The following is a 72,089-nucleotide window of genomic DNA, read 5'->3' on the forward strand; positions in this document are numbered from 1 at the left end:
TGAAAGATCAGTAAATCAGAACTCCCAGAAAACACTCTAGCCCTAGCAAAGCACTGAAGTCTACTGCTTACCTCTTGCTGATTGCAGTAGGCCAGGATTTTACCTTCCCACTTTTTTTTTTCCTCTCATCTAGAATTGTAATTTCATGGATTTTATTAAAATATAGTTTCTAGAACTGTTCTCTTACAGTTTTAAAAACATTTAAATACCATGCTCTCAAAAAGAGCATTTATACAAAGTCTTATATTTACAATATAGACAGTTATGATCAGGTGTTAGTAAGATCAACTCTTCCATGTAAGAAGAAATCTAAGCTTATGCGCTGAAGATTAATGAATGTGTCAGTGTTTTGAATTGGCTTGTAAACATATCTGAAAACAGATGTGGATGACTGAATTATCACTTATAGTAGTTGATTAGGAAAGACTACATCACATACAAAAGTTTCGTTACCTCTAAGGAGGGCTAATCAAGCACAAAATTTGCAAATTATTTCCACAAGGCCACACTGCCCATTCTGTAACTCTATGCATGATAGATGCTAATAGCTTCTTAGAAAAAGACAATTTGCCTTCAAAGTGCCTTAGGGAAATAGTATGCTGGGTTTGTATTGGCATAGCATTCCCATTGTTGAAAAAGGAATTACTCTTATCAGCAAGACAAAAGTTAGTGAAAATTAAAATGACTAGACAAATCCTACAAAAACGACTATCTCCATAAACCACCTCGCACTTCATACAGAAATTTCTGCTCAGCTTTCCACGTTAGAAAACATCAAAAACACCTACTAAACCTCTCTTAAAATAGCTTATCTTTATAATTGGAGAAAAAGGGAACAAACATTTTTCTACATACGAATATTTAATTCCGTGCAAGATGGAAACATGAGTGCACAATAAACTTCATTTAATACCTAAATAATTTATAAATTAATCCATTACGAATAAAGCAGGGTCTATAGCAATTATATTGTTACATTTTAAACACATGCAGATGAGTTAACAGCAACATTTTTACATAGAGTTTAGTGCAAGAATGTATCTGCTTAATAAATAGACTAAAGATAACTATGTAATGCTTTGAGGTGTACACACAGTATCTGTGCACATAATAAACTGGTTCTGAAAAGTTGTCCTTGTTTGTCTATAAACTACAAGTGCCCATTTTAAATAAAAAAGATCCATAATTACTCATGGGCTACTTCCCTGTGACACATGGTGTCACAAACGTTGTGGTGAAAATGTAATACTGAAGTTAATCTAGAGATTATTTTTTTTTTATACACAGTTTTTATACAATCAAGAAAAAGAGATACAATTTGTATCAACAAACAAAAGGTCATTTCTGGTTATTTGAGGCATTGCTCTCAGCTGCTTATACCATGCAAGAGAAGAGAATAAGAATTAATTGCAAATTAAAAATATAAAATGCTGGTTAGTAAGAAATGTTTTTGAAAACTGGTCAAGAGTTAAATCTGTTTTCCCCAACTATTAAAAATGTCTGAAGTTTTATTTTTTTCCCATTAACAGAGACGATAACCAACTAATTAAAACTTAAGTTATTTTCAAACACCAAGTGTAAATACAGAATTACCTTCAAGTTAACTCATTTTAAATACATAATGACATGGTCATTATATACGTTACCTGTACCAACACAAGAATATTCATCCTGTGTGAAATGATACGGTTATCAAATATCAGTAAATTAACTGTAGTTGCACCTGTAATTGTAGTTTGTTATTGGTTTGGGGTTCTTTTTAATATATGACAGGAACATATTTTACACATGATAGAGAGCCCACAAGATATTTTGAATCAAACCAACCATTACAGTAACACAAGTGGAGGAAATTATATAACTTTGTTCCTCAGACAAACAGATAACTAGAAAGCAGCATGCAAGCCATTATCAAAACACCAGAAACAACCCTGACTGCAGCCTCACGTTCCGTGTGTTTCACAGTAAGAAACATTTAGGCAGTGTCACACCTTCTCATGAAGAAACAAAAGGCCATAAACCAGGCCTTCTCAACTTTCATGAAAAAAACTACAGTAGAAGTCAACAAGTCCTAGCTCGAGACATATCGAGTTAGTAATGGTTCGAAATGCTGAAATATACAATGGATTCAAAAAAGGGCGTCCAGTCAGTGCAGCTTAAAAAACAATAAACGCCTCTTTTGGAGACATTTAGCTACAAAGGTTCCCACCCTGAGCAAGATACCAGTTGCGCAAACAATGCCACACAAAATTATCTCACCTGTTGAAACAGGAACTCTAAAAGCCTTCATGAGGCAAATGCACACCTTTGCGTGGATCTGAAGAGCAAAACCAACCAGGCCAGCTTTGCCACAAACCCAAACTGTAGCACCTCTTTTCAAGAGGCATTCCCCCCACCCTCCCTTCTCAAGTTGATCTTGTACAGCCATTCTGACTGTTAGCCTCACTTAAACACCATCTTTGCCCCCAGAGGAAGGGCTGTAGTTATTGATGAGCTTCCATGTTAATGCCCAGTTTCCACTGCTTCAGGTTGAGTAATCCAATTTACATAAAACTGACAATTTACAGTCAGCTTGTCTAGTCATCTGGGCTCACTGGGTCATCTGTGCTTACTGCACAGTTGAGAGGCAATTCTGAAGAGAGAAGCTACAGTTAAACTTCTTTTAGTTTATTGAATGGCACTCACACCTTCACACTCCTTAATGTTTTGGTCCTAATTTAATAAAGTATTTGGCTTCTATTGGATTGAGCCAATGTATTGGACAATATAATAGATACTTGGACAATAAAATAGATACTCAACCTATTGGGGAACAGTTTTGAAATTTAAGTACCAACAACAATATTGACATTCAAAAGCTGAAATCAGTTTTTTCTTTTACAAATTGAGTGCTTTAACTTTTGTCAAGTTTACTTTTTTGTCAATATTTAATATGCCAGTAAGCAGTGTCAAATGACAAAGCTGAAACCCTAAAAGTCATCTGGGTGTGTATAGAGCATACTTTTAAAGGCCGATTAGATATTTATAAGCAAATTGAAAGTGTACACTAATACATGCAATATAATTGCTAACAGTAATTTTGTAGTAACAGCTTTGAGACACTGAACGTGACATTGTAGTTCTTAATGAGCTATCCATGCAGCAAGGTATGCATTTCCTATAAAATACTATTAAAAAATCCCTATATTTAAAATCTTAAAATTTACAATACAATCAACTCTTATATAGTGCCTCAGCATATGTATGATTGCTACTGTGTACAGAATTTTATACTATCTTAGTAGAAAATATTTACAATAGATTGGCCCCTTCCTTCATCATTTAAGTTTTCCTCCAGGTCCTATAAGCTGTATAGTTTCATTTATCCAAAAGAAGCTGTAATGCTTTAACGCCCTGTTCTTAATTTGGCAACAATCATAGCTGCCAACTGTTGTGCATCTGTCATGTGGGGATTCTTTTCCATCACAGAAAGGACAATGCTTGGAGGGAAAATATTGCAGAGGTTCTTGTATGTTTGATACTGATGTTCTGGGATGATATGAGGTTCCCGTGGCTCACCACATATCCCAATCCAGGGATTCCTCCAGAGTTGCTCCATCTTCTCAGGCATACTTCTTACCATTACAGGTTCATAACATGGCTGCATGAGGTTGTTACTCAGTGGATACGAGTGATAAGTGTAAGAGTCTGATGCACATGGTAATGGATCCCAACTAGCATGCTGCTCTCGACAGAGAGGTGGTCTTCTCTGCCTTGTAGGGTTACTTTCATAAAGCCGTGAGTCAGAAACACTGTCCATTCGCGTCATGACCAAGGCACGGCTTGGTTGTGCAGTTGATGGATGAACATTTTGAGGCACAGAGTATTCGCCTGGACAACTGGACCGTGCTCCAACAACTGGATGCTGGGCATGTAGGCCTAAGTGGGAAACTGACTGTTTGCGAAGGGATTGCTTAGGCTCTTCAGTTCCGTAACTCTGAACTCTATTTAAGGCTTCATGGTAACCATGGGAAAAAGGCTGAAGTCGATTTTGCGATGGCAGTCTGTGGATCTTCACATTGTCTTCTGGACTGGCATCTGCTACACCCAGATACAAGTCATTGTAAGAGGAATAAGAATCATTACTTGTATGGCTTAAGCAATTGTCAGGACAGGGGCTTGAGTTTCTAGAATACATCCCCTGGTCCATATCAGCCCCGTAATAATCTGTGTTACGGATACTACTTATGCTCAAGTTGGAGAAATCACTGAGTAAGGAGTAATAGCCATGGTCCCCCAATGATTCATATTTGGGATACTGGTCAGTATAGCTAACTGAGGTGCCATGGCTATTGGTGACTAGTATAGGAGGATATTGCACACTGGACATATGTTCCAGTGAGGATTTCTGATGCATGAACTGTGAGGAACCTGGCACCGGACTGCTTGCAGAACGAGTATTTAATGCACCAGCTGCATGGCTTTTTGGTGGAGGGAGCGTTGGTACACTTAATGCAGAAACCAGAGACGGGACAGAGCTGGCCTCAGACTTCCGGGCTACTGATAACTTTTCCTCAGGCTCCACAGCTACTGATCTAATGCTTGGATCTGACTGACGTTTTGGGGCAATGCGTTTCACTTCAGAACTGATTTCTCCTTTGGAGCTGGATGGCCCTGTGCCACATTTGGCCAAGGCTCCCTCACTCATAGTTTTCACAGCAGATAATTTGGCACTTATTCGAAGCTCATCCGCTACTGACCTTTGAGGCTGGTTTGCCCGTTCTGGGTGGTAATATTTACATTTGTGCCCATAGGTGCACTTTTTACCTGGAAGAAAAGTGTTTTCAGGTTAAATAAAGCAAAAACTAATCAATACCACCAGCTGCTATCTTTTTTCTTTATATCTTTCACCACTTCTCGATAGTAATATTTCTAGATTAACCCCCTAAGTAATAATCATATATATTGTATATACAGGCAGTCATAGACTCTGTGACCTGTATCCACTTACATCACTGCACCAAGGGCAAGACACATCACTTTTCTTCCTACTGGCTCATGACTTCAATACTGACAACAAACATACTCAATGCTATATAAAACAAAACTGGTCTAACACAGTTTGTGTAGTTATGAATCTCCTTCCTTGAATAAAAACCAGAAGAAAATAGCAAAAAGCTGTGTTATCCACAAGGTATATCTGGTAGTCCTTAATTTTCTGCTACATTGTGTCTATTAATATGTGTATGAAGGGTATAAAAATGGATGTAGTGCTTGGCTGGCAACACAAAAAATGACACTTTTTTTTCCCAGTAATGACAAGATGTTAATTAATTGCTTGCTTCACCTACCTTTGAATACAACAAATCAATCTGACTTAGGCACTTACCATAAGGACACGGTTGTTTCTTATGTTCAGGAATAACTGGCCTTTTCCTTAAGAAATTTTCAAGGCTTGGACCATGGCGTCCTAAAGGATCATCAGGAGGCATAAATCTAAGGGGAAAGAAATTAAATGTGAATTTCAGTTTTTACTGAGGATTCTGAATTACCAAATTCCCTTACTTTTGAAGAAAAAAACATACTTGTCATTCACAAAAGAATACATTAGCAGCCGCTCCTCTATGAACTTCTTCCATTCTGGTTTTTCATTTTGAAGATCCCGATAGTTGTCATTTGATACAATGATGCCATCTGAGTCGAAAGCAAGTTTTACTATGAATCGATCATCATAGCAAACTACTCTTCTTCCCTGAACTCTTCGAGATGGGGTGAAAACAAGAATTTTCTCTTTCTCCAATTTCCGTAAGATTTCTTGATCTGTAAAATAATTTTAGTTAAGGAGCTTTTAAAAAGTTTTAAAAGAAAGAAATGCAGCCTTTGAAATATGAAACTTCTTGCCCTCTTATCTGACAAAGTATTTTGTAATTATGTTCATATACGGTCCCCCTTATCATAAAAAAATACCTAGATGCAGAGTGCCATTTGATTTCTGAGGTTTCAAAGCACTGGGTAAATATTCAATACTTAAGCTTCACAACCACTCTACTCCTCTGTAAACAACTGTATACCTTTACTCAATCTTCCTAAACATGTGAAGAAGTCAGTTGTTACTGTATTGCAATAGCCTTCTTGTTAGCCTGGAGTAAAACGTAAGCACCTTCTATGGGTCAAAGCACATGCTGCCTCTTCAGTGTTCAAGATAATCCTACTAAATGAGTCCCTGGCCTGATAATACTTATTTTATACTCACCCAGCAACTAAGAATCAGGTCCTATATGCTTAACAATGATTGCTAATGGGAAAATTATGACTACTACTTCTCAAAAGTGTTGCAATGATCCAGTAATGTTACAAAAAACCAGCATTGTTTACAGGTGCAGATACTTAAATGCTTGTTTCCTCACCAGTGAAATCATTGCGTTTTCAAATGAACAGTTGAGTGCAACATCATCGTGCAACACCACATCCACAGCCCAGTATGTAGTGCCCATCAGAGAGATAACATGGTTGTGTTTTAATGCAATTCTTTTTTCTTCTTTTTAACCAAGGGCTCAAAGAAAATCTTGATCTGTTACCTGTAATTGGTGCATCAGGTCGGGACTGTTCTTTTCTCCATGCAGGTACAAACACAGTGATATCTTTATGTCCTTTTTCCAGAAACCAATCAACAGCTAGCTGAATTCCCCGACAGGAAAATCCTTCTTTATTCCCATGGCTGAAGGACATGCAAAAGTTTTAGAAACAGCAATGACAAAAGTTACATTTGGTTTTGTTTTTTGTTGTTATGGTGTGTTTGGTTTGGGGTTTGTTTTTTTTCTTCTAAAGCTACCATGGTCTAAGGATACAAGGGAAACAAAGTCTGTAAAGATAGGTAAACCTTTTTATTAGACCAGCTTACATAACTGGAAAAAAGACAATTGTCCAGAGCTATCCAGCCATCAGATTACAGCAACACTGCTACTTAAAACTCTAGAAATGGTGAAATTTCACTATCCCAAAAGCAAAGACAAATAAACATGAAGTTTTTCTGCTTTTTATTAGCTGAGCTAATGAAAAATATCACTTTCCCCACAAATTGAGCTTACCTTAAATAGTACCATAAAAAGTTATCAATAACAAAAAAGGAATGAACTAACAATGCTGGCTGTCATGGGTGATAGGTGCTTTTAAACATCTAGATTAAAAAAGTACATTAATATTAAGTGTTCTGCATTTTTTACTAGGACTTTTTAAGGGAAAGAAATAATTCTCTCAAAGTTGTTTAAGCACACCCCACACCCCCCCAATTTGTTTTTCTGAAACACACAGGAGTCTCTAAAACAGCACACAATTCAGATAAAGGGATTTAATTTTTAGAATGGCTTAAGAAGTTTCTGCAAAGGAAAAAAGAAATTCTTCAAAGGTTTGATAGAAACTAAGGAGAATCTTAATTATGAATTTTTTGTCTACCTCATGGGTACACCTATCTTGATTTGCTAAATGTAAACTGAACTAAAGAATCAGGTTTTAAATCCTCTCAGGAAATAGTTTAGGAATGCCTGAATAATACATAAGCACATATATAAGAGAAGATGATGACATTTAATTATTATTTAATTATAATATCCTTAGTAGTTAGTCTACACAGGTAAGAGACACACAGATCTTTGCATTATGGTTGAATTTCATATTTAGATTCAAGCTGACATTTTCTTTGTCTGAAAAACAGAGTGCAAATATTACTGCTACACCACATAATTGAATAATAAAAACTAAGGGTTCTGGTTCTTTTCCATTAGTATTGTAACTACTTGAGAAAAAAAAACCTGACCTGCTCTTTTTACTAAAAAAAAAACCCAACAAACAAAAACAAACAACCCCAAAACCAAAACCAAACACAAAACCCCACCAAACAACAACGCTCTTTGTTACACACTTGCAGAGTTTGGCTAGCAAAGTGAACTACTTCCAAAATTGCATCTGAAAAGGGTAGACTAGTAAGCCAGCACTATGCTCCTTGATGCACACTCTTCAAAATGTATTAAGTCAAATTTTTTTCCCCCTTTCTCAACATAGCTGCAATTTTTCATCAGTTGTGATAGGAGGAGTGATGCTGCCCAGTTAGTTTGGCACCTACCAGTCATTATTTCTGAAGAGACTTATATATTAATTTGTTAAGAAAATTAATTAATCTCTTCAAATTGTTCCATCTGTTGCAAAGGTGCTAACTGAATCACATCAGTGATGCTGTATTGAGGAACGAGATCCTCACCACGAAAAAGTGGTTGAGCGGCCAGGTCAGGGAGGGTTACAGAACACTGTAAGGGCAGGGGAGGCCATGTGCACCAATGACGCTCCCTATTAGAAAAAAACAACAAGGGGCCTAGGTAGCAGTGCTGAGCAGAAGACACAGGAGAGAACTGCTATAGCAGCCCTGAAACGTGTTGGCAGTCCACGCAGTTGGCTGTAATTAAGGAGACTTTGTGGTGCTATATAATGCTAGGTACTCCTCCCACTACTTGAAGCAGCCGGCATTTGACTGTACAAAGTGGCATCCAGCTGCTGCACTATCCTGTTCCAAGCTGTTAGTTCTGTGTAGCATCCCCCAAAACTGTTTACTTCAAGAAAATTTCAATACTGAAAATGGAAATGGTTCCATTTTCCATATAAAGCCACCTTTCAGTTACAACAGACACACTTTACCATAAAGGCAAGGCCTCCATTTGCATTATCAATAATTGCAGTGTTTTTAAGCATGAGAAGTGTATAACCCTTGCACTTTTCAGATATTCTCAGTCTGTAGAGCAGATGCTGCACAATTAAGAGATTTGCATCATATTAAAATTGTCTTCAGCATTATTCTATAGATTATCATTCAAAATTTTACTTCAATGTTGTTGTTATTATTATTATAGAACAACATCACAGATTACTGGACCATAGCAAGATGCATGCTCTTCCTGGCTCAAAATGTTAAATAAAGTAACACTGAAACAGACCAAAGGTAGACAGATCTAGTACCATCTGTATGACTAAGGCCTACGGATCACTAGCGTGGTCCAAATTCTTGCAACTTAAATAATGAATACAGAAGCTGCAATGTTGCTAAAGCATTTTTTCTTTAGATTTTTGTACATTTCAGATGCATATGCATTTTGTTATGAGTTGGAATCGATGATCCTTATGGGTCCCTTCCAACCTGAGATATTCTATGATTCTATAAATAAATAGAGCATCAGTTCTAAGCTATGCAACAGTAAAGAGTACACGTACACTTTTCTCCAGTTGCTGCCACATTATGCTCAGCAGTAACTCAAGCAGTACAGAGACTACAAATTCAACAAGCACAGAAAAAAAAAGGAAAGAAAAAAGTTAAATCCAATATTGGTGATGTTGCTTTATAGAAACATCTTTTGGACTGATGTAACCACAACTTGGCACTGCAAAATCCAGTATATAAAATATTCTTGTAGGATTTGGGGGGTTTATGTATTTCAAAACTCAGAGTACTCAATACACCTATAAAAATCTGAATTTTCTTAATACATAGAAAAAAATAATTCAGATCACAAATTCTTTTAGAGCAGAAAGCTAATACTAAAGGAAATCTATTGTGCAAACACCACCTGAAGAAAGCTTGGTATCACTGATGATTAAACAGACTGTTTAAAGAACTCCCTCATAGAAAATAATACTTTCTCAATGACAAACAAATCATTGGCTAGCTGAATTGTGTATTATATAGACATGCTCAAAATTGGCATGGGACAGGTATCTCTCGAGTTACTGTTAACCCAAGCACCCAAGTGCACTTGTGTACACACATCTGAAATGACAAGCACCATAGCCGTGCAAGTCAGCACATTTAGCTCATGCATATCCCTCTACTGACACAGATAAATTACTTTGAATTCTAAGCAGGCTTGATCAGCAGGAGCTCAAATAACCTGAAGTCCACTGCACATCATCAGCATACACTGCATGTCATTTTAGAAAGAACCAAGTCTTCCTCTCCTATTTGGTTGCCTCTGGACATTAAAGAAAAATAATTTTCAACATTGTTCAAGGACTTCAAAAAATTAAACACATTCAAACAAAAGCACACTACAGCTAGATTGCTAGAACAAAAGATTTGATGGGAGAACTTAATTTGAAAAAGGGGGAGAAGGAAATTGGAACACAGATTACACATAAAGGAGTAACAGCATAATGAAAAGCCTGGACTAAAAAGTCCATAAAAAGAGATGTATTATCAGTGTAAAATATACTACGTGACTTAAAATTACTTTGCCATCAATACTGATTTTTCTTATAAATATTTTAGTGATTTATTCTTTTCAAATGTTATGACAGGGAGACCCACCTCATAGCCACATTGCTTCCATCAATGACAATTGGCCTCAAGTTATCACTGTTATCCACAACTTCATCTTCAAGTGACAATTCAGGGCTTGCTATTTCCTTTGGGCAAGGGCCTCTTGGTACCAGAGTACTGGTGGTACTGCTGGCACTGCTTTGTCCCTCTGATTCACTTTTGTTGCCAAGTCTCACAAGCTCTGCCAGAACATCATTGATGAGTGCATCTGCTCCCAATTTATTCAGTACAGCCTGGATCTGATCTCCTGCATACCCAAGCTTTAAAGCAAAATCCATTTTAGCTTGGTATTCCTTGTCCAAATTTGTTTTGCATTCGTCTAGCTTCAAGTCTTGTGTGATACTGCTCTGTGAAAAACTTGGGCGATCCAAACAAGGGGACCGACAGAGTGGCCGATGCGGTTTAGTGGAAACCTCCTTTTCTCTCCACTGAGTATTGCTACAGCTGCTTCTGAAGTATGGTTGCTCAGGTTCACTTTCTGAGCTCGTCCATTCCTCAGATTCAGCACTGCATTCCCCAGCGTCTTGTTCCACATTTCTGTCTTCTCTGGAGTGCCTCTTCTCCATTTTCAGCTTCCCTACCATAGACCAGGCCGTCATCACGTTCAGCTTCCAGCCAGAGAGCTCAGTTCTCTTTCATTTCCAAAGCCACCTGGATTTCATACTCAATTGCATTGTGTTGGCCAATTAAAAGTTTACACAAGGCTGGAGTTAATTTGCCTTGCTTACTATGTTCTGGCATAAACAACACCAACATGAAGTTCCTTCAAAAAAAAAAAAAAAAAATTAGCTTTTGACAAATTCTGCGAAATACTCAACTGCAATGATTTTGTTTACAAGTCAGTAGAGGTCCCTAGTCATTCACATTTCTGTGTAAAAATTGTTCATAATAAAGCATATAATTATGTTGTCTCTTTAATAACAAATTAAACTCTCTTTCCCTCCTCCAGTTACTCTATGTACAAAAAAAATTACACTTCCCACACAATAAACTTACAGCTGGAATTAATGGAGTACCTCAGTAATATTTAAAGATAATAAAACAGAAAAGCGTGATCCACCAATTTCACTAGAAACCTGTCTTTACAGCCTTCTACTGCAGGAACAGCCTGTCTACATCAGGAACAACTGTGTGGAGTTTCAGTATGCATCAAATTTAACACAAACCATTTCAGCCTCTTTCAGTAAGGATTTACTATCAGAACCAGGATAAAAGACAAGTTAAATTTACTGCAAGCAAGCTAGCTGCTAGATGTGTAAAGGACAATAACAAGATGCACAAAACACGACTATCATCTTGTGCTCCGTTTACTCTACCCACTGCACTGAAAATTCCAAAATCAGGGATGGATATTACTGCATTTTGTCCGAAAGTCAGGACAGACATTCATAATTCTTGTCTTATACCAGAAGAAAAATTGTTCAAGGAAATCTAGTGAGAGGTCTGACAAACTAGAAGTTTCAAGTGACCTGTGAAGGGACAAACTGACGTCATGGAGCCTTTGGAAAATAGTTTTTAAAAGGAATTGCACCTACAGCAGTGCATGTTTTAGATAAAATGGTAAAATAAGACCTAGATATAAATGTGGGTAATGGGAGAAAATTGATTACCAAAGTAATTAGCTAGAGGCCTACTTTCAGAAAGCTGCAAGTCCCACTTTCCTCTTCTCTGTAAAACAGCAGACTTAAGAATGCAGGATCCAGTGTGAATAACAAAAAATAATGATATAATAGTGTCCCGGTTTCAGCTGGGATAGAGTTAATTTTCCTTCTGGTAGCTGGTATAGTGCTGTGTTTTGGATTTAGTATGAGAAGAATGTTGATAACACACTGATGTTTTCAGTTGTTGCTAAGTAGTGTTTAGACCAAGTCAAGGATTTTTCAGCTTCTCATGCCCAGCCGGCAAGAAGGCTGGAGGGGCACAAGAGGTTGGGAGGGGACACAGCTGGCACAGCTGACCCAAACTGGCCAAAGGGATATCTCATACCATGTGATGTCATGCCCAGTATATAAACTGGGGGTAGTTGGCCTGGAGGGGATCACTACTCAGGAACTAACTGGGCATTGGTTGGTGAGTAGTGAGCAATTGCATTGTGCATCACTTGTTTTGTATATTCCAATTCTTTTATTATTGTTATTATTACCATTATTATTTTCTTCCTTTCTGTTCTATTAAACTGTTCTTATCTCAACCCACGAGTTTTTGGGTTGGGTTTTTTTCCCCCGATTCTCTCCCCCATCCCACTGGGTGGGGAGGAAGTGAGTGAGTGGCTGCATGGTACTTAGTTGCTGGCTGGGGTTAAACCATGACAAATAGTCTTGAAGAAACCATTTATTTTAAATCCACTTTCTCATTTTGATAAATCTTGCTTTTCTTAAAGTCACATCTTTTAGATGTAACTACAGACAAAGAGAAGAAAGACTGAAAGGTAGAAAAACGAAAAGGTGCCAAATTTCTGAAAGAGCATGGTTTTAAAGCTGCATCTACTACAGAGACTTCAGACTACATCTTTGCTGACAGAAGAAGCATGAGAAGCATGATCCTGGATTTAAACAGCAATCAAAGAAGAAAGACCTAGTATTGACACCAGTTTTCTAATATACCTTTGTTTTTACAGTATAGCCAGTTACCTTTGTGTTCTGATGAATGTTGTAGATATAAGCTGTGGCTGCATGAAAAGATCTTTCCCAGTATTCCTCTGAGAATTTTTATGACACAAAATAGGCATGACTTTAGCACTGGAACAGAGATTGCTCAAAGATGTGCTTTCCTAATAAGCTCCTCATGCACCCAAAAAAGAAGTAAAAAAAAGAAATTGAAAGTATAACTCATGTTTTTTGGGAGGGCTGTTGGTCACTAGTGTAACTAAGAATAAATTTATATCTCTTTCATGCACCTTTTTAATCTCCTCTCACGTCTCTTCCACTCCGTCAGGCTATAAGCAAGCATTAAAAGACAACAAAATTTTCCTCAAAAGAGCATAAGCACTGAACCAAGTACATGAATTATTTATATACAGGACATTATCAAATATACTTGTATTCAAAAGCTTTTTAAAAATCTGATTGCTATCTCCCCAAGAGACTGCAGTGGCTCTTATTTAATTACTGTGGTCTACCAAAACAGCAAACAATAGAAGAAATACTCCCTTAATGTACAGCAGTGTAACTTCCTTGATGTACAGGAATGCCAAATCTAGGGACTAAAAATAAGTATTGGACTTGGGGGGGGAAGTTACATCTAGTGTAGCTAGAAGAAGAGCATCTCTGACATTGTTCATTTTATTATTTATTTGATTTTCTTCCTAAAAAAAGAACTTTAAATTTTTCCACAGAACAAAGTTCAGTAGATACTGAAATCAAGAGAAAAATAATGGAAATGCTGACATGTGTGAATATATTCATTTAGTAATGCAAAACAAATATAATAAACATAAAACCAGAATCTTGCATACTAGAAGTATCTTCAAAATGAAAAACTGATACTCATTCTGAGTTTTCATATCCTTTCATTTTTAGGTAGATGCTGAAATTCACTCATCTCAGAAAGCTTTCTTCCTTGACTATTTTCCCTACATTAAATGATGGTTTTCTGTTGCCTATGGTAGTATTTCAGAGAACAAAAGGTCTAGAATCTAGTGATAAAATTTGACAATCAAACCCATAAAAATGTCAAAGGATCTCTAAGACAGGTCCCTATTGGCCTAACAACAACAACAAAACCTAAAATTGTCTCAAAGTGAAACAAAGATATTAATCTGCAAAACATTCACACAGTAATATATAATTACCTTAAACAGGCCAAACAGTAACATTCCACAAAACTGCACTCTAATTTATGCTCTTTACTTATACATGTCACTTCGCTGTGTTAAATCTACATACTGGTGGAGATGGTAGATATATATCCAGAATACAATGAACTTCAACCCACATTTCCAGTGATACTGGGAAGTACCTACCTACTAAAGGCAGGTATTTGAAGAATAGGTATGTTTACAAATGAGCAATTTTAGGTATCTTAGATTGAAATTTTATTTATTTGTGTGCTTTGTTTGCTTTGGGGATAAAGATCTTTCAGATTCTGCTCAAAAGAGTGGCTAAGATGGAATTACTTCGTTACCTGTACAGTGGAAAAAAAAAAAAAGGTTTAGAAGAAAAAGATACAATATTCTAAAATATAGTCCTAGTTCTCATATCATGTGAAGAACAGTCTGAAAATTTCTTTTGATGAATATGAACAGCAAGATTTTCAGCTACAACTGGGTCATTCTTAAGTAAGCAAGAGAATTACATAGCAAAGGTGGCTAGTTTGACTGATAACCATTAACGGTCTCACAATTACTCCAAACAGTGCCAAATGTAATGACTCTCACTTGTTCATGCTCTTTTTGTGATGCACATACACGCAAACACAAACACATATGCATGTAGAGAAGGCTGCTCAAAAGCCTAGTTTCCATAAGAAATCAAGCTAATTAAAGAAAATGCTAATAATTTATATCAAAAAAAACCCCTAAAAGGCCAAGTTTTGAGTCAACCAACATTATTTTTTAATAAAGAAGAACCATATTCTAAGTCCTTTATGCAACATGGAATAAACCCACAGTTTTCTTGCATTTGAATGGAAATTCCAATGTTTGATTATACTTAGGTTTAGGTTAGACTTAGATTAGGTTAGATTTAGATACTTGCTGTTCTTTAATATTATGCATTCAATGAGTATCCCTCTAAATACTTAGATATCATTATTATTACAGTACTCTCTATTTTCATTTGAGGTGACTTTCTCTCACATAGCACCAATAGCAGTATATTTACAATGCAAGTACTTGCCAACATAGATGTATTAATCAGCTTAATCTGAAATGGATTTTAATTAGGTCTCACGTATAACCTTGTACCTTGCCAAAACTAAAAGGGTATAAAAAATGATAATGAAAGAAGATTAAAAAAACAGGTTATCAACACACTGCACCCCCAGCATACAAAATACTACAACTAAAGAACACTTTACAATACCTGTGGTAACACGCATTTTCTTCAAATTTATGACACTGTACTGCTTTGGCACTGGACAAAAACCAGTGTGATTCTGTTGGTCCAAGTTTAAAGATCTCCATTCTTTTTCCCAAGTTGTCATAATTTCTTTAAACATAACGTCACAAGAATGTTTTTGGCTTTTGTTAAACTTATCATGCTTGTTTTTCCACCTCTAATAAATAATCCTAACCCCTCTGCCAGTGGAAATCTCATAAGAATGATCAGCCAAAGGTTCTTAAGACTGGAAAAAGCCTTTAAAGTATGATGAAGAGAAAGGAAGTTGTTTAGGTTTTCAAATTTATTGTTAACTTCTTCATTGGTTTTATTTCAACGAATGATTTTCCAGAAGTAAACCATTTAAACCAATTTTTAGAGGACCAAATTTACATTCTTTTATAAACACTTAAATTTTAATTTTAACTACAGGCAAAGTAATGTTCCTTCCCAACTGGAAAATAAATGAACTGGACTCACTCAAAGAAACTATGATATTCTCCCCGCCCCCCCCAGCTTTCCTTTTTTTTTTGTAAATGACAACTATACAAGTTTTGCTCCTAATTTTTTCCCTCTTTCTTAGCTGAAAAATAATATATCTTGTCTGCATATAAACTGATTTCACCATTTTGTTGCATTGTCCCAGTTCCACATACATATCTCTAGTTTTCTGTCATTTAACATTATACAGGCAATTTATCATAAATTTCATTTGTCCTTCCCTGAAAGTAAGATCTTATTTTAACAAGAAGATAGTTTGATCATAGTCAGATCTAAATAATCTTGAATTCAAAAACTATTTAAAATATAAATGAAGAAATTTAATTCTAAGAACAATTTCTGTCACTGCTGCTGACATACTCACTTCTTGTCGCCCTTACAAAGAAAGCGGCCCAGGTACAATTCGGGTTAGGAAGCAGTGTTGTGTATCTAGAAGGACTGCTCTCTGCCAGTCCCGTGCTGTGGTTTACTATTCTTTGGTCGCTAGTGATAGATTGCTGGACCTGTTATGGAAAGCTTACTCTATGGAAACACCCACTTCTATGACTCATCTTGGAGTTTCTTGCCTTTTTTTTCATTCATGTCAGCCTTTGGTTGAAAGCCACTAACTAGGGAAATTTTAGCTGTCTCATCCCTCTCTTGGATAGCAGTGGAAAATATTTGGTCTGTGATGTAATGATCACCATTATCTTTCAAATATTTGAGATGGGAATTAAAAATCCACTAAAAAAGAAATAAATCTCTAATAATCCTCAAACTATTTAAAAATTAGATCAGTGTTTTATAAAAATCTCCTCTTCATATCCATCTAGGATCTTGTGAACAAAGCATTGAAAGTCAAAAGGTCCTGTCTGTACCAACTTTAGTCATTTCTACCAAGATATATTAGATCTTTCACAAAAAAAGATACAGTGTGTAGACTTTCAACTTCTGGAAAAGTAAGTTTTCCCCTTTAAACACCCAGCACGCAAAGCCCATTTCTGAAGAGGCAACTTTTGACAAATAGTTTAGATAACCTGCTTTAGCATCAACTGCCATGTTGACAGAAAACAAGGCAGGCAGTCTCTAGAGCCCATCTCTACAACCCTCTACACTTTTCTACAAAGAGCTCCTAGAAAACAAGTCAGCTTGCACTGAAGCCTCTCCACCCTTAGCCAGTTGCTCCATCTGTGCAACTTAACACTCCGCTGCATCCACAGACTTGGGATGTTGTAGGATTTGCTCCCAAATGCGTAAGGTGAAGACTCTCAAACAATGAGGGTCATCTCATGGTTGGCTCAGGAGCATCAAAACAAACAAACAAAAAATCCAACAACAAAAACCAGAAATATTACAGCACAGGACCAAGTTTTCCCACTGACCCTTGAAAGAGGGCACCTAGGAAGGAAGAAGTGTTGTGTTGCTCCTAAGCCAGCAAGCATAGTGGAATGAAGAACTGAGCAAGAGAAAGCAGCAGCAGCAACTACCACTACTTTAACACAGCACCCTTCTTGACACACTCCAGATTAGAAATCAGACTTGAAGTACCATCATCCTTCAGCTACAGAAATAGCACTATGGTCTCTCCCTCATTTCTTCACAGCCCTGAACACTCCAATCTATACCCTATTGCAACCCCTGGAACTACCTATAGACCCACAATTATCACTATAGATTTACCACGTGTGTTCACAGACTATGATCCAGAGCCTATCTACAGAAACAGATTACAACTTGTCCTCAAACTGCAGTTGTGGTTTGTTTTTTTGTTTTTGTTTTTTTTTAAAATAAATCTGCAATCCTATTCTGGAGCCTAGGATCACTACAGTACAGATAGTATGTCTTTTCAGTCAGTCAGTATTTTGATCTAACAAGCCTGTCAGTCACTGTGCCTTTGTCAATGCCAGGAATCCAGATGTAATCAGTACCACCACTCTGAAAAGGCTCAGATGCCCTGTTCTTGGAAAGCTGAGGTCTCTGCTCTGTACCACTATGTCTGAAACCATATTTGGTCTCAGTTTATTTCTGACTTACAGTTAAGTACCTCTACTTGCTATCATTACCTCTCTACCTACAGTGTGGCAAGCATTCAGTATATTACCCCTTCTTAGTGGACCACATGGTTCTCCTTCAAATAAGGGAGTCATCTATTATGTAGGCATATCAGGGAAATGACTTTTCTCTATGTTTAAAGCATTTAAGCTCAGTGGCTTGAATTCACCACCTACCTCAACTGTACAACTGTTTCCTTTGCAACAGTCAAACTAAAGAAATTGCTGATTAAAAACTGTAAGTGGGAACTTACAAAGTTTCTTTAGAAGAAGATTGATGCTGGCAGAAAATAAAGAATGAATGAGATACTGACCAGATTCTATCTTGCTACCTCAAATACAAAAAGGGCCCAGGGAAGAGTTGTGGCAACTGCTCTTTAAACCTTCTCACAGGAAAGGTGAAATGGTGTTAAGCAGGCACAAGATTAACATTTTATCTTGCCATTAAGTCAAGTCCAAGTCCTCCATTTTTTACTGCTCTTACAATTTCTAATACATTTCTGAGCAAGTTTTGGATTTTTTAATTAAGCTTTTCATAAGTAGCTTGTCTTGCCTTCCTCTCACCACTTCTTCAACTAAAATGAGATCCTTGCTTCACTGTTTGTATCTGTTGCCATTGAAGCCTAACCTAATAAAGAATTTTAAAACACACTTATAGTTGCTAGCATTGTTTCCTGCTTCCCATGCTGCTTATAGATTCTTAAGTATCACTTGTCAAATACATGCCATATAATGTTCCAAATAACTATTGTTTCTGTTCAAGAAAGCCTGAGCAGCTGCATACCCCCAGTTCCAGCCATTAGCAAGGCTAAGCATGTAATCTCAGGTTACACACACAACCACACACATATATACAGCACACATACATGGCCAACACAGACACAAACACTCAGCACTCACACAAACGCAAGCAGTACCAACGGCCTCATCTTGTTCCCCTCTCTGGCTGATAAAGACAAAGGTCCATTAGTGGGAAATACATATATATATAGGTATTGGGTTTACGTGGCAAGATTTTGGTAGCAGCGGGGCTGCTTCTGTGAGAAGAGACCAGGAGCTGACCCCATGTTGGACAGAGCCAGTTTCAGCCAGCTCCAAGATGGACTCATCGCTGGCCAAAGCTGAGCCCATCAGCAATGCTGGTGGCACCTCTGTCTCCCTCAGTCTCCCCTGTTACAACCTCCTTAGACACGTGCACACACACACTCCCCAAACCAGCACTCTCAGTCAACCCCCAGACCTTACAGTCTCTGCAGCAGTTGGCCTGGACCTTCCAATTGTCTCACTCCAGAGATATACACATATACATGGCTTCCTAACCACTTAAACATCTTGCTAGCTAGTTCAGCTTGATGCTTGCTAGCGATCATGCACCAACATGCATATCCTCCACTTGCTTGCACCACAGACACATAGGTCCCTAGAGAGACCTTGATGCAGAAAAATAGTTAGAAATGGAATTTAATGTGAAGAAAGGACAGTGTGCTGACCGGGTTCATGACATGGCCAGACAAGCATACTGATCAACACCCCCTTTACAGGCAACCTGTCCCTTTTAACCCCTTCTCCTTCTATTTTCCCATGGTGGTTCCTTCACAGATCAAACCGAAGCCTCCATTCTCTCCCCTGACCCCTACAGTGCCTTTGGTTCCTGCCCCAGACTGCCCAAGTTGTATGCAATCACAAAATGCTCTTTCTTTGCATCCCCCAACCGTGTCCCATACCCCCTCAGCCTGTGAGATGGTCCAGAGAGCCTCTACCATTAGTCAACCCATTGTGTTGGGTGTCACCTCCAGAGCACAGGGCTGATGGCTCTCCTATGACAGCCCCCGGAGAAGCCTGCGCTGGGCCACCATTTCTCTGTGTTATTGGGGTTCCCCTGCCTGCCATTGTGACCCCATGCTCCTTTGTGGTTCTGGAGATGAGCTTTTTATCACACTCTAACAGTTTATTTCAAACATTTCAGGCAAGATGCATTTTTTATTATTATGTCTATATAAATATCTACATTTTTGCTACTTGAGCTAAGTAATTTGTTAAAAGTATTCCTGTCAGAATGTTTTCCATACAGCTGAAAGAACCATGACCGAGAGGACAATCAAACGATATTCTAGCATCATAATAAACAAAAGCTTAGAAGAGGTTCAAACAGCAAAAGCTAGATCTAGTACTAAACTCCTAATATACATAATACCATTTACATTGCAGTTCTTAAAATATCAAGTGAAATATTACAGGAATATTACACACATTTCTCTCAACTTAAATACCATGTTTTGTCCAAACATTGTAATTTTGCCTTTAAATTCTTTTTAAAAAGATTTAATAAAGTACAAAATGCAAAAATACAATGCAAAGAACTTAACATCTGAATTAAAGTGCCTCCATTACTGAGTTACAAGACTATCCTTCTTACTAGTAATTGCACAAAGCACACGTCTCATGTGGTGCACTTAAACCTTCAAACTTCCATGTTTTGTAAAGGAAACCGCTAAAGCCCTATATATTCAACTTCTTGTCTAACAGTGGCATCAGGTCCCACATGATTAACTTTTTGAATCAGCCAAGTCACCACTGAATTTTTCTACAATAAAAGAGATGGAGTAAAGATAATATCCAAACTTTAAAGTGATAGCCTGTATGTAATATGCATAATTTGTACACATATAGCCTTAAAAGAAAGTACATGCAAAAATATAAAGTTGGGTCTTTTTAAATAAAAGATCATTTGGTAGTTCACATTTTCCACATCCATATGAAAGCAACTCCCGACCATTACTCTTCTTCCTGCTTCCCACTTTAAGTGAGAAAGATAATAATTTCTTTGATACATGTAAAACCAACCACAATCAGTGCCACATCTCTGAGAGAACTTCCAGTCAGCAGCAACATATGTATGCAATTAACTCACTGGCATTTAGAGTAAAAAAACTCAAAGCTGCAATAGTATGGTTTGTTTGTTTGTTTTTCCACACTGCACTTCTCAGAAATTCAAACACATCATCTTGCAGAGTACTGACAATAATGAAGAATTTATTTTCTTTCTGATTTACATTGTCTAGCAGTGGTAAATACAGCTGTACCTAGGGACCTCAATCAGTTCCTATTCTATTCTGACTATATAGTCCCTGCCCAAAAGAAAATACAATCTGGAATTATGGTGACAGGCTATGGATGAATTAAACAAGTGATAACTGGAATATCAGAAAGACTACATGAAACATTTTGGTATTGTTTCAGTTCACTGTTTGTCCAGACACCTTTGGAAGGTAGTACTTTGTGGGCACACACTAAGGGAGTTTATGGAGAGGTTTTAAAGGCGCAAGTGGAAAGAAATTATGCATTTAATATGCACCTGTGCAAACATACACCTCAAAATAAGCAGCTTAGGAAAGGATCTCAGTACGAAGTGAGAGCCTGGATAAATGTTTTGGTGGATTAACAGAAACAGAAGACTTGATCTCAGCCATCTCCCTGGCCATAACACTGAGAAATCTCAGAAATAGTCTGGCTGCATGGGTCTAAGAAGATAGTCAAGTCTAAGAGAACTCCTAGATTTCAGGCCCACATATCCAGGAGAAATGAAAGCAGTGTTTCAGCCATTTTCAGTTTAAATTACAAGCTGAACTTTTAGGGGGAACTGTAAAATTCTATTCAAGTCAGAAGTTTGAGCAAAAGGAGAGATCTGCAGGTGAGAAATTTGTGAAGCAAATAAACAGTTCAAGCCATTTGAATTAACTCCCCAATAACATGGTACAGAATAAAGACTGAAAGGAAACAGTGATGAGACTCTGGGACCCTTTACAGAAGGAAGAAGGATGGGAGGAGGCAAGGATAAAGTGAAGAGACAAAGTGATAATCTCAACTCTGCATATACAAAGTTAGCCTGCAAACACGGTATATCTTTATCAGGGTAGCATCACACTGAATAGTACAGGAATGAACTGTGGATTACATTTAATCTAGTGCAAGCAATTCATGCATCATCTAGAGTAAAATGACAGTTTTCAGGCAAAGTCCTTGGACAGGGATATCTTAGTTGAGCTCTGTTTCTGGAAGCAATAGGTGATCCATTGAGAATTCTCTATTATCTCACTGCCTTTATGCTCACTTTGCCCTTAGGTGCACAGAAAAAAGAAAAAGTGCTAATAATCAGTTTACAGAACTATCCTTGCAGATAATTTTCCACTTTTTTGTTTTGTTACGGCTTATACTGTACACTTTTAAGTTAGTATAGATGCATTAAGGAGTTACCACACAGGGGTAAATTAAAAAAAAAAATCCACTTACAAGCAAAAAGACAACATTAAAAAAAAAATTTGAGTAACACACTTGATTTTGCTGATAACTACAAAATTGAGAAATGAGTCAGTGTGCCTCAAAATCTTCTGAAAGATGGAATAACCACTTGTCTCACAGATCATAAACAATAACATTGTATCACTGGAATTTCAGTGTTTGTTTAGTACGAGTTACATTCTCTCCAAAGACAGACCAATATGAACACACACTTAAGGAGAGAAAAGAAAGCTATTACCAATTTCTGATTTGAACATATTATAACTCAGAAATATATATACTGCAGCTTTAAAATTTTAATTCTCATGATGGTCATTGCTAAGCAACCAAGTTTTCTTACTAAACACCTCTTGCAGAACAGTCACGACTGACTAGCAGAATCGATAATGTGATTCAGAGAAAAGAGTGAGGCAAAAGTATCTATGTTTTGTTCATAAAGGACCAAACTGAAAGCATCTATTTAATTTTGCTTGTATTAAACAGAAGGAAAATGTCTGCTCCGTAATAAAGTCCTGTAACATTTATGAAAAACACTTCCAAATTATTTAACAGTTACTATTCAAATGACAATGATCATTAAAGAGCTGGTGCTAGAAATACTCTATTCAAAGCCTATTCATTTCAGCAGCACCAACAGAATCAGACAAGACACAGTGAAGGAATGGATTGAACAACTTCTTTTGGTCCCTTATGACACTATCTTTCCACCATCTCAGTGTGTTCTGAGCCATGCCATTCAAAGGGGCAATTATACGATCCACACATCTATTATGAGCAACAATCTTTAAATGAAAAATATTTTATTATTTCATTATTATCCTTTCATCAACTTTTAAGCAGCTTTACTTGTTTACTGTCATCGCAGATACTAAAACACAAAAAAAAGAGCCAACAAACACCCCCACCCTCCAAAAAAACCAAACCCAACCCAAGTATTTTCTCAAATGTCTCTCTCACCTGGATAATAAATACATATGACAATGATTCTATAGTATTTATTTTAAGGAGAGGGAGGATTGTTTGTTTTCCCTTGTATATTTTTGAGATACATGTAGTTAATAGGTGATTTTTTTTTTTTAATAACACTCCAAGAAAAAAGAACCCAAAACCTAACTGCATACTGACAAATGAAATGGTAACATCTAGGGGACTTCCATATGCACAGTGAGGAACAAATATTGCAAATTTCTCCTTTTTTATTAAACTGTAAAATAAACTTCCTCACAAGAATTAAAAAAACTGGCATTTTTTTATTAAGAAAATTAACTTATTCCCTCCATGGCTTCAGCATGACTTTTAATGTCTTAGTATCTCTCTTTACTCTTTATTTCAATAACTTACCATTATCATGCTCCTCTCTATAGATTCTTCCCTGTTAGACAGGCCTACAGGAAGAGGCATCTTTCTGGAAGAAGGATGTCCTAAACAATAGCCAAGTCTTTGATTACTGTGGCTATTTCTCCGTCATCAGAAGCTGACTGAAGTACACAAAGACATATATCCAAATTAATTTTCATGTAGCAAGCTCAGGCAGTAAGAGCAACCAAATCATAACAACATGGACTTCAACACAAACTGCATAAACCTAGCATGATCCCAGGTTACTTGTTCTGCAACGCATGAACGAATGAATGAATGAATCTTCACAACCAAACAACAGGTAGGGCTGGTATACTATATATCTACTACAACTACACCTCATGATTACAGAGTAGACAGTGTATAAGCGTACTAACACAAAAGCTGACAACTTCCTGGTTAAACACATACCGATTACAGTAAATGAAGAGTCTAAAACCATGGAAACAATGTGAGTAGAGACAAAGAGAAAGAGAAGCATTTTTAAAAATGATTCAGTGTTCAGAGGCACTACATCCAACAGGATCCTCAACATTGCGGTGTGCTACAGCACAGACTAGTGGTTACTCTAAAGACACGTTCTTGGAGTATGTTTTTGTGATCTTTAAAAACTTTCCCAATGCATGACTAATGGCTATTTTAAAGACATTACAATTTGGGCCTGCAGCACAAAAAAAAACCCCAAACCAAAATGCATTGCACAAATCTTCACGAATGTGACAAAACACTATTTATTAGGCAGTAGTTATTGTCAGAGGACATAGACAAAGGGTAGGTCAGGATGCATAGATGGCACTGGACTTTGGATTAGCCCTTAATTTTGAAAACCGCATTTCTATAGCGCTCATGGAAAAAGCGACACAACTCAACATTCAAGTTTTCATGGCATTGAAGACACAGCCTTCTTGTTGTATTCTTATTTCAGGAGCAGTACAGATATTACACATTACTGCTTGCTGCTTTGAATATTTTCTGAGGTAGTGAACTATTTTAACTACTGAGAAAGAAGTGCTTAAAGCTGGCAAAGTATATGAGTCACAAATAAAAATGGTAGCTTTTTCTCATTCTAATTACACGCTTAGATGGTACACATCTGCTGGGACAGATTCACAACTGGAGAAAAGCAGAGAATATTCTAAAATTAACATTTGGGTATTTCGGAATGGATTAAAAAAAATGGAAGAGTTGCACTGCATGACATTATGTGCAATTATCTTTTGTCCTTAGTAAAAAGGATAGGTGATTTGTGGCATTTTCCCTGTGTGTTTATACACCTTGAACTACTAGATTTCCATATTTATAATTATTTTAAACAGATAACAGGAATACATTACAGTTTACACATGCATACCATAATAATACGTATGTTGTAATTCAACAGGAATTGATCACTTTAACCAATTTATTTTTTGAACCTTAAAAAGAATTTTTTCAGCACGTAACAAATGTGGTAGCTTAGCATACTTAATTTTCATTTACTGTGTCAAATGTTGCAAGACTGCAGGAAAAGAGGATAAAACAGGCTTTGCAGAAAATTTGCCTATTTAAGTTGGCCATTTTTAAAGTAAAGTGAGTCCAGAATGTGATGCCTTTGCAAAGCACAGAAATTTGTGGTCACAGTTTCAAGTGCACCTCTCAGTAACGTCAACAAGATCATATGACCAAGCACTCTGAATTTGTCTAGCAGGACCTGGAATAAAGAATTCTGCCCTTTTATTCCTTTTAAAACTGTGTTTTACCTAGTTTTATTAAGACTCTCCTAGGAGCTTTTGTACTTAGCAAACAACACTCCTATAAGCATCAAATCGTTGACAGACGTATAGCATATATATATTCCGATACAGCTTCCATAAAAAGTCCAAAATACATACGTGTCACTCAGTGAAGGAAAACAAGTTTATTGGGCTTTAACCAAGATAAAAGCATATGGCTTTTGACACAAATATCTGGCATTAACATCACTTATAGTACTTTGCTCGCTGAGGAGCAAAGAATCTTCCTTATTTAAAAGGAATATAGGGATTTTGGGATACTTAAAATGAATCCATGTTCAAATACTTTCTGTACTTTTTAATCTAATAAATTAAGCCAACTCGCTTCTCTGTTCTAGAAGAGATGGTCTAAACCAAAGACCTGAGCACATATCTGCAGCTCTTTTATACATTTAGAGACTTGTATAATCAGTATTCCCAGAGTATGTGCTAAGTCAAACAGCATTTTTAACAGAAGCATTAAAATGGCAGATCAGAGTTTTTAGTCCCTTGATAATTAGAGCCATATAAATGACAGCATTTTGATTCAGTTTAATGGATTTTTTCTTACCTTACTATGCAATGTCAGTCTCAACACATTAATGGGAAGTTTCAACACTGTCATTTTGATTAACAGAGAAACCTTAAATTTAGACAAATCAAAGGCCTAATATTGTATAGTCTTTCATCAAGCCAAACTCAGAACAACATCAAGAAAAATATTTTACTTTTTCCACACATTATGACTTCTCTGAAATAAAACACTGATATACATTAAGACTAAAGTAAAGTACTAGCAGGTAACACCAGTAGTGAACACGTTGTCCTTAAAATTAATATGGAATCTGCAACTGAAAAATAGCCTGCTGGCTATGGTTAGTAATAATTTTTATTTAGAAGCTTCCTCCTTTCTGAGTCAATTCAGATGTAGTATTTTCAAAGAAAAGCAAATTTGCCATTTCTTTTTCTGCATCTGTCTCTCTCCCTTAACCACCTTAGGAGTAGAACAATAAGGAACGTGACTTAGCACACTTCTGTTACAGAGGCAAAGAGCAAAGGAAGATTTTCAGCATTGACTCACCAGTTAAGATGAATGTAATCGTCATCGCCACCCAACCTTGAAGGGGATTATTCTTTAACAAATGCTGAGGGAACACTTGTAATAGTAGAAGAGGTTCAGCTGTGCAGAGGACTGAATTTGAGGAATCCACACACCAGAACATATAGAACTAGCAATGACTTTACAAATACCACTAAGCTTTACCTTTCTGATCTTCTGTATCTTTTTGTGCCTACATGAGTCCCTTCTACACAGAACAGTGATGGAAAAAAAACCCACCATATACACACACAAACATAGATAGATACGCCCATATATATATACATAAGTTCTGAATCTGTCAGTGTATCACTTGACACTTTTCACAGACCAATTTAGAAAAGTGAAATAAAGTTTTTGTAGCATTTGAGAAGGAAGAAATCAAGTCACAGTTGTTGTTCTTCCTCACCAACTTCTAGCCCACTGCCCCTGAAATCCCTTTACCACAGTTGGCTCAGTTTAAAAAAAATTATGAATGCTGTGCAAGAACTATGGAAATTCGGGGTCACTGCCAATTATGTAAGGTAGGCCACTGAGGTAGCAGATCAGTTAATTTTCAAATTTGATGAGACTATCTGTGGGTATGAAAGCCTAGATTCATGCAATCTTGCCGTAGACTCTTAACCAAAACACCTAAGCTAGGAACCTACTTGTCCATGACTCTCCCTACAGTAGAAGAGGCTGATGGGCTCATGAGTGTCAGCTGGAAAAGGGATTAGGTGGGGTTTTTTTTGAGGGGTGAGTTAGAGGAGAAATGTTTGTTTTTAAACACAGATCAAGTTTACAGTGCATCTCAAAAAAAGAAAATAAAATTGCACCTGTGCAAAGGCAAACAACGTCCTACAACACAAAGGCAAGAAAAAACCATCATGGTAGACAAAAATATCTTACATAAGCATTGTCATGCAAGAAAGTAATTGTGCAACCACTCCCCTAAGGACCTCAGTTTCTCACTTTCCATTTTAACATTGCTGAATGCAAGCAATTGGTGTTTGTCTGGACTACTGAACAAGGCATCAGAGAGTGACAGTATCATCCAGCTATGACGAGACATTCAGCTGAATTACATCCAAGACCCACTACTTACTTCCCAGACTGTGAAAGTTAATGTGCACAACTCTGCCTTTTAATGGTCATTTTATTTGATCAAAATTAGATGAAATGCTACAACAATTCTAGTGATCAAAATTTAACAACAAAAAAACTTCCCATATCTGCCACTGAGTTGCAGCAGGTTACAAACTTGCAGATCTTTTTTTGGCTGACCTCGATGAAAACTTCCTTGTTCAGCTTAGCAGAAATGGTGCCGAGTTACTATGCTATTATGCTCAACCTCCCCATAACAAGCAAGACACTAAACAGAAAAGCATAGCACTTTGCTGCAGAAATAAGACCTCAGAGAAGGTGCTCAGGACTTCAGTTTTCTAACTCCACTCAAACCGTAGTATTGTACATCACAAACATCAGGCATCTGCCCTGCAGGACTGTCTGACAAGTTTAAAGAGTATGACTGAACATCTGTGGCACATTTCCATGGCTAACCTTTCATAAAGGATTCGGAAGTTAACCTAGAGACCATTTCAGACAATGCCAGGAAAAGAAAAACATGATTCTGTTAACAGACAACAGAGAAATGAGTAAAAGCATTTCAATTAGCTAGAAGTTTGAGAAACCATGGCCACTTCTGAAAATCCAACTATTAAACACTAAGGTCACAGTAGATTTGGAACATTAAATAAAACAACGTATTCTTTGCTGTGCAAATATGTGATGAATCCCTAGGCCCAAATCTACAGCCTTTACCAAGCCTAAACTTGCAAAGAAGCCATTTTGCTTTGGTGATGACTACAGGATTTAATTCAAAATGTATGATAGAAACAGTATCACAGAATAGAAAACCTGGTAGGAAGGTATCCATTTTCACCTCATTCTTAGCATATTGTGGAGTTTTGTTAAACTGAAAAATTGTACTAAGAAACTACAACATCACCTCAATTCAATATCACCTCAACTTCAAATTTATTTCAGTAAATACTTCAAATGATCACTGATATCAGTATTAAACTATACATAAGAGCAAGCTGTGTCTAGCATGTCACATAAATACAGGACTTGAAATTGCTTGTGAAGGAGTCAACTACAAATCAAGTGTGAACTGAAGAGAAAGGCAAAGGTAGTACAGAATTTAAGCATCTTATCTCAAACTTCATTCATTTTTTCACACTCATAAGCACAAATTCAAAGGGACAAGATGGACATAGTTGGAATTATAAATAAAGGAAGTGGCATTTTAGCTGTTTCTTAAGATACACGCTTTGTGTATGGGGTTAACCGATTTCTTGACCTAGAAAGAACAGGTAGTGCTGAGCACAAGACAAGTATGAAGTACTGGCCAGATTTCTGAAGGAAAGGAAATGGAATATTTCTATTGCATTAGGTATTCAACCATACTTCCTAAGACAGAGCAAAAAAAAAAGAAAGTTGTAGACAGTAAACACACATTCAAAAAAAGCTGTTCTAACAATATAGTACCTCTTTACACCAATCTTCTCTTTCTAATAATGTTAAGCAGTTACAGCCAGCCAGCATTATTGCTACTCAAACAGTCTCTTGTCCCTACCAAGGCAGCATTTACACTTCAGTTGATATTACATAAAATAGGAACAGGAGCGTAACCTGTTAAAAGATTACTTGTTAGCAGTTCCCTATAAACTGAGATCATGTATTCAGATCTAAAACCAAAGCAATACACTGGTTCTCCTAATCCATATTCTGATAGGAGGCCGTTTGGAGACCTACTCTGCAGGCCTAAATGACTCACTAACGCTCTGGGAAGGAAAAAAAAAAAGTTGCAATTGCAGCTAAGTTAAAGACACATCAAGGATGAGATGCATCTTAACTTACACTAATTCTAATTTTGTAATTGAATATTTAGAACCCTACTTTGATAGACTAAACCTAATGTTCCCTTAACCAAAAATCTCATCCAGAAGCAATCTTTGAGAAATGTGAAAAACAAAGGGTAGTGTGTTTCTAAAGGTCTCAATATACCGGGTGGACCCTCACATGCTATGCCATCCAATAAGAGGCAGGATGTACTCAGCTGTTAGGACACACGCATTCTGACAAACTGAAACAACCACTTTAGAAGCTACTAACAAAATGCCAGAAGCAGAGAGAGACACCTTGCTCAAGAAGCATCAAATGGTATCTTTATGGAAAGCAACAAGAGGAGCTTAAAGGCATCTTGTGACTTCAGATTTTCACACCTTTTACCTTGCTTTTGCAAAACCAAAGTCAGTCCATCACTAATTAGGTCTGCTTTGAGCAAAGTGTTGGACTAGATGAACTCCTGAAGTCAAATCCAAACTAATTATTCTTTTACTCTAAGATTCCTTCATTCTTGTCATGACAACACTGCTCATTTCCAAGGTGAAGAAGCTGGAAAAAGCCTACTGCTTTGCTTTCAAAAATGAAAACAGCAAATCCCTACAATCCAGCAACTTCATCTCTCCCTCTCTAAAGGGAGACCAACATATGGACTAGACCTGAGCGAGGAAGGGTTTTTGGTGTGGTGGGTTATTTTGTTTTAGCTGGTGGTTTTCTGTTCATTTTTTAAATCAGGGCAACCTAGAAATCAGAAAAGCAAAAGACTTGGCAGAGAGTCTGAAATTAGTGTTTGATCTGAAAAGAAAAAAAAAAAAAGGCAGGGGAGTTCAGAGGGGGCAATCGCATGTGACTTTTAGTTTAAAATTCTCAGACTTAGTTTTGACTTTATGTGATTTGGCTGAGGTGTCTGTGGGCTCATTAAAGGAGCATATATGTTAAACTTCTTGGGGATGTCCTTCCTAAATTAATTAGAGTTTAAACTTTTGGCTTTAGCCTAAGGTTGATACTCTGTCCCTGTTACAGCATTCCTCTCCAGACAACTGAAATACAAGTTGACTCAGATAATCAGAACAGATATTAATCTTGATGGGGGGACTCTCTCCAGGTGGACTGAATGTGGAAAAGGAGCTCTTATATTTCAACTGTATAACTAACAAGCACCTTGGCCTATGCTAGGATTTGTAAAAGGCTTTAGTTATACACTACCATGACATCCTAATGAAATTCTAGAAGAGGCCCACAACAAACCATGTAAAGCCTAGGTTTTATTTTGACATGGTGATTCAACCTGCTTTGCTAGCAAGCAATGTCAAAAATAACTCATGTAAGAAAATGAAATACAATAGCTACCTTTAAAACTCAAAGACACTTAGCTGAAGTACTTGTTTAAATATAGAAAGAACATATATATTTGAATCAAAACTGCCAGCTAATGAAGAGTTTTTTCTTATTACGGTCAATCTCATGAATAAATCGTTCACCTCAGAACAATAAAACCACATCTTGGGAGATGCTATACTGCTTAGCTCTGCACTTCCACTTATGTTTCCTAAATCTGAAATATATCAAACACAACACTACATATCATGGTATCAGAAAGCCTAGATCTGTAAAGGTGGTCATGGTATTGTTACTTCCAGATAAATTATTTGTGTTACCATGAATATATTGCATCAAATATAGCTTAACAACAAAAAGTGACAATTCACAGGAAATAAAAAACCCCTACATCAACAGAATTTAAAAAATGCCAGTATTATTACTCAAACGTGCTTTTCATTTATAATGCCTAGAAAAAAAATAACCTTTTAAAATAAACTTACAAAAAATATAAGTTTATATATATAAAAAGATATATTTGTCTAGCCATGCACACATGGGTCTTCAAAGACCTTTATGTCTAGCAGATTCCAGATCAAAAGAGGACAGAGTTCTCAGGGATGTGTGTGAGGTCTAGGTAGCATTACAGCCATTTATGTATATATATTTTTTTTTTACATTATGAGATGGACAAATCAATATATCAAACTAATTTACAATGTGGCAACACCTGGAAACTTCTTGGGTTTAAAAATTACATTTCTTCACCTTTCCAAGCCCTGCTTCCCTAACTGAATTACCTGCTGCCTTCCTTAGTCCCAAAAGCTCCAATGCTTCTAGCTCTCGAAGTAAACAGTAACAGAGTACAAGTGACAGAAGCAATTTGTTTTATTTCTATTATTCACAGATCTATAGTAGAATTATAAGTGTTCAACAAAATGACATTTCAGTTGCAAACTAGGAAAGTCTAAACCAGTAGATGTCTACAATGGAATAATCTGCATTGGAAAAGGCATCCAGAAAGATCAAAGAACAGAAAGCCAGAACTTACCTCATTTACAGCAGCTGACAGTAAGAAATTACTTTCTTACTAGTTCATCTGCATATAAAGTATCATTGGTATCCATTCACCCTCTTAACACCTTTTGTTTCCATTCTTTCTGAATAGTGAGTTTGGATGCCCTTAGATTTTCTTTTTTTAAAATACATCTTAAAGAAGTCATTCAAATGAAAATGACTTGGGAAACTTTACAGATTGCCTCTATTAAAACTCGCTAAGCATTAGATCATTTTAGAAGACAAACAGATCACAGGTCCAGAAAATGTCAACAGCCACAGGATCGATATACGGAAAACATATGACAGTGAAAAAGAAAAGACGTATTCCAACAGCAGTTAAATTGTTCTAAATTTGAAGATGACCTTCACATTCCCACTAACCCATTTTTCCAGCAAGAAGCAAAGATAATTTTATAAGTGACATTAGCTACGCTTCTGCAATACACCTTTCAGTTCTACATACCATGGTCCATTTATAACATCTGGCAAGCAAAAGATCTCTCTCATCAATAAAGGATACCTCCTATACAAAAAATGACTACTTGACAGACACATCCATTTCAATAAACAAACACATCAAGCATAAGAAATCAGATGGATCTGGAATGCTGCACACTCCCAGGCACTGAGAACTGCTGATACGCATAATGGAAGTTCATAAATGACCAGTATTTTAATTTTCTTTCTATTCTTACTTCCCATTTGTGGCAATACATGCTAGTCACTGAAACACATTGCAAGATTCAGGAAAAAAAAAAAAAAGAAGTAAAAGAGTTTCACATGTATCTCAGTAAACCTAAATTAATTTAGATCCGCATTTATCAACTTCTGAGGACACAATATAGCTTTTGATTCAACTTTACTGTTTGCTAACTTGCGAAGGAAATACACAGCTCTTGTGAAAAATAATCTCCAAAGGATTAAATGACAATTAGAAAAGCAGACGGCCATGAAAAATAACATTTTTAACTGAACTGATTAGAAAAAGTATCTCAAACCTCATGTATACTGCAGTAAGTGAACCGGTTCCTTACTCCCATTTGCACTACAATGCAAAATGGGAGGATGCGAGTAGTGATCATCAGGCACCCTCTACAAAAGTAATTTCCTCATTTCAACACCTTGCTTTCGTTAACGCAAGTTTCTTGCTACCCTTCTTACGTCCAGACACTGAGCGCCTTCTTTAACAGCCCTCGCACTTACAGTTACTAAATGAAACCAGGCCATCTCCCGGTTCCGTACCCAACTGCCCAGGCCGTTTCTACCGGCCCGCCACCGCAGCCTCCTGGACCCAAAGCACGCTCCTCCAGGCGGCTGCGAGAACAACAACGCCCGCTTCCCGAGAAGGCCCCGGGGCCCCTCGCCCGGGCAGCACCTGAGGCGGGGCGCGCCGCAGCGCGCCAAGGACAGCGGCCACGCTGGGCGGAGGGAGACGCCAGACCGAGCGGCCGCCCCGCCCCGTGCGCCCAGGGCGGCGGGGGCAGCCCCGGGGCGGCGGTGGCGGCTCACGGCGGAGCCAGGCCGGGGCGGCGGCAGAAGGCCGCGCCTCGACTGCTGCCAGGCCCGGAGACCACCCGGCGTCCGCTCGGCCTCTCCCAGCATGCCGACCGCCTCCGCCGGCTGCCGCGGAGGACGGGGACTCCGCCACCGCCGGGGCGCAGCGCTGGCGCCCTCCCTCCCCACCCCCTTCCCCCAGCCGGGGCCTCACCCGCTGTTGTCGCTGCAGACACCGCCCGCGGCTCCCTGCGGGATTTGGCGGCGGAGAGGCGAGGGACGGCGGGGCTCGGCGCGGCCGCGGCACGGGCCCCGCTCCGGCCGCTCCCGCCGCATGGAGGGGGAAGGGCAGGCCGGAGCGAGGGGAGAGGAGGAGGAGGAAGGGGGGTGGCGGTGGAGGAGCAAAGCCAGGGCGGGACGGGACGGGGAGGGAAGGGGGAAGGTGCGGGAGTAGGGCTCAGCGCCGGCGGGAGCCCGGGGGCCGCTGCCTCCGCCTCATCGCTGCCTGCGCCTCAGCCGGGCCAACGCCGCTGCCCGGGCGCCGTCGCCTAGCAACCGCGCCCAGCCCCCGCTACTGCAGGCGCCCGGCTCCTCGCGGCGCCCCGCTCGCCCCCGACGGCAGCGCACGCGCAGCCTGCACGCGGCGGCGCGCGCCCGCCCGCCCGGCGCGGGGGCGGCGCAGGCACGTTCCCCGGCCCCCGCCCGCGGGGCGGGGGGCGCGTGCGCGGCCGGCCGTCGCTCGCGGCGCGCGCGGGAGGGCCGCGGCGTGGGGCGCTGGGCTGCGCCGGCTGGTGCTTCCCGGAGCCGTTTCTGCAAATTGGGGCGCTGTTAATGTATTCTCTTGCTTGTAAGCAACCCTTACCGTACAAGAGCACCGTTTCTTGGAAACAAGTCACGAGGCGGCTCGTGTGCTCAGGTTCCAGAAAAGAATGGGAAATGGGAGACGGTTTGTCTTGGCGTCGTCCCCAGTGGACATCTAACCCCCTTGCTGAAGCAAGGTGGGGAGGATTAGGGAGGGCGGTATGGGCGAAAATACTGTGCTTTCCCAGTTTTGCAGATTACGGGAATGGAGGATGAAATAAAGGACATGACTCAATTCAGATATATTTAGGCCCCCCTTTGGAATGGGCCAAGAACAACGTACGCAGGTACTTAAGCCTTTAGCTCGCTAGCATGCTAATGGGTGCTCTTACACACAGTATGTATTGAAGGAGTAACAAAAAAAAATTGCAAATACTTCAGGCTTTGCATAAATTTGACATTTAAAGGCTGGTCTCGGGGCTAGCACGTAGTTGCCTCCTATCACTTTCAGTGTTGCTGATGACTGCCTTTGGCTTCCTAAAGCTAAAGCTTCCTGAAACCAATATCAACTTTCCCTTAAAATACAAAGTGGGCCAGGACAACTGGGGTGGCCTGGTTGTAGGAAAAAATCTTGTAAATGTGACGTGAGTACATTTCAAAGACTCAAAACCCCAATGGGATACAGAAAGAATCCATTTCCATTTTAAAAACTCAGGAATTTGAAGCAGATTTCACAACTTAGGATGCACCATTTTGACTCATCCGTTTTCTGACGTTTAGGTTTGACAACATTACTACCCATTCTACTCACGGTGACTTGTACCTAATCCAGCAGTACATTAGCCAAAGTTCAGTCCTGTTGTATGTTTTATTGGGGGCTCTTCTCCATTAGTCTTTATTCTCTACTATTTCTTTAAATGCTATTTGTTTCATAAAACATGTTGTGCACATTTTTTTATAACGGATTAGTTCAATTGGAAGGGACCTACAACGATCATCTAGTCCAACTGCCTGACCAATTCAGGGCCAACCAAAAGTTGAAGCATGTTATTAAGGGCATTGTCCAAATGCCTCTTAAACACTGACCCACTTGGGGGATCATCGACCACCTCTCCAAGAAGCCTGTTGCAGTGTTTGACCACCCTCTTTCTAAGGAAAAGCTTCCTAATGTCCAGTCTAAACCTCCTCTGATGCAGCTTTGAGCCATTCCCATGCATCCTATCACTGGTTCCCAGGGAGAAGAGCTCAGCACCTCCCTCTCCACGTCCCCTCCTCAGGAAGCTGTAGAGAGCAATGAGGTCGCCCCTCAGCCTCCTTTTCTCCAGACTAGACAAACCCAGAGTCCTCAGCTGCTCCTCACAGGACATGCCTTCCAGCCCTGTCACCAGCTTGGTTGCCCTCCTCTGGACACGTTCAAGCAGCTTCACATCCTCCTTAAATGGTGGGGCCCGGAACTGCACACAGTACTCTGGGTATTTTAATGTCAATCCCTACAGATTTTCACCTGTCCTCATGTCTCCAAGTTTCCCCTGCCAGCTGGGAAACCTTACAAAATAGTAAATGTCTGAGTTTTATCATCTGCAAGAAAGAAATTATACAGGTTGACTGCTTTAACTCGCTGATACTTGTCTGTAAAGATGTTTCAGATACTCTGATAAAAAAAATGCAAAAGTTGACAAACTATAAGATATTACTATATATATAATTTTTGTTATATAAATTAATCTGTCATACTGACTTGTTTTAAATGAACTCTGATGATATTTTATTATATCAGGGCGCTCTTTATAATGTGTCAAGTTTTCTGTAAATAATAGTGAAGAAATGTCCAAATTAAACAACAGTATACTTTTGTTAGGGTCATTTCTTCTGTATCCAGAATTTACTTTTTTTAAAAAGAAAATAGTGAAGAAATTAAAAAGGAAAAGAATATACATTAACGTGTTATATCAAGCATATACTGAGAAAAGAAAGTAAAATTTTCATCATTACATCTGGTCTTGTAGAATTGATTGCTCTAGCCGGGGTGATTACCTGGTGGGGGGGTATCATTCTTGCAGTTGGAATTGTTCTGTACCATATTTGTTGTCACAATGATAAGGCTGGGTGGACTGATGTTAGGCTGTTAAATGGAAGCAGCTAATTTTGTTCATGCAACAAAATTCAGTCCTGTGCTCAATGGAGTAGGGGAGTATTTTAGCATTGATTTCATTCTGCATAATACTGCAACTTGTTTTGAAATGTATCTGGCTATTGGCTTTTGGTTTAGAAAGGATCAAATAGAAGCAAGGTTGAATTTTTCAGGTCAGCTGAAAGATTTCTTTCACTGGCAGTTTTGTGCTTAAGTCCCTTAGCTCTCTTTGAAGAATCTAACCTGCGTGCTGGGAAAAACTGATCGTTGTTTGAATCCCACATATCAATGTTTATAAGTAGCAGAAGAATAGACATTAAACATCAGTGCAGTGATTTCAGATCATATAAAGAACTGACAGACCCATTTTGTATACAAGGTGAAACACAGACACATTAAGACACTTGACCAAAGCCATGAAGCAAAAGCTGAATGCTACCAATTTGAATGTGATTGCACTGCAAGTATTAGTGTCAGAGCTAAAAGAGCAACCGTGGTGTCCAGTCCCCTGGCCTTCTGCTCTAAACTCAAAGCAACACGCCTCATGATGTACTGATTCTTGACTTTGCAATCTGGAAAAGGAATTTCATCTCTAGAAACACTAGGGATCTCAGAGTGTACATCTATCAGAATAGTGACAGATCTCTCCAGGGTACATTGTGCCTTTTCCTTGCCTTCTTACCTCAGCTGATAGCAGTGGTGAAAGTACGCACTTCCCTCTTCTTCCTCTATCACTTTGTCTGCTGAAAGTTATGCTGAAAAAAATATTCAGAAATTTGGCAGCAATAGCAGAAGCAGCATATAAAGGACTGTATTGTTCAATGGTGGGGAGAAAAAATGCTGCTACGTTACCAAAACCAGGGAGAGCTGAGAGGGTACAAACAGCAAAGAAGATTCACAGTACTTCAAAGGCAGCATAGGGAAGAGAGCACTAGAAAATAGACATGCTGGTTCCACAACTGAGAGAAGCACAGAATATGTTACCACAGCAGGCACTGATTTCCTGTGGATGCTGATCTCAAGCTAATTACATGCTCCAGAAGACTGCTATTTATCTAGAGTCTGATTTAAAACCTGCTGAAAGCAATGGGAATCTACCTACTGATACGAAATACAGTTCGCCTCAAGCCTTCATTTCTTTTGAGTGCTTTTTGGTATTGCTTCTTCCCCTTGTTAGTCTGCACAGCTAAGTATTTGTAGTTTTGTACAAATGATGAAGTTTGTATTCCTGTATTTTTAATTACATTATATGAGATCTAACACACCTCACACCCAGCCAGTTTTTGACCCTTATGCATATTGAGCATAAGTGGTACTTCTTTGACCTTGCTTTTATATAAACAGAGAGGTATTGTATAAATAAAGTAAAAATTAAACTATATAAAACCCTTTAAAGTCTCATTCTTCTGGGGGAATGAAGGGGAAAGACAGGCTTGCATAAAGCAACTGCTAGTCCCAAGAGGCTGTCTTAAATATGCTCCAGTAATGTTCTGATGGGTGTGGTGGGTTGACCCTGGCTGGCTGCCATGTGCCCACCAAGCCACTCTATCACTCCCAACATCAATTGGATGGGGAGTGGGAAATATGACAAAAGGCTCATGGGTCAAGATAAGGACAGGGAGATCACTCACCAATTACCGTTGTGGGCAAAACAGATTTGACTCGGGGAAATGAATTTAATTTATTACCAATCTAAATCAGAGCAAGATAATGAGAAATAAGAACAAATCTTAAATCACCTTCCCCTCACCTCTCCCTTCTTCCCTGGGCTCCGCTTCACTCCCAACTTCTCTACTTCCTTCCCCTGAGTGGTGCAGGGAGGTGGGGAACAGGGGTTGCAGTCAGTTCATCGCAAGTTGTCTCTGCCGCTCCTTCCTCCTCACACTCTTCCCCTGCTCCAGCGTGGGGTCCCTCCCACAGGAGACAGTCCTCCACAAACTTCTCCAACATGAGTCCTTCCCACAGGCTGCAGTTCTTCACAAACTGCTCCAGTGTGGGTCCTTTCCGTGGGCTGCAGTCCTTCAGGAACAGATTGCTCCAGCGTGGGTCCCCTGCAGGATCACAAGTCCTGCCAGAAAACCTGCTCCAATGTCAGCTCCTCTCCATGGGGCCACATGTCCTGCCAGGAGCCTGCTCTACCATGGCCTCTCCATGGGGTGACAGAATAGAATAGAATAGAATAGAATAGAATAGAATAGAATAGAATAGAATAGAATAGAATAGAATATTTTCAGTTGGAAGGGACCTACTGTTGTAGAAAAAGTTAGCTGAAACTTAAAGCTAGCAGCTTAAATATTAATAATAGCTAGAGTAGACAAAGCCTAGAGATCATGGTATATGAACTGTAACAACCGTGTTACAACATGCTGAATAGCTAACTACAGAATTGGCTGAAACTGACCTAAGAGGATGTGCTATTGTACAAGAAGATGACCACTTAGCAACTGCTTAGTAACGAAACAGCAAATAATCAAACCAATAAAAAAGTAAGAAGACCTCAGACCTTAACATTACTATTGGTCCGAACTGTCGAGTGAGGGGTGGGGAACTTAGATTGTAAGGGTATAATTGCCCAGGGATTTCTTTGTTCAGGGTCCCTCTTCAGAGGCACCCATCTTGAGCTGTAGCGCTATTAATAAAAAGTACTTTCATAAAGGTATCTATCTTTTGGCTTATACTGAAACCTAGAGTCGAACCCCATTACGGTGGCTAGCATGCGTAATTTCTGTAACACCTACAATGACCATCTAGTCCAACTGTCCAAAGCTTCCTTCAGGGCGCATGCACTTGCTCTGGCGTGGGGTCCTCCACGGGCTGCAGGTGGAGATCTGCTCCACCGTGGACCTTCATGGGCTGCAGGGGGACAGCCTGCCTCACCATGGTCTTCACCACAGGCTGCAGGGGAATCTCTGCTCTGATGCCTCGAGCACCTCCTCCCCCTCCTTCTTCACTGATCTTGGGGTCTGCAGGGTTGTTGCTCTTACATATTCTTACTCCTCTCTCCAGCTGAAGTTGGTTGTCCAGGGTTTTTTTCCCTTCTTAAATATGTTATCCCAGAGGCGCTACCACCATCGCTAATGGGCTTGGACTTGGCCAGGTCCATCTTGGAGCTGGCTGGAACTGGCTCCATCTGACGTGGGGAAAACTTCTGGCATCTTCTCACAGAAGCCACTGTGGCAGTCCCTCCACTACCAAAACCTTGCCATGCAAATGCAATACAATGGGTGAAATATTAGAATCACAGAATAGCCCAGGTTGGAAGAAACCTTGAAGTCATCCGGTCCAACTTTTCTTGGGAAAGGGAGTCTAGACAACGTTATCTAGCACCCTGTCCAACTGCATCTTGAAAAACTCCAGTGATAGGGACTCTACCATGTCCCTGGGGAGGTTGTTAGAGTGAATGACTGTTATCACTGTAAAAAAATGTCTTTCTTACATCGAGATGAAAACTCTCCTGTTGCTTCTTGTACCCATTGCCCCTTGTCTTCTCCATGTGGGCCTGTGTGAAGAGAGAGCCTCTATCCTCTCTATTAAAACAAGAACAGCCCAAACAGAAAAGTGATGTGAATTTTAGCAATGCAGGAGTGTACTGGAAGATTCTATCCCAGAGGTAAGGAAGAAAGGTGATAGGAATTGTTCCTCAGCTATTGTTTATATAACATTAAAAGCATCCCTACATCTGTATTACATAATTAAAAGTATTCCTAAATCCATATAACACACACACCATAAGCATCAAACTTTGTGACCACTTGGAAGTACTTTGAAATATGTAGATGTAGTATTTTCTGTCCTTTTTTTAAACATGGAGAGAAAAATAATTGCTAATGCTTGTGGGTAGGCTCACTTCATGTTTAAGAACTTCTAAATATTTTATAACACGTTGTGAAGTGCGTTTTTTTATGTCATTCAAAGCAGAGTAAAGTAACAAGTTGAACATCTGCATTTTCATTTTCTGTCCTTGATCTTTTAGCCTGTAAAATCAGAAATGAAAAATAGGATGAACATTGCAGATGTTGACTGGGATTCTCATCACTCCTGTTAGAAGGGATTTTCCTTCTCTTCCTCTCATATCCTCACCCTGCCTGCTCTCATTCCCTCAGTGTGTTAGGAACAAGACTCACTGGCCCACTGTAGCTAACTTGTCTCCTACCCCCTCAAATCAATTAGTTAATCTATTTAAATCATGCATCAAAGAAGCCTGCCCCCTTTGAGCACACAGCTCAGTTAGGGCTCAGTCCTACAGTCTTCCAATTTTTAAGGCAGCAAGGGTTTGCAATTGACTCAAATTATATCAGGATCAGACTTTGTATGTTCTAATCTCTTTAAAAAAGCTGTGAGATGATGAAGAAGATGCTGATGCCTGTCACCGTTTTTCCTTCATCCTCCTTTTTCTTTAATTGAAGAACATGACATCACAGGGAAAAGGCCTTAAATAATGCAGAAAACAATGAAAACATCTCCCCATTCACAACTGCTGCTTATTCATTATCTGTTGTAGAAATACATCTCCTGCAATGCCAGCAAGAGTGCATTTGCAAAAATTGGATTTGTATAATACAGATAAACGCTTAAAATCATTACTTGGAAGATTCATAAGAGACTCTGAAATAATTTTTACAATGCTTGAAACCTTCAATTTATTTCTTAATTTATTGTCTAGTGGAACTCATAGAAAAAGAAGGTAGATGTTTTGTGCAAGTCGCCTGAGTTTTTAACTCTCTTTAACTATTGATTATTAATTATAATTAGTGATAAATAGATTACCAACACTATAAATCTTTTGTTTGAGGGGGAGTGTTTGATCACTACTGCCACTTGCTCACTTGTTAAGTGAACCTAAACCACTGTTTCTCATGATGTCCAGTGCTCTCATCTTTTTTTCTTCATTCTCTCTTCTTATTTCTTGCCTTATATTTAGGTAAATTATTTGGAACAGGAACTACCAGCTTTTGTCCTTGGATTTCTACAGCACTAATTATGAAGGGATCCTGCTCCATAGCTTAAGACTGCAGACACTAATGTGATGAAATTCATGACAGGGAAGATCTCACTGTTCAGAGATACCAACTACCTACAATTCGCATGGTCTCAAAGCTGACGCCTCTACTCCCATGAAAACTATTTCTCAAAAAGCAAATACCAATTTAGTAATGCAGTGTAAAAAAGCAATCAAACTATCCCCTATTAATCCTTGAGAGAATGTAGCTCGCTTCACATCCTGAATCAACCCAGGTGCTTCAGTGGCGGCTCAAAAGCAATCTATCGAGGGATTTATCTTTATTATGGTTAAGATAATAAGACAGTGAAGGGCAGGACATACAAAAATCAGTTCAGCTATTTTCCCTAACTATAGTTATTTAGGAATCTCAGTTTGGGGCTATTTACTCCAGCTATTAGGAACTTCCCCGCCTCAGACTGAGGACAGACCTTAGTTACAGCAGCTCAGCTCTGAAGCCTGTTTTCTGGCTTTTTATTTCTTCCAACTCCAGCACCCTCATCCAAGCCTCTCCACAGCTTCAGTTTACAACTTTCCTGGAAAAAAACACAACCAAAACCATGGGTAGAAAATTGGTAAGGGTGATTCCCAACACCTCAAGTCCATTATACTGCACAAAACTTCCATATGAAATGCTGGGGACTATGGCACGTGAAGAGTTTCCAAGATCAATTTTTAGCTCAGAACCAGCTGTATTACCTGGATGATGTGAGTTCAGTTACAAAGTATTGCAGTAATACATGGCATTAGTTTCTGAGATTTGTGTTGGCTTCATAAATTCATGCAAATTTATATTACTTTACAGTTGTATACAAAAATGGTGTCCCTGTTCCAAAGCGGCACAAGGGACAACAGTGGTAAACTGAGGCAGCAGTAAAAGCACTTAGAGAAAACAGACTGCCGCAGGGAACAAGAGCATAGTAAAGGGCAGGTTGAAGAACACAGGTAAACCAAAGGAAAAAAACCCACCTTGTTTATCTGTGCTTAATGAAAATTAATCATTTTTGCTGTTAAAACACCCAATTTTAAAATAACTGTGGGTCTGATACTGGAGTCTGCATTTATTCCAAATTCCCATTTACTTCACTAGGAATTAAAAGCATTTAAAAAGATGACTACAGTTATTATTATCAGGGAAAAATGAGCAGAAAGCGGCAGTGCACTGATTCTGATGTCATCCTTAACTGCTGAAGAGTTTTTATGACTGACCTGATTTTCTGGATCTTTTGTTTCCACTGATCAGTGAAAGCAGAAAAAAAGGGCCAAACTGCTTCTCTGGGGAGTTTTAGCTTCTCACACTGTCTGGGACAGGGTCTGATCCACATTACATTACATTGATCACTCAGCATAATTTGTGTAGGAAAAAGAAAATCCCACTGATAAACATTTGCTGCCTCAGTTACAAAAGGTTTGCTTAAACATCATCATCAGGCAAGCAGGGCAGGGCAGAGAAGGTATATACTAGCAAAAGTTCCTTGGAGACTGGCCTAGTATCAGAATTCAGTAATTTAAGCCTTTTCTTCCTTCTTGACAAGAACTCAAGAGAAGGTAGAGGGAAAATTAGCTTGTCACATTCCCTTCTACAGGCCTCAATGTCTTTTGTTACACAGAACATTTTTGAGTTTTTCTTTTTTGCTTTCATTTTTGTGCCTGGTTTCTCCGTAGGTTTTCTGTATTGTTTCAGACTATGTATGTCATTTCCAAAGGTAGCAAGTGATATTTTTATTGTAGTTTTAGTTTTAGCTCAGCTGAGTGCACAAGAGAAGGCTGTGTGATTCCTCATCACGACACTTAATAAATGGGAAAGTTCCAGACAACATTTGATGTAAATGCATTGGCAACTGAATCAGAACACACCTCAGTTCCTCTGAAATAAATGAGCAGGAGTAGAAATATTTACAGATAAGTAGGAGTTACCCCTTTGAAGCCTTGGCTAGACAAAAATTCCAAATTAGCTTTATTTTCAGATCTGTTTGCCTGCCTTCCTCCCAGCTGCCACCTCAGTCTCAGGCCCCATCCCTTCCGCAGACAAACCCTCCTGGTTGCCTATCCTTTTTCATTCTCCGTCACTCCTGGTGAGAGGTCCTCCTCTGCCAGGACACATGATTTCACTTTTCTTTCCTCTCAAGAGTGCATTCTCTGACTTGAGAACCTAATGCAGACACTTAAATCCACACTCATGTGTGACAGCCAATCCGGTCCCCAGGTCCCTGGCCATGTTCAGAGGTCACTAAAGAAGCACAAGCAAGTCACTGTAGTGGCAGGCTATATGCCACATCTGTAAGGGTAACTCAACCCTGACCAGGTCAAAACCCTGACCTCAAAGCAAGGATCTGCAGCACTTGGATTAGTATGGAGATACCTTTCTCTAAGTAGTTCTTAAAAGCAATATGGAGACTCCTCCACCTCCCAGATGGCCTTTCCTAGTGAAGAACTCTGTAGTCAGACATTTTACTGAAATCTGTCCTAAATTTTCTGTATTGCTCATTAAATAGATTACTTTTTAGACTTCTCTCTCAGCTGACCTAGTGCATTATTTACTATGATGGCTCTTCCAACACCTTTTTCACACTGAAAGACTATGATGATGATGATGATGATGATGATTAGCTACTTTTGTACCATCCTATTTGGTCAGTGCTGGAGCTAGAGCACAACACCCCAATGGCTCACACTGTCTACTTATTACCTCATACTCTAGTTTGCTTGCTTTCCAGGCACAGATATTCATACATGAGGGGGACCACTTGCCCTTCAGTCTGCAACGGTAGATGCAAGTAGCTCAAGACATTCAGTTCTGTGACCACAAGCCCAAACTCAGGCAGATCTACCACACGCTGCTTAAATATGGCCACACTGTCTTGCATTCAGCTGTCTTTCATGGTCCCCAAAACTCTTACCATTTTCATTGCTCTCCTCTGTATTCTGTCCATTTTTATTTTTCAACTCCTTTTCAGAGCCCCAGACCAGACAGCAGCAAGTTTGATCAGTGCTGAGTAGAGGTTAAGTACTTCCAGTTCCTTCCATATAACATCTCTGTTATATATTCCAGAATAACTGCCCTGTTCTCATCAGTCTTACAGTACTGACTGATGAGTGGTCTGCTATATTTGCTAAGGCTATGGTACTGCTGCTTGTGCATTTGTAACACACAGAAGTTTATGTATGCAGAATCCAGTTTCCCTACTGGCTGTCTAGACCTTGAGCGTAATGTTCATTCTAATGTGCTGACCCTTCAGCCCAGCATGACCATCAGAGCTGGTAAACCCCAGGGTAAATGCTTGGGCACACAGGTGAATTTACGTTGTGGATCTCTTAGGACAGACCCCTGAAGAGGCCTTCCAAAGTGTTAAGATATAACCATTATCTTTATAACTTAAAACACAGTGCTTAGTACGTTACAGAAGCCGAAGGAAAATAATTATCTGGCTGAGGAAAGACTGAGAGTTTATTCATCAATCTCTGTAAAGTGCTCTGATATTCTTGGATAGAATGTCCATAGAAAGACAAATGGTCACTTTCATCAATCCAACAGTTATATTTGCATTCCTTTTCCACAGTTACAAGTGCTATCTATAGTAGCAGAAATAAAAAAAACCCCACCACCTAAAGAACAAAATATGTCTTTTCCAAACTCCAGACACAGTCACATCACCCAGAGCATCTAGTAGAAAACAGCATGGTAGTAATAATGGCTACAGCATGCCTTTGTGTCACAAAAGTTTTTAATCAAAATCGTGAACTCATTCAACAGTCTCTTAGTGCTTATTTGATAATTTCAACAAAAAGCTAAACATTGCACAGATCTCAGGAGGAAGCCTCCTGCTCTTTTTGCACTCCTAACAACCTTTGACATAATGAGGTGTGACAAATTGATTTAAAATGTAGTTGCAGGAAGAAGGGCAGGAAAGCTCTGCTCTGCCTTGTGGGTGTTGTAGTCTTTTTGCTGCCTATCTGCCTAAGCAGCAATAGGAAGCTGGACTCTCAGTCCCATAGCTCCCGCTAGAGCCTGCTGCACAGGCTCAGAGACCATATGCTAGGAGGGGGTGACTACATTGTGTCTATTGTATGTTTTTTTCTCCCCCCCCCCCCCCCCCGGCATTTTGTACATTTCACGGGAGGTTTAAATCGGGACCGAAAAGCATGGCAGATGAGCAAGAAATTATGTGCAAACTCGAGAGCATCAAGGAGATCAGGTATGTTTGCTTTGTGCCGCATCAGTTACACCAAGCGGCTTTTTTCTCGGGGGAGCGGAGGAGTTGCATCGATGTGAAAGTAGCTATTGTGCTACTGAGGGAAAGAAAACCACCGCCGGGCTTTATGATAAGAGCTGAAAATACGTTTTTCTAAGTAGGGAAGGACCATCTGCTGCTGGGAATCACCGCTGGTATGCGCAGCGAAGGGCGGCAATGGTCGTGCATTTCCAGGGAATTAGTCCGGAGTGCTAACACGAGAAGGAAGAGCGCGCGGGTGGGAAGGACGCAGCAGCCCCACGCAGCTGGGGGAGTGGTGTCGGGCCGCGGGTGGTTTTCCTGAAGCCCTTTGAATTCTTATTTTTCCTGAGGCGCTCTGTCATAAATCAACTGTTTTGCCCCACTCCCTCCCCAGCGGGAGTCGCGACGGGCTGGGAGAGGAAGGGGATGGCCCGGAGAGCAGAGTACGACACCGAAAGCCGAGGACGGACGTGCCCCCGCGGACGGCACGGCTATGCGAGCCCGGCCGGGCAGGGCGGCGCGGCGGGCGCCGGGCGGAGACCGGCGGGGCGGGCGTAGGGCTGCTCAGCTGCCGGGGCGGCCGGCGGGCCCTGTCCGGGGCGTGGGGGGGTGGCTCACGTTCAGCTTTGCGCTGGGGCTGCGGCCTGCGCCGGAGCGGGGAATTCGCGCGCCTGCGAGGAGAAGAGAGGGGAGGGGAGCGGCCGAGCCCGCGGAGCAGCCAGCGCCCGGCCGGCTCCTTTCAGCCCCGCCGTCCCGCTTCCCGAAGGCGGGGAGGCGGCTGAGGCGGGCGGGCAGGCGGCTGAGGCGGGCGGGGAAGCCCCGCGGCCGTCTCCCTCGCCGCCCTTCTGGCCAGCACCCCGAAGCGGCGAGCAGCGCGGCGAGCGCCGGGGCGGCAGGGGCTCGCGGGGGACGGCGGACCGGGGGGCCGGGACGGCGGACCGGGGGGCCGGGACGGGACCCGCCGCGCCGGCACGAGGCTGCCCCCGCCGCCGCGGGCCCCTGGCGGGAGCCGCCGCCAGGCGCGCGCGGCCTCGCTCCGCGGCGGCACCCCGGCGTTCGTCCGGCGCGCCCGTCCGGCGCTGAACCGCAGGGTGCGTTGGAGGGGGGGGGGGCTCCCAGACGACGGGGGCCGGCACCCTGCGCGCCCCCGTCAGCTTTAGGTAGGACACTGCGCTCTTCGGCTGAGGGCACTGACCTCCAGGATAGGGCCGGAGCTGGCTACCCTGAGTAGGGATTCGCGCCTCCGAAAGCCAGAAGGCGGCACGAAGACGGTGCGGGCAGCGACCCTGGGTGTCGCTGGGGGGTGCAAGGCACGCTGGCGGCGGGTAGCCCCAGAGCGATGAGAAGCGTTTTGGGGACACGACAGCTGGAGGGGGGCTATCGGGGAGAGACGGCAGGGGACAAAGGCGCTGCCGCCAGCGGCGTGCGCAGGCGGTCACAGGGACTTCTGGCCGCTAACGGCACCTCCGAGAAGCGCATTTCACCCACGGAAGAGGTGAATTAGGCAGCAGCGTACGTGCCTCGGCCGCCCTCACGCAATGCCACAAAGGTCAACAAAGATCGAGCAAAAAGTACTCGCGCCTCTAGCATCCCCACAACGATTTGTAGAAAGAGATGGGACAACGCATGGTTTGCAGAGTAAGAACAATGCTCTTCTACTCAACCGCTAGGCAGGCTCTGTTTTAAAATACAGATCTAAATATGGCCCACGACAGTTTGTGGTCTAATTATTATAACACCTAATTTAAATATCTCATTAAATTATCTTTTCAGACAGAGTGGTGCCCCGTAGTTGGAAATTTATGGTGTATTCATTTTTCTGATAACATATTCAAAGGTGATACATAAACTGTAATTAAGACGTTTTTGCTATTAGTTTGGGGCTTAAGGTGCTGTAAAGGTGACATTACTAGCTTTAGTGTACAATGAAGTACCGAGAAAGTTGCCTGAATATATTTTAAATTAAAAAAAAAATCAATGTCAAAAAGTCAATCCTACTTGCAACACTGATGTCAATTTTGAGCCACCTTTAACAAAATCTGATCAAATAAACTTATTTTTTCATCCCCAAATCTTTTAAAAGGAGCCTGCATTCTATGAAGAATTCCCTTCAAAATAAACATGAGAATTTCTTATGTTTACAGACACACCTTTGATAGATTTGGCAGGCTTTATTTTAATCTGCATTCCATATATTATTCTACAGGCAGAGAGGAAAAAAGCCCTCAACAATCAAAATCAGAGAAATTGCCCATTCCTGTAGTGGATCTCTTATCACTTATTAAAGGCAGCTCAGCTGGGTTTTTGAAGGCATTCTGGGATCTGATTTTGAAGACCTGTATCTATATCCATATTTGTATCTATAGATACATACTTATAATTTGTAGTCAGTGGAATACTGCTGTCAGTAAACCTATGTATATGCCCACAGTCCAAACGTATCTCCACATGCTTATTTTATATGCATTAAGTAGTTGAACAGAAATAACCCCAGTCATAAAATTAAGCAAATAGCTAAAGACTGGACCTCAGTGTCCTGACTGGGAGGAGATAAAAGAGAATGAGAGTGAACTTATTGATGACAGATGCTAGTTTCGCTGCTTAATGCCCTGTTGGGACGCACTTAGTGACTACTGTCGTCAATGCAGTGTAAGAACTTAAATAGAAGGGAAAAGAAAAGGAGGGCAGAATTCATTAGACAGTCTAGAAATCACACTTACGGTTTCTGTTTTGAAACATTACTGCATGTTGCTTGATGCTAACAGGAAGAGTTCTAATTTGTGTGTGCTTTTTCTTTCCTAATATCAAAAGCTGATCATTTGGACTGAAACAATCCCCTGCAACTCATTTGTTGTAGCAGTTTGGCAGAGGATGGCAGCCAGTGACTAGTAACAGTGAGGAAACTGATCTATTTCCATGGTCTTAGCTGAATGCATGCCATAAATACAAGAGAAGAAACAGGGAGGAAATTGGGGACAAATACTCCCAGTTTCAGTAACCAAAGCGGCCATTACTAAATAAATGTTTTAAGTAAATGGGAACAATGAGACTTGATGAAAACAGAGGTAGATGGTTGGATGGTCCTTTTTAGTGGGATATTGCCACATTTAAATGGAAGGCAGAGAGGATCTCTTTTACTGGTTTAAGTCCAATATTTACATTCAGACTAGTATATGCCATTGCGTTGTAAATGACAGAACACCTCCAATGACATTAAAGATTACAGTGTTGTAGCTACATACTTGAATTCTGTCTATACCCAGGCTTCTTCTGCACTTCATTCACAAAACTTTTACTAGTTGACTTATTATTCCATCAGGTATTGTTTACTCTAGTGGTGAGATATGGGCTTTTCAGGACGGGAATGACTGCATACCTTTTAAAATAGATGTATGCTCACAGGTATACAACTCGTATTTTCTATAATAAATGTACTATATGAAACAAGGTGAACTCTATGGTGAGCTACAGTACAGACGTAATAATCATACTTACCAAGTGAATTTTATCAAATTTGGTTTTAAATATGTCTTCCACAATATCTGTAAATGTCTCTGAGTGACCTCTGATGTGACCTTATTTGTCACTGGCTTTTTCTCTGTCTTTGGTCTGGTATTTCTATTCTGAACATTTATGGGTTGCCATCACTGGGAATAGTAATCCATATCTCCTACAACTTATTTATGTCGAGGAAAGAACTTTACTGTTAAGATTATTTCTGAGGTACCAATGCAAGGCAGAATTTTGTCTTATTTTGTTCTACAGAAACAAACAGCAGCCCCTGTGACCTTCAATTTTTTAATTGTTCCATTTTAAATCTCCTCCATTTATATTATCCCTACCAGGCAGCCCATTTCTGAATACATATTGGAGGAGTTATTTATGACACCGTTTTTATCTCTTGCAGCTTTATAAACTCCTAAAGTGAGAGAGGGAGGAACCCTGGTCACATTACTGGTTAGAATACTTGGAAAAGATAGCCATAATTAGTTGTCCCAGGGACTGACTCTGCTTTCTGCCACACTGTTCAGCAAATGGTGGAAGCCCATTGTGCCAGTGATGTCTCACGCACTCAGGAAAAGATTACCAAAACTAGGTACATAAGCAGATATTGAACTCACAAAGACTGATTTGGAAACAGAAACGAGGGGACTGAGAGGAGGATTCACAGGCACAACATCAGAGCCTCCCGAAGAGGGATGGTGACAGGGTAAGCTTTGGTCATATGAAAGCAAGAATAAAATCTATACAGGCACCTGACATATGCTTTAAAGAAGAGTCCTCAGGCTAGCTTTAAAATGTCTTTGGGAATTTTGGTTGGAGTGAGAGAAAACAGTAACTCTGTTAAAGCCCAGGGTACATATATTCTCCTATTCTTACAAGTATGATATAGAATAACACTGAGATAAACCATCCATTTCTCAGTGCTGTGGGAGCAGTTTCAGAGAGAGCCCGTGGGGACTGGGTATGGAAACAGTTTGTAAAGGGAACAAGTGCCCCACAGAGGTGTAGGAATCTCCTTTCCCAGAAATGGGTGATAGACCAGCTCCCTCCAGGGGGCTCAGTGCCTTCTGCTCCCATTAAAAACGTCAGACCTGTGTTGCTTGCTTCAATGGGAGCAAGTCTGGGCCTAGTGGGAAGGGAAGTCACACACCCAGTTCTAGGATGGGGGTGAAATCCCTATTCTGGGATTTCATTGCTAATCTAATAGGCAGCTTCCTATAATCTACACGCTGCATTCTATAGTCAGCTTTGCTGCTTATGGTGAATCTGAATCAAACTTACCCCACTTTGCATTGGGATAGGAATAGTGTATTTAAATATGAATGCAAACCTCTTCCTCCCCAGCCCTCTCTTACATCATGCCTGTAGAAAGTCTACTGTGTTATTCAGTACTGCACTTGGAAACCAATATGGATTTAATTGTACTAGGCGTTAGGTGACTAAAAAGGAATGCTACATTCTTGTTTGTTTCATGCAAGGTACAGCAAGGAGTTGTGGAATGCTTGATTACATCCCTGAAATGTGACATTGCAGCCTCTTGTTAGAAACATTTAAGTGTTGTTGGCACATTGGTTACCCAGTATCATATTCTAACTTCCAGTGCAAGAAAAATAACTAAGGCCTCTTCACTAACTAAATTGCAGAAACAAGAACAGTTCGTTTGTTCTGTTCAACAGCTTGGACAAGTGTTGAATCGCAACAGCAGTAGGCTGTTCTGCTGCTTAAAACTCTCTGACGACTGAAACTCAGGCTTCTTCATTATTAGCTTTGAAGAGAGAGATAAGGACTGAGTATCTAAACATTTTTGCTATGGAATTATGGATTGGCACAAATGAAAAAAAAAATCAGAATGCAGGATATGGGTAGAAACATTTACAAATATGTGACAGGTACTAGATCTTAGCAAAGAACCGAGAGAATGCAGTTACTTGCAAGTGGGATGTTGATGGCCAGTGTCATCTGAGTTTTTACTATTCTGGAATGTCATTGCTCTGGAATTTTCTTTAACCTGAAGTTGAAATTAGTATTTTAGCAGCTCAAATTACTGTCCACATAGTTTTAGTCAGTGTATATGACACTGTAATCACCTCCAATTCATTTTACATTTCTCAGAATCCTGTGCTAAACCTCCCAGATTTTATGGATTTCTCCATTTTGGAACTAGGGTTTAATCTGAGTTAAATGATGCAGTAGAACTCTATTGGTACAAATTCTCTGAATCTACAGTAACTGTTAAAGTCTGACAGCGTTCTGTTAATTTCATAATTCTGTATAAGAATTCTCATAGCACTGAAAAGCTCAGCAAAAAACCTGGGATTAGCATTCAGTTCTCTCATTGCACCTCATCCTTCTTCAGACACGTTTAGTCTCACCCTTGTCTATTACTGCTATTACTTTCTTCTATCTATTCACATATAAAGTGACAACTCGCAAAAGTACGTTGCAGTGACTTACTGCTGTCTCTTTATATTTTTAATTATCACTGGGATCCAGGAACAAGACTTTGCAGATGGAAAAAATAAAGGCACGACTGAAAGCAGAATTTGAAGCCCTGGAGTCTGAGGAGAGGCACCTGAAAGAATACAAACAGGAAATGGACCTGCTGCTGCAAGAGAAGATGGCCCATGTGGAGGAGCTGCGACTGATCCATGCTGATATTAATGTGGTATGCAACAGTCCAGCTGTGGGCAGCCTGACTAAGACACAGTTGTATATGAATCATTGCAGAATTGTGCACATCAGTGAACTATCACTGGTTCAATAATCTGGACTTTACAACACCATCCTAGGATCCTACAAAGAGTGCAAAGTAAATTTACCTCAGGATAATTGTTTTTTTCCTGTCTGTGTAGGGCAGGATATTGTGTAATGTTGACATAGTAAGCATTCGCACCAAGAGGTAGATAACTAAGTCCATTGTGGCTACAACTTTACCAGTAGCCACAGTAAGGTCACTCTGGCAGTCCCATAGAAAACTGTTCTCATTTAGCACCTGGAAACAGAGTAACTTCGGCAGCTAGGTGGGACTTTTGTTTGGAGGTTTTTGGAAGAAAAGAGTTTTTGGGAAGCTGACCTTGATCACCGAGTGGAACCACCAAACATTAAGAAGCACCAGCCTGAAGGGAATTAATACAAATAAGAGAAAAACACTTTATAAACAAGATTAGCGAATTAGAGGGACTAAATGGGGAATGTATTTTTAAACCTGCAGTTTTTACATCATGTTAGGGCACTTACATGACTGTACAGTGGTTTCTCGCTGTGAAGGTATCTGTGCTTTGCACCAGAAGAAAAAAGCTCCCACATCGTAAGCAAGTACAAGCTATGTACTTGATGTGCAGACTGTATTTATTTATCACTTGAAATGTCTGTTCCCCTACCCAGCTGTATAACTTCAGTCTGTTTCATCCTCTCCTCTTTCTCCTGTAAGACTATCTTTTTCTCTGCTGCTTCTCCCATTCACTGCAGTAAGAAAAGCAGGAACCTTTCCTTAGCTTGTTTGTTAACTTCTAACCATTGGTGTTCAGGTATCTTAGAAACACAGAAATTAGTTTATTCTACTTTAATTTATTTTTTTAATGTCCCTTGAGAGTTTTCCATAGCTCCTCACTTGCTGACTTGTCTGTAGCCCATCTACCTGCTTTTTCTGTAGTTCAGAAGGTCGTATAGGTTGAGTGCACCTTTTTTAAATGAAAATGCATCTTGTGTGTCACTTTCAGTTGCTTCTTCCTTGCCGTTTTCATCCTCCCACTATCTTAACTCTTTGTTTTACTATTGCATTGTCTCCAATCTTTTCCAACTTGAGTGAGAAAAATCTCATCTTTCTGATACAGTCTCTTGCTCAATCAGAGAGCTATTAAAGGAACAGTTCTTTAAAAGCACGCCCATGCTCCTGTTTCAGATGGAGAATACTATCAAGCAGTCTGAGAACGATCTCAACAAGCTTTTGGAATCTACTCGTCGCTTGCATGAGGAGTACAAACCCCTGAAGGAGCATGTAGATGCTTTGCGGATGACTCTGGGATTGCAGAGGCTGCCAGATCTATGTGAGGAGGAAGAGAAACTGTCCCTTGAGTAAGTCTCCAAAGCAAGCGTTATGTGGCTTTATACCTTCTCTCGATTCTACTGGTTATTTTGTTATTTTACTTTTGTTGGTAGAACTTAAGAAGTAAGCATGAAGAAAAAAGTTAACAAAAAAGGGATGTGGGAGCACATGTATTTGATAACATTCAGTCTGAATTTGTTCAAAGTCAAATTTAGATTATTCCAAGCTGCAAACCCTACATATGGCATGCAAAAATTCAGGGGTGATTGGTTCTCTGGATTTTTATATCGTATGCTGCTTTTTCTAGCAGCCTTTTTTTTTTCATGAAAAATTTTTTTTTTTTTTTGCTTGTTTAGCAAGCAGAGGTAGGAGGCAATACAAGAAAGGGATACAAAACAAGTATTCTTCAGTTGGTTTGTGCTACTGCTAGTCAGAATTTTACTTTTTGCTGCATGCACATGGCAGTGGCATTTAGCCATATACATACGATTGGCAACAAGTAAGTTTACCCTAGACGTGAAACAGATTTGGATAATAAATTACAGTTTCATTTTTAGATATAACCTAGGTGGGAGAAGGTGACAGAATTAGCTACTATTCAAAGAACAGTGTCCTTTGTTTAACAGATCCGTTTTAAATGCAAGTGATATTTTAAGAAACTTAGATTTCTCTTAACACCCAGCATTATTTGGCATCATTTTCACAGACACACAGTTTTCAAGACTTCTTTTGCATTTCTTCAGAAATGCTGTCTTCCATTCCAGCCACCTTGATACTACAAAGAATGTGTTAATCTATTGCATACAAAAGTTATTCATTTTAACAGAACAAAATATAAAAACTAAGTTTGACAGAGGTGCATGTAAAGCTGTTAAAGATTAAATATATATGTTTTCTATTTTCTATCCTGTTAGATTTATGTCCAGTTGTACATCAAGATACCTTAGAAGCTGACAATCTGGGATCTGGCTGAAGTGTACAAATGTGGAGGAGAACACCACCAATTCTATTTATGAACTAGTCCAAGTGGTGTCTAAGTGTAGGCAATTTGACTCCAGTGGAGGAACATGATAGGGAAAAGTGATCCATTATATTTTAACACAAAATGTCCTTTACAAACTGATGGAATAGTCCAGAAGGTGGTTATATTTTTTGTTTTTCTTTTGTCTAGCTACTTTGAAAAGCAGAAAGCAGAATGGCAGACAGAACCACAGGAGCCTCCCATCCCAGAGTCTCTGGCTGCAGCTGCAGCGGCTGCCCAACAGCTGCAAGTGGCTAGGAAACAAGATACCAGACAGACAGCAACTTTCAGACAACAGCCACCTCCAATGAAGGTCAGGAGATGGAATGCGTTGGTTTTTTCTCTTTTGTCATTGGAATGTATTATGTTTATAAAGTTGACCAATATTTACGAAAAGGAGAAATGGTGTGTCCTGATTCTGATTTTTCTTGCAGTGGTTCAAATCAAGAGCAACCCCAGTAGACTTAAAAGTAGTAGCACCAGTCATAAAGGGTTAAGGACAAGGCTCTGTATTATTTGACTCCTTTATGACTGAAGAGCCTCCATCAGCAGAGATGTAGGCAATTCCCACTTCTCTTGTGTTTCATGTGGGAGAAAGGCATGCAAGGAAAAAAAAATGCTGGGCAGAAGCAAAACTAATAGCTAGGAGTTAATCCCAAATGGATTCCTATTAGAAGCAATGCACGTATTTTATGAAGGAGAGTAATTACTGATGGTACAAATTACCAGGAAAGGTGATTGTTTCTGCACTTCTTGGGATCTTCAAGTCAAGACTAACGTATGGATTAATTTAACCTAACCACAGGCACTTAAGCGACAGTTTTACTCACCTCCTTCTGTAGTCAGTAAAAAGAGCTAAGTAATTCCATAGCAGTATTCATCCCACCCAAGTTCCAAAGATTCACTGACTAAGGCGGCAAACCGATGTAGTTACACTCCATAGTTATGTGCTTACTATCTGGAGTTAGGCCATTGAAAAGCCTTTCTTAAAGTCATATGCTTCAGTCAAATGGAAGTTAAAGGGCTTAGTATGGAGCAAAAGGGCAGGGTTCTGTATCCTGTGTTAAATATGTGGAATTCATCTAATCACCCGCTCCTGCCTTGAATTCTGTGACATCACAGTTGGCCTTCACTGTAATTTCTCTGACTTAGTGAGCTATTACATATGTAAACATCTTTAAAACATGTGGAATGTTTAACACAAAATAGAATTTAATGTTACAGTTATTGATACATGCCTGAACCATGTGTCTGCTGAACCATAGTTTCAATTCAATGAGATACTCTATTTTTTCAGTTGTCCTGAAGTTACTGTACAATCCAGAGACCTGGATCATATAGAATGTAGCACTGGTTTGCCTTTGAAGGCAAGACCCTTAGTTATTTTTTTCTGTACTGTAACTTAGAATATGATACTCAATAACCCGTGTAACAATGCCACTTAAGTGTTTGTAACAAGAGGCTGCAATGTCACATTTCAGGCATGTTTATCGTGTCACCAACAAATTCATCGAAATGCGCCCATATGCCCACTCTGCAAAGCAAAGAGCCGATCTCGGAATCCCAAAAAGCCCAAGAGGAAACAGGACGAATGAAAGCCAGAAGACTGACAAGCAAACATGTGACCTGTTCCAGTACTCTTCCAGTAGAACTGCAAATGTGGCCAGACTTTACTGAAGTGCAGACTCAAGTATGACCGACCCATTGTTTTCTATTTAATGCAATGTAAGCACAATGTTCCTGGTCTGTCTTAATTTCCTTCCAGTCCTTAGGATTTGGTTTTAGGAAAGTAAGTATTACTAAGTATTACTGGTGCTACAGTTTAACATTTCAATCACTCCATTTTTTGGACTCATAAACAAAGTAGAATTCTTAGGCACGTATCCTAAATGCCAGGCTATTCCTATTGGCCAAATGCGATTACCACAAATGCTTTTATGTTGTCTTTTTAAAAACAGATGTTACTAAAAGATTATTCTGTTTTCTCCTTATAACAGGAGACTATTTGAAGGGCTGAAATAGCAGACTGTCTGTTTCACTAAAGAACAATTTGTTTACCAAGCTAGTAAGACTGCATAGGTTTGGGTATCCAGTAGAGCTCTTTTTAAACAGGAAATGTTCAGGGGAAAAAAAGAAATTGGTTTTGCAGGAAATCAGTGCATTAAGGACACACATGAGATTTGATTTACTGGAGTTTGATTGTACCATTCCCTCAAATTTAACTTAAAATTTGGAAGGGGGAATCAAGTTGCTGGCTGTGTATGAATTTCTAAAAATGATGTAATTTGTAATGCTTTAATGTCTTAATTATTTTCAGCAGTCAGAAGACTGATTTGACTGAAGTACAAGGCTCAAATGAACTGTATTAGTGGTCCGCCTAGGCTCTGTGGCCAACCAGCTCACTGTAGTTCTCTAGGAAACATGCATGAAATATCTCAAATCTCTATGTGCACAGACTGCAACATCAGCCATTCTGCACATCTTCTATTCCTGGTTTCTACAGCCAAAATCTCCCTTGGCAGATATACCCTCCACTGGAGCACAGGGAAGTTCTCTAACATGCACCAGGAACAGTGTCAACTAAAAATGATGTATTTCACCACAACTGCCTGGCTTTGGTGTCATCGTCCTCCCTCAACCAAAACTTCCTATTTTTATATCTTTTAACAGGGCATTGTCAAGTAAGCTTTATTTCAGCCCAGTTTTTTCTTCTTGCTCTCTACGTGTGCCAAAAGTACCCTGACTAAAGGATCCTTCAGACCACTCCCTGTATCCGTGTCTTCCCTGTGTTTCACCTCGTGTAACAACAGTTCCTCCAATGGGGACAATGGCAGTGACCCAACTACAGAACCAGGGCTTAAAATTTACTAATTTCTAATCCCAGTTTTTTTACTGCCTTTGTTGATTGAATTGATCTCAAGTATTAAATATTCTTTTCACTAACTTCAGGAGGCAGGGACTGCTGGTTTACATTCTTCTCTCTGTAGCCCAGGTTTTCCTCTACTATTATGCTAGAGTGGTTATACTGAGAACTTTGCCTGTTAAATAGGAAGAACAGGGAAGACCCAAGTCCCTGCTCAGAACTTTGCTAAATACTGGGGACTGTAGAAATCCACATGAACCAATTTTGCTGGCCAAGTCACATATGCTGCCATTAATTTCCCAACTCCGCCACAAAGTACGTGAGTATGTTATTGAATATAGTCTTGTAATTTATGCCAAGTTAAGTTGGTATTCTCCCATTTTAATGTTTCATAGCCAAATAAACATCTGTCAACAGCAGAGACAGAATGTGGACCATGTGCCCCTGAAAATATGTGAAGAGCGGATTCTGCTACCTGAATTACTGGGATTCAGTCTCTGAGACAGCAATAACGGAGGATAGTCTGACCCCATGCTCCAAATGGCAGTAGTGCGCCAAGTCTATCATTATGCATGTTTCCTAACACAAATACTGGATTCTACTTTTAAATGTCAAGAGTGGCCACATGCTGTGTGCCCTGTTCAGAGTAATTCCTATTGTGTTTAAGGGAAGATGCACACGGAGTTAAAGGACAGTACATGACCTCCCCCAAAGTGCACGCATAAGAGCAGCATACTTTGACAGCTGTACATAAATTTAAGAAGTAGTGACAATGGAGAATGGGCAAATGGTCTGCAATGAAGTAGTGAGAATAGAAGGATAGATTTGTAGAAACTTCCGACTTACAGTTCTGAAATAGATAGGGTTAGTCGTAGCTGCTCTCACTTCACTGTTACTTTGCCAGGTTCATTCTTTCTTGGGAGATCTCTAGAGCTCTAAACTGAAGTATGCTTAAGGAAAACCGTTTACTAATTTAGTATGGCAGTTTCGTATTCTTACTTTTATAAACTAGTCTCTTGTGCCATGTTTAACAAGGTTTTTTTTAAAAAAAATGTGAATATGACATATTGTGTTTGTATCAATAATGTACTAGCGTTTACAAATCTGTTTTCACAAGTTCTGCCATATGAATAGCATGCATTGCTAAGAATGAGTCTAACCGAGTATGAGTCAACAGTGTGCCCTGGCAGCCAAAAGGGCCAACTGTGTCCTGGAGCGCATCGAGCACAGCATAGCTAGCCAGTTGAGAGAGATGATTGTCCCACTCCACACTGCACTGGTGCAGCCTTAAGTACTGTGTGCAATTTTGGACGCCTCAGTGTAAGAAGGACATCTGACTATTAGAATGTGTCCAGAGGAGGGTGACCAAGATGGTGAAAGGCCTCAAGGACAAGATTTACGAGGAGCAGCTGAGGTCACTTGGTTTGTTCAGCTTGGAGAAGAGAAGGCTGAGGGGTGACCTCAACGTGGTCTACAGCTTCCTCAAGGGGGGGCAGCGGAGGGGGAGGTGCTGATCTCCTCTCTCTGGTGACCAGCAACAGGACACAAGGAAATGGAATGAAGCTGTGTCAGGGGAAGTTCAGATTGGACATTAGGAAAAGATTCTTCACCGAGAGGGTGGTCGATCACTGGAACAGGGTCCCCAGGGAAGTGGTCACGGCACCAAGCCTGTCAGAGTTCAAGGAGCATCTGGATGATGCTCTTAGTCATATGGTTTAGTGAGGTAGTCCTGCGAGGAGCAGGGAGTTGGACCTGATGATCCTTATGGGTCCCTTCTAACTCGAGATAGTCTATGACTCTTAACTATTTCAAGGAGACAAAATCTGTATTATGCATTAAGGGATCCTGGGGGTGGGGGGAGGGAGGGAAGCAGTATCTTTCATAGTGAACCAGTATTCTCCTTTTCTCTCTCAGATTAATTAAGGAAGTTTAACTGAAGAGCTCTTCTTGTGACAGCCCCAGGCCCTTTTCTTCCAGGCACCTTTCTCAAGAGACTAGAGGGTTAATTATGAAATATTGATTTACTGTTTTTTTAGGCAGAGGAGGAAGCTGTCTGAAGTACAGTTCTTACCACAAGTCTACTGCATTTTTGTTCCATGGAGCAACAATGGCCTCCTCCTTTGTACCTAAGGTTCTTTGAGGATACTTCTTCACTTGGCTTAAATTTATTCTTATTTGGGTTAAATTCTCTTAATAGCCACAAAGAGACGCTTCTCAAAGCTTTCAAGACTTTTATATTACTAAAGTCTTGTTTCCCCCAGCTTTGTCATTCACTTTTCAATGGGCATTCAAGAGACAACAAAATCACTGGATTCTTTTGTTATAGATGGTTTCCAGGGTCTTTTCCTGGTTCCCCACTCTCCTCAAAGGATAGTCCTGTTGTTCTGCAACCAAATGGAAAAAGAAAAAAAAAAAAAAAAAAATCACAAGCCTCTCCCCCTGCGCCCCACCTTAAGGTCATGCTAAAAGGATGTGAACACTCTATTGTGTCTACAGCCTTTGCTGTAGAAATTTTCATACCCAAGCTGGGGTAGATCAGTTGTTCAAACTTCAGTGCCAAGGACCCCATTAATTATAGAGAAAATGTAAGCCAAATTTTAATACTTGCACTTCCTGAATTCAATTTCAGCTTTCTAAACAGGACACTGACTGAACCTGCCAGTGGCTTCAAGTTACAGAATCTAATTTTGAAAGAATAGCCATTGATGTGTTACTCTAAATAGCAGACTATTCAAGAAATTAAGACTTTACTAGCACTTTAAATAAATAAAAGTGCTTTCCTTTATTTTACAGTTTTCTAATTCCTCCGACATAGGTTTTCATTTTAGCATTTAGGTATTTTAGCAATATCTGGCATTTTCACTGGCTTCTGTGTTTTAAATATTTTACTCCTGTGCCCAGTAGGAGTAAGAGTGTGCTATCTGTTTAATTTGTCTGTACAGTCCTTTTTAATAAATGTTTGTTTCATGTCATGCTTTCTTCCTGCAGAGTATCTTCACATCTGTTACTTGCTTATGCTACTGAGAAGCAGCCATATCCCAAAAGGTAAAACCCAGTTCTCTAATTTTACAGGACACAATTAGCCAAAATTCTGTTATACCTTTATAGAAAATTTATGGAGATAAAATATGGGGAAAGAAATATCTGTTCTAATGAGCTTTAGACAATGGAAAGGAAAAAGAGATATCAAGACAGGTTTTAACCTAGCCAAACTTCTCAGTCACATTTCTGGAACACAAACCACTGTGTGCTTAAGCTCCCAGATTTCTTCATCTGCATAAGAGTCATAGAAACAGTGTCTAATTCCCCAAACCAGGTGCTTCTGAAAGAAACCTATCCTCTGCTACCGCTGGCTACTAACACTGGAACTGGATAGTTTGCATGGATAAAAATGCCTAATTTGCACTTGCAGGTATCCAGTTACGAAACTCAAACAGACTGAGAAAAATAACAAGGAAATTGCGTCCCTCTGCTGCAGTTCAACCACTAAAAGCTCTGACTGGGGTGTTTATTTCAGTTTGCGACCAATTCACAGAGCTTCAGCTTGAACTAGTTCCCAGTCAATTTGAACTAATTCAAACCAAACCATTCATAGGTAGCAACAAGTCTTGCTCAGACAGGTTTCAGTTTAAAGAAAAGAGTCATATCCAACACCTTCTGTCAGGTGCTAGATTGCCAAGAGACCAAAACCCTGATGTATTCTTCACAGTTCTTTACTACAGAGGAACCTCCTGCTTTGTTTTGCTTTCTGAAGTTAAACTGAAAGCAGCAAGAGACATGATTGACTCTCTAATTTAAGGTAGGGGATAGCTGTCTTCCAAAGAGTCCTGCTTTGCCATTAGAAGATTGTATCTTCTGCTAGTGCTTGCTGAAAGTTACTTCTCAACAAACTGGTGACTGAGGAGCTTATGGGAGCACTCCCTAACCCAGCTCTGTCAGGAAAGCCCACCTATGATGTACACTGCCAGCAAAGGAGGTAACCTACTGCACGGTAATGAAAACAGTTCTGAGAAATAACCTACTCCATTGGCTTCAGAGAAGAATGTCTGTCCCAGACCTCACAGAGCTCAGAACCTGAGCTTGGTTAAATATAAGCAGCATGATTTTTTTTTTTCCGTAGGTACTGTCTTCAAACACACATAAACCACAAAACCCAACAATTGCCCTAATCTTCCTTTGTACCATGACTGCCGTTCCAAGATAACAGAAATTATTTTGACTTCTGTTCATTTTGTTTACTGCTATCTGAATTGTTCAAACTTTGAAACATCCTACACTAATCTCTGTTCGTCCAGCTGCTCTTTCCAGTTCCTTAATTCTAACCCCAGCTGTAACATTACTTACAACATCAGTCACAAAACTAAAGCACTGACTCATACCTTCCTAAGAACTAACCCTGAAATATTCTCTGTAATTGACATCAGCTTCAATCATATTTTCCTGAGCTTAGCAAGATCCTGCAGTGAAATAAGCTCCCAAACCCCTGATCTTCCCAAGTGTAGCATTAAAAAATCACTTAATATATTTCAAGAAAAAAAAAGTAAAAGCACCGAATCTTGTGCCAGCCTTAAATCCACTCCTTAAAAATTTCTACTATTGTGCTCTTCAGCCTTCACTCTCACTAACCTTACTCTAACTTCCCCCTCTTCCCAGAAACCAGTAAAAAACTGGAAGACCAGTGATATCTACTTATTTGTGACCCACTACAGATCTTCAGTGTCTTGCAGTACTTGAGTTTTTCTACTTATTCTCTCCCACTGCCTGGTTCTTTGTTCTTTGCTCTCCTTCAGTTGGCACTTTTATGTGTTTGTCACCAAGACAAAATTGTCCTGACCTTGTAACAATAACTGAATCCAGCAGACCACAGTAGATGTCACAATGAGGAGGGAAGGAGAATACTGGAAATACAGCCTTTTTTAAGCTGCAGTCAAAATGGTAATCTGTATAGACAGCTAAAGACTCATTTTCTGAATGGAAACAGAGCTTTAGAAGGGCTTTTTTTGTGTTCCCAATGCACAAAAACTTCTACCAGAGTATAAACTTTACATGCATGTAGTCAGAAGAGATGATTTCTTATACAGGTTTTTTTAAGAGGTTTGCAGCATCTCAGTTCTGTTAGTTTGCTATACTGATCAAGCAGACAGAAGTTGCATTTCCAATGGTTTAAACTTCAAAATTAATTCCACTTAACATAAACATCATTAAATACATAGTCTTATCAGTGATATAAACCTCATTTAATTCAGCCAAACACAAGTACAGTCATCTGTGTTGAAGCTCTGAGTAATGGACGAAAACTGTATGTTTCTGCGTCCATTTTCCTGGAAAACTACTGCCCTCTGCATCCTTATTTCCATCTGTTTTTCAACTTACTTTATCTAAAGAGATCCCCAAATAGTCTCTGTTTTTCAGACAAATGTCGTCATTCTTTGGTTTGTTTTCATTCATATTTGTAAGAGAATAACAAAACCTAAAAAGCTTGAATCAGTGAGCAAACCTGGTTCTGCCACAGCTCCAAGCAGCTTCTGGTGTTCTTTTGCTCAGTACTCCCCCTCAAACTTTCATACAGAAACACTTAACCCACATTTCTTTCAATGCCTAACTGCCTTAGAAGAGTGATACCACTTAACTGATTTCCTGCTGTTTTAAACCTATTACCTTTTTGATGTCTCCTGTACTTGGATGCTTGCCTCAAAGAAAATGACTGAAATGAACTACTGTACTACTGTGTCCAGCTGCTTCTCTTCAGGTGTCCTCCTTTGGAGGATTACCCTGCAAAACAAAGCAAAAAAGAATGTTGAGACCAATTAGGCTATCATACTTTCAGAGCACTTTTCCAAAGCTTTAACTGTGATTGATGGAATAACCTCTCATTACACAAAGCTACACAATTCTGTTACCGAAACATAAATAGTTTGCTTTAGGTTGACTGCTTGGCATGTTCTGTCGTTCTTTTGGTTTGTTTTTAAAGCTTTACATGTGCTCCATGATCTGCTGGGCTAGAGAGCCAGACATCTGTAGTTCTTTCTGCTTTTACAACAGATCCGGTATTTAAAGTTGGTAATTAATAATGCCCATTATCCCATCAGCTGGAGTAACACACTGCTCCTTCCCCAAGGATGTGCCTAAAACCCATGCTGTGTCGTGCAGCATGGCTGAGATTTCCCGCAGCCCTTCAGTGTTCTCTCTGGCTCTTCCTGACCCTTTTATTGTTTTAGGCTATTCCTTAGCTTGAAGTTTTATCTTCCTGTTCCCCTTAAGGATTCTGCAGTGTGATACCATAGCAGAGCAGGCACATTTAGAGGGTTGTATCGACGGAGCATTCTGAAAGATGGCTTGGAAAAAAAGGAGAGAGAAAGCCCAAACAAACAAACAACAAGCAAACATTATCTATGCATCCACCCATCATCTTGTTCACCAAAAGATGCTGAAAATTCCTTTTTCTCCAATAGGAAAAAAAAAAGGAATTTTTGTGGGGGCGGAACACAGATCCCATCTAACATCCATCAGAAAACCTTTCAGAAATCAACCTTGCGATTAATAACACCGAGCTGTTACTACATCGGGCCTTTGGGGGCAGGGTTTGGGGCCCGTGGGGGGGAGGGGGGTCGAGGTTGGCAGTGGACGTGGGGCCCAGGGGCGCGCTGGGGCAGGCGTGGGGCTCGGAGCTTTTGAGGGGGAGCGCCGAGTTCACTGCCCCGACACGGCCCTTGCCCTCCCCCGATCCCAACGCTCTCGGCCCACGCCGGGCCTCCCCGGGTGGCACATGCCCGACTCACCCGCTCCCAGACCGCCCTCCGCCCTCCGGCGACGGCCGCGGACCCGCCGACCAGCCGCGCCGCGCCTTCCCGCCAGCGGCCGCCCGGCGCCCGCCCCTCCCGCCCGCGGCGGCGGCCGCCCTTGCCGGCACGGCGCGGCCCCGGCCGAGCGCCCCGCCCCTCCGGGAGCAGCCCGCGCCCGGTGAAAGCCTCCCCGAGGACGGCACCGCGCCAGCCTCCCGAGCAAACCGCGACCGCCGGAGGCACGGCGAGGTGGGGCAAAGAGCGGCCAGTCAAGCCGACGCGCACAGCAGCCACGGACCGTCTCACACGCTCACAAAGGTATTTAGTTGCTCTGACTCGTGCCAACGGATATGGGGAAATTCGTTACCCTGGGGGGGGTCTAGGCTCGTGACGTTTAAAACTAGAGAGACGAGAGAGACGGGGACAATCCCACCTGCCCACCCCCTCCAAAAGAAAATAACTGAAGGACCCAGGTAAGCTTGGTAAAAGAATGGGAAAACAAATGCATGCTGTGCCCGGTGCTTGGAACACCTGATCCTTAAAGTTAGCAGAAAAACCCCAAGGTAGACGACCTCTCTGAAGGCACACCTTTGTGCCGCATCTTGCCTGTGTGTAAGTAGGCTGCCGCTCCCTGCTATAACGGCATCCAGTACCAGCGAGGCCATGGTGAGAAACTGAGGAAGCTACAGCATTTACCAGAAACATTGGCAACACATTGAGAAAATCATTCAGGGTGAGGATCGCAGAGCATGCAACTAGAATGAATACTCTGCACAAAGGCCTGAGCTGCCCAGCAACTCTTGGGGCACAGCACGTACTTACTGACCATGAAGCCTATTTTCAGAGCCTAAGTTCTCATGGTCTGACTGAACATAATCGCTGCTTGTGGAATACAGCACAGCAATATTGAGCTTTGGGTGTAAGCCTAGAGTAAGAGTGAAAGAAAAGCATGCATGCATTGAAGACAAAGAAGTTACAAGCGGTATGATATTTGGCCACATTCTTCTTGATTTACTGCCTATTTAAGTACACAAATTCTGGAATTCTATTAGTTTATTTTTCCAAAACTGCTGATGCGAGAATGAAATGCACATCAAAAAGATGCAGCACAACTGCTCTGGTCTATAAATTATTGGCATTCAATGCTGCATAGTTACGGTGCTACAATCTTGCCTAGAATTCATGCTATAAAGTAGATTGCAATTCTGAAACTGGGTAAAGAGATCCTGCTTTGCAGTCGGGAGTTGAAATGCAGCATTCTTGCCAATAACCTGCTGCAGACATCAGCAGCTATACAGTGGCTTCCACACCTGTGTGTTAACCCCGGTAGGCAGCTGAGCCCCATGCAGCCAGTCACTCGCCCCCTCAACCCAGAAGGATGCGGGAAAGAATTGGAAGAGTGAAAGTGAGGAAACTTGTGAGTTGAGATAAAGACAGTCTAATAAGTGAAGGAAAGCAGTGTGTGCAAGCAAAGCAGAATAAGGAATTCCTTTACTACCTCCCATCAGCAGGGATGATGATATTTAGCCAATTCCAGGGAAGTGGAGCTTTGTCACACGTAACGGTTACTTGGCAAGACAAATGCTGTAACTCCACAGAATCAAATCACAGAATGGTTGAGTTCAGAAGGGACCTCCAGAAGTCACCTGATTCAGCCTCCCCCCCGCTCAAGATGGGCCTAGAGCCAGTTGCCCAGGACCATACCCAGACAACTTTTGTGTATCTCAAAGGATGGAGACTTCACAAGGTCCCTGGGCAACCTGTTCCAGTGCTCAGTCACCCTCACCAGCCCTTCCTCCTCATTTTCCTGAGCTTTTATTGCTGGGCAAAATGCCATATGGTATAAAATATCCCCCTGGCCAGTTTGGATCAGCTGTCCCAGCTTCTTGTGCAATCCCCAGTCTACTTGCTGGTGGGGGGCAGTGTAAGAAACGGAGGCAGCCTTGACACTTGTGAGCACTGTTCAGCAATAGCCAAAACATTGGTGTGTTGTCAACGCTGTTTTGGTCACAGATCCATACAAGGTGCTATGAAGAAAATTAACTCCACCCCATCCAAAACCAATGCAATACTACACAAAGGAGTTAGATACCTAGTAAGTGCCATGCTCTGGGCATGGAAGTAGATTTGAACATAAAACCCTAAAGAAATGCCTGTGGTGTACCAGAGATCAACTGATTTTTTTAGGTTTACCAGATATCATTTCTCCTTGGTGGATACACCGTCTTTATTTGGTAGCTGAGAGACACTCTGCAAGGAAGCAAAGAAAGCAAGAAATTAAAAATGAAATCAAACAGATTTGAGGTGGTTTCATATGGTTTGATTGATGTGCCATCACATCAAAACCATCTTTAAAAATACACATCTCTGAATACATGCAGTTCTGCCAGGATGTGCATTCTTGAGAAACTAATGATAGATAATGCTTGTCAAACAGGAATGAAATTGTAATACAGAATTTTAACAGTTTCAAAAGGATTTATGACTCATACATAGTATAATAAACCGAAAAGGAAAATCAAAACACTTTGAAGAAAGTGTTAAAGCTTTCAACAGCATGTTACTGTAGCTTATCTCTACCTTAACTTGGACTTTGACTGTAGGTCATCATTTAGGAAGTTACTGAAATCCACATTCATTAATGACAATGTGTGTCTGGACACAGAGCTGACTGGCAGTCACCCTGGAGATCGAAGTGAAATCCCTGCTGAACTGATTAATTATGTATTCCATTAGAACATCCAGAAGACATACAGTATTGTGAAACACTGTTTTATACTACTGTGAGTACTGTTGTTCACCTTAGTGTACACCCAAAGTGATATTAAAGCAGGAAGGACCACAGGACTTCCTACTTTCCATTCCTTGGCCCTAATTGTTACCAGGCTGCTCACTATGCAACAGTGTGAGCAAATCACAGCAGCCTAAGAAAAATGCAGATGAAGCTCGTGCTGACAGATGCAAGAAAGCAAACCTCTTTCTGCCACTTTTCCTATCAAAATGTTTTTTAATCTCTACACAATTCATTTCTCAGCTTTGTTGTTTTCTGTCTAGTCTGTCATCACCTAAAATGATAATGCAGCAAATGGGGGGGGAATGAACCATAACAATTAGACATATTTAGACAGTACACAGTCTCATAAATGTATCCTCCAGCTTCACACTTCCCCTTCTATTCTTAACTTTATTTTGAAAGCTCAAGATTGCCCATCCTTTGAAAGTTATGCCACCTGTCTCCATACAAAGACATGCTCCTCTCAGATTCTCAGCTGCAATCACATTTCCATTTCTTGCAACATTCCTTTCTTACCTTTTACTTTGAAGACAAGGACTATTCCAGAACAATTTCTTAAAGCAGAGAGGGTTACACAAAGAAAATAGTCAAATTATAACAAGCTTGCAGAACTGTGAATGCAAACTAAGATACACACACACCACACGAATAAATCACAACCTAAGGCATTACTTTTCAGGTTGCCCAGCTAAGCCATGATTTTAGATCTGGATGCATTACACATAGGCTTTTCTAGGCAAGTGATTTTTACCAGGATGGTCATAGTCCCTTAAGTTAGACTCTAATCTTCTACACATTCAAGACAGTTTTGAACATGGTGCTCATGGTCACACCATGGCCACTTGAGTTCTTGTCCAACTGCTAGCTTTGAGCTAACAAATGACATTGGAGTCCAAAACTCTTAAGAAGCCACCTTGCATACATCCCTTGTCCAGATCTGTTAAAAGTCACAACCAGAACCAATCCAAGACAACACAGTCCATGTTTAAGAAAACAAATAGCAGTTGTGCTGTAAGTAAAGGACCTAACAAAATGTAATGTCATCACCTCCTATAATCCACTACTCTCACTAGGCACCTCCCACATTCTGTATTATATCCCCAGCCTACCAGCATATCTTCTAACTCTGCTCTGCAACGACTTCTACAGAAAAGGAGACAAAAGTGAATGGTATGTTAGCCAAAACACAGTAAAGATGCAACTGAAATCAGTAATCAAGTTCAAGATGGTTAGGACACAGGAATGAGAGGGCAATGATGTGGCTTAAGAAATGATGAGGTAGTGTCAAGCTCATGGAGAAACATTACGCAAAACAGAGACATGGTCAACATGGTTTCGGGGGGTTTCAACTACAAAACATAGAAAAATAACTACGAAAGTATCTGTAGATTTTCTAATACTGAAATCCTTAGAAGAGATTCACTAGGCAGCAACTGCCAGAATCTATAAACAACATACCTTATAAATACATCCAAACTTCTGTCGTGAGATATAACCTCCCCTATATCCCTCACCTCCAAAAAACCCTTACCATGAATTTGTTTTCACCTTTGGACAGCATATCTGTGACAAAGTAGATTTTTTCCTAGTTGTTCTACAGCTTGATGCAATAGCTTTGGCTAGGAAAGGTGATAACACAATTTAAAAAAAAAAAAGAAAGTAATTTACAAATCATGAGTATCTTTCTTGTTCAGGAATGACTTGCATTAGCACTGTACATCACTGCTGCTACATGAAATCTGAACACAAAAATATGCTGCATCAATATTTAGAAAAAGTTAAAAAAATTTTAACTGTGAAGACATAATAAAGTGTCCCACTGATATCTATGTCATCAGATAACTTTCATTAGAAATGGCAAAACTTGTTTCTTAGTTGAGTGTTGAGCTTTCAAAATCATGACTCTTATTAGAAAAAATAAAATAAAAATCACAAAATGTGCAAAATGTCATGAATATTTTCCAAAGTTATCCCAGAAATGTTACAAACCACACTAGGATATTTGTTTCTCCTCCAAAGGGTTACAACCACATAAAGAGATATTGAGTTTCTCTTTAGTCACTGCTTTATTCAGCTAGTTCTTACACTTAAAGCTTGTTAAAGTAAAACAAATTATTGGACGGGGATGAGGAGAAAAGTAAAAGGAGGGAAGGATAAGAGTAAGCAGCTAAGTATTTCTGCAATGACATCATAACATAAAATACGTAGACATAAAAAGTGGTTGTAACTCCTTAAAACACGTTGGCCAAAGAGAACAGGTCACTATTACAGTAAGAGACAGACATGGAAGAAGCTGCAATACATGTCTGAGATTGCATATCTTCTGCTGAATTTCAAAATATGCACCATTCTGGTAGTAAGGCGTAGAAGTACTTCACAGTAATGCAAAGACACATACCTGTTTGAACGTTATGATGTGAAATTTGGACTAGTTGGGAGATAATCCTTATCCCCTGGCCTGACTCTGTGCCTAGGAAATTAAGCAGCAAAGAAAATACCTCAGGGCAAACTCTGCTGTCTGCTTTAACAAGACCAGTTAAAGCTAAGCTTTCCGTCTAAACTCTAGTACTCGTCACTAACAGAAACTATACTAACACTGACATTCATCTAACCTGTTTTATAAATGTGTTTTTCCAGTAGAAAACACTCAGTGACTATCCAGGACACCTGTGGAAAAAATTATCTTTAAGTAAGAGAACACTGCTCTTCCATCACAGATGACTTGGCATCACCCTCCATCTCAGAAAGTACCTGAGAACTTCCTGCTGTACTGTGTAGCAATGAATGCTGTAAAGGTAAAATAAAGAGAACAATTTATACTTTGCAATACACTATTTGGGGTGGTGGTGGTGTGGGGAGGTGGAAGCGATGAAGTTTGTGGGAGCTTTGTTGCCAAACCAACCAGCCCAGTTAACTGCAAAACAGGCAGCAGGAATTTGACATAAACCGCCTCTTCAGAACAACACCACATATCAAAATAGTCAGAATAGCAATTTCCAAGTCATATGCATACCAATAAATTCTACATCTTATTGACCCAAAATAACATGAAAATGCCACAGGAACACCAATCTCGTCCAAAACTGCCACAAACTGTAGTAATACAGTTTGGGTCCAGTTTCTTTAACTCTACCAGTACAATTTCCCATAGAAAGAGGGAAGATTAGTTATTCAATATGTCAGCCATTCATTTGCCCTCACTGCCTCATATCCTCAATGAAAACCTTCTAATGTGCATTTTCACCATTCTTCCCTCATGATTCTTTTCTCAAAAATCTTCAAAACATCAGCATGAAATATCAGCCAAAACTGTTGTAAGGGTTCTGGATATGAGACAAGAAACCACTTTTTTTCAGGGAGTGTACTGGAACTGGGGACAAAAAGAAAAACATATCGCACTGAAATCATTCTTACAGTTCAGCACATTCCGGTGACTGAAACAAGATCTGAACACAATGCCAGGACCAGACCCATGGGCAAGGCACGCACTAACAACATGCAGGAAACCTGGATGGATCGCCTGCATTATGTCATATTTCCACAATGAAAAGTTTTCCTTTAAATGCTCATACACACACGAAGGTGAAGATGCATACCAGATACGGGGCTCAGAGATGAGTGGTGAGAAGACTATCACTGTGTAACATTTCTCACTCAATAGTAGACAGTTTGCTCTGGTCACACATTCTGTGATTTTATGATTATTGCAGAAGCCCTATAGAGTTGGCCCCACACAGAACCAGGTCAGATATATCAGGATTTAGTAGTTCATTTGCAGTTTCTTGCAAACACACCTGTAATTTTTCCAAGACCAGCACAGGGGAATAACCACTCGGTAAGCAGCATTCATACTATTAAGTAATGAGGGAGAGGCATACACACTGAATAACATTCTTAAGTTTAGATATTGCAAAGGCCTTATCTTGCATGCACCACATAAGAAAAACACCTTGGGGCACCTCTGTAGTGTTTTGGTCAGAGTGCAGGCCATTTCAGAAATGGATCATCAGGGAACACAATGCAATCTTGTTAAAGCAATCCTCCATGAGCCATCCGAGAAGTCATTCAGAAATCCCTTCAAGGTGGAGATAAAGCCTACTGAATTCTGAATCCAAGGACACAAAACCTGTGTTGCTGAAAAAAACCCATAAATCACACAAAATGAATGAGACCTACCTTGACCTCTGCAACCTCAGATAACATCCTGCTGTCTACAGGAGTCATTAGAAAAGCTAAGCACTGGCACCCAAGAAAGCTTACTTCAGCCCTGTTTGCTGACGATGAGTCAGCCTGTGCTCATTATTCCTTAGAGTTACAAGAAGAAAAAAAAAAGAAAATAATCATGTTACCCAAGGACCAAAATTTGGACAGTGAGTTTCCCATACTACAAAGATGATTCAAGTAAAAAAACACATAACAAAACAGCAGCTTCGAAGTCAAACACAAAAGAAGGTATTTTAAGCAGAGCCTGGTCAATACATTATGGCACAAGTCAGAACACATACACAATCATCTAATAAAGCCATAATACTTTAACAGACCTTTTACCTCTATTACAGAATCTATGTTACTCTGGAAACATCTTATTGTGAAAATGTATATAAAGCACTTACTCTCTGCACTAACTTTAGATTTTTAATTCTCCAAAACCTCAGCATACCTGCTAGCACAATATCACTGTGAGGCTTGACAGCTTGGCAAAAGAAACACTATTTGGAGTTTGAATTGAGGACCCAGTCAGTGCAGCATATGACACACTCACCTTCTAAAGTCTTAATTCCTTTCTTCACAAACTTCCTGGCAGTTTGTAAGAAGAAACAGGAAAAGTCTTATAACACTGAAAGGAATTTTAGAATTCCCTGTCACCCGCTTGGCTCTTCAAGATCAAGGCTAAAGTAATTTTTGATATTTGCCTTTCACCTGGCAGACACGTTTTCAAGCTGTACTTTCAATCAACAGCAATGGCCACTGGAGGCTTGGCATGCACAGTTTTAGTGATAATGGAACTATATACTGACATGTAATTGTTTAAAAGCCCCCAGACAACACAAAACATCTCACTCAACAGACTCTGGACAACAGAGATCTAATCTGCTGCATGTTAAGGTCTCCTTTCACCATAATCACTTTTGAATGAACTCATGGTCACAGCAGCAGAAGCATCTTTAGATTAGTACTTAAGAAACCAACTTGCAGCCTACAGTAGAGCAAAGCAGTCCAAACTTCAGTTTGGATAGTGTGTGCATCATAAGCACAATACTCCAATGAATAGTTGAACTTTTTTCCCATTAGAAGTTGTGTGACTAGATTAATCTTCACCATTCTGCTGGAAAAGACCAACATTGCAAATGGAACACAAGTAAAACATTTTATCCCATTATCTGTCCAGTACCTCACAGCACCAACAATGATCAGCTGGAAACCATCACACCTTCCTGCCCTCCAACTCCAAAATACCAGTTACAGCTTCTCTACCACCCTTACGGTCTTTGAATCCACTTTGTCCCACCAAAAACCTCACCCCTCACATTACCACAAAACTGACAGATCTCGAATTATCATGTCATAGTGGCAATCCTTCCTGTTATCTTCTACCAAACTCCAGACCAAGAGAGGCATCCTTCACTGTCCTAAGACACGCATCCAAACTTCACACACTGCATGCAACCCTGATTTCTCAAGCACAATCTCAAGCCATTATGTATCTTCAAACTTTGAACAAATCTTCCAAACACTTGCAAACCATTGTGGTCCTCATAAAA

The 72,089-nt window shown here is 40.2% G+C and overlaps 2 protein-coding genes and 1 long non-coding RNA gene across 10 annotated transcripts; 1 reads left to right on the forward strand and 2 right to left on the reverse strand.

Annotated features, from left to right (window-relative positions):
• Positions 1 to 891: 891 nt before the first annotated feature.
• ZC3H12B (zinc finger CCCH-type containing 12B) lies at positions 892 to 33,727 on the reverse strand. 3 transcript variants are annotated; one of them, XM_075053749.1, is made up of 7 exons: positions 33,055 to 33,107; positions 23,544 to 23,680; positions 10,325 to 11,099; positions 6,558 to 6,697; positions 5,565 to 5,799; positions 5,369 to 5,475; positions 892 to 4,806 (listed from the first exon to the last, which is right to left on the reverse strand). In XM_075053749.1, exons 3-7 carry the CDS (start codon positions 10,933 to 10,935, stop codon positions 3,386 to 3,388), a joined length of 2,514 nt encoding a protein of 837 aa, XP_074909850.1. In that variant the 5' UTR covers positions 10,936 to 11,099; positions 23,544 to 23,680; positions 33,055 to 33,107; the 3' UTR covers positions 892 to 3,385. The 3 variants fall into 3 exon arrangements, with proteins under 3 accessions (XP_074909850.1, XP_074909851.1, XP_074909852.1); XM_075053750.1 differs by lacking the exons at positions 23,544 to 23,680; positions 33,055 to 33,107 and adding an exon at positions 33,388 to 33,727; XM_075053751.1 differs by lacking the exons at positions 23,544 to 23,680; positions 33,055 to 33,107 and adding an exon at positions 12,967 to 14,048.
• Positions 33,728 to 45,105: 11,378 nt separating this feature from the next.
• ZC4H2 (zinc finger C4H2-type containing) lies at positions 45,106 to 62,329 on the forward strand. 4 transcript variants are annotated; one of them, XR_012654011.1, is made up of 6 exons: positions 45,106 to 45,300; positions 51,316 to 51,487; positions 52,724 to 52,896; positions 54,039 to 54,201; positions 55,370 to 55,613; positions 59,740 to 62,329. XR_012654011.1 is itself a non-coding variant. In XM_075054402.1 (5 exons), exons 1-5 carry the CDS (start codon positions 45,173 to 45,175, stop codon positions 55,481 to 55,483), a joined length of 750 nt encoding a protein of 249 aa, XP_074910503.1. In that variant the 5' UTR covers positions 45,106 to 45,172; the 3' UTR covers positions 55,484 to 58,744. The 4 variants fall into 4 exon arrangements, 2 of the variants coding, with proteins under 2 accessions (XP_074910503.1, XP_074910504.1); XR_012654012.1 differs by lacking the exon at positions 59,740 to 62,329 and adding an exon at positions 56,206 to 58,744; XM_075054402.1 differs by lacking the exon at positions 59,740 to 62,329 and having other exon boundaries at positions 55,370 to 58,744.
• On the reverse strand, positions 58,999 to 69,204 carry LOC142043338 (uncharacterized). 3 transcript variants are annotated; one of them, XR_012654014.1, is made up of 5 exons: positions 69,079 to 69,204; positions 68,940 to 68,994; positions 65,727 to 68,797; positions 62,410 to 62,523; positions 58,999 to 59,135 (listed from the first exon to the last, which is right to left on the reverse strand). It is a non-coding gene; the product is annotated as an uncharacterized LOC142043338 (long non-coding RNA). The 3 variants fall into 3 exon arrangements; XR_012654015.1 differs by lacking the exon at positions 69,079 to 69,204 and having other exon boundaries at positions 65,727 to 65,783; positions 68,726 to 68,797; positions 68,940 to 69,038; XR_012654013.1 differs by lacking the exon at positions 69,079 to 69,204 and having other exon boundaries at positions 68,940 to 69,038.
• Between the last annotated feature and the right edge of the window lie 2,885 nt (positions 69,205 to 72,089).

Source organism: Buteo buteo, chromosome 22 (assembly GCF_964188355.1).
Source record: "Buteo buteo chromosome 22, bButBut1.hap1.1, whole genome shotgun sequence".
NCBI classification, from domain to species: Eukaryota; Metazoa; Chordata; class Aves; order Accipitriformes; family Accipitridae; genus Buteo; species Buteo buteo.

Excerpts from the sequence above, each read along its gene's own strand:
- ZC3H12B (XM_075053750.1), bottom strand. The coding sequence starts at position 10,935 with ATGACGGCCTGGTCTATGGTAGGGAAGCTGAAAATGGAGAAGAGGCAC. Across the intron at positions 6,698-10,324 it reads GGAAGCAATGTGGCTATGAG|CCATGGGAATAAAGAAGGAT; the intron begins GTGGGTCTCCCT and ends CATGTCCTTCAG. Across the intron at positions 5,476-5,564 it reads TATTCTTTTGTGAATGACAA|ATTTATGCCTCCTGATGATC; the intron begins GTATGTTTTTTT and ends CTTTCCCCTTAG.
- ZC4H2 (XM_075054402.1), top strand. The coding sequence starts at position 45,173 with ATGTTTTTTTCTCCCCCCCCCCCCCCCCCGGCATTTTGTACATTTCAC. Across the intron at positions 45,301-51,315 it reads GAGAGCATCAAGGAGATCAG|GAACAAGACTTTGCAGATGG; the intron begins GTATGTTTGCTT and ends ACTGGGATCCAG. Across the intron at positions 54,202-55,369 it reads AACAGCCACCTCCAATGAAG|GCATGTTTATCGTGTCACCA; the intron begins GTCAGGAGATGG and ends GTCACATTTCAG.